The sequence below is a fragment of the Artibeus jamaicensis genome, unplaced genomic scaffold (assembly GCF_021234435.1).
Source record: "Artibeus jamaicensis isolate MK-2021 breed Jamaican fruit bat unplaced genomic scaffold, CSHL_Jam_final contig_233, whole genome shotgun sequence".
Lineage (NCBI taxonomy): Eukaryota > Metazoa > Chordata > Mammalia > Chiroptera > Phyllostomidae > Artibeus > Artibeus jamaicensis.
The window spans coordinates 6,464,810-6,533,376 of NW_026521486.1; the positions used below are offsets into that span (position 1 = coordinate 6,464,810).

A 68,567-nucleotide genomic window follows, 5' to 3' on the forward strand; every position below is an offset into this window, starting at 1 on the left:
CATCTCTCCCGGCCCAGTCCCTCACTGCCTCCTCCCTGTCTGCCCACCCCGCGGAGACGGGCTGTGGTCTTAGTGACTGTGCTCAGTGACCAGTTGCTGAACAAAGGCCTTTTGCTCTCTTTCAGATTGCTTTCTGCCGGCTGCCCTCGGCGCCCTCGCTGCCCTTCTCGTCCTGCCCCGTCGGCTGCTTTTGCCGGTGGGTTCTGGGGGCGCTGGGCTCTCCCCAGCAGCTTCCAGTGGGGCTCAGCCCATGGAGGCCCTGGCAGATGGGAGGGTGGGGGGAGACCGCCGGGGGCATCCCTTTCTTTCTTTCTCTTTTTTCAGGCAAACCAGAAGGGTACCTAAAAATGAAAAACATTATAACACAGTCGGCTGGCAATATGCTGCTTTAGAAGGTCCGAGATGCCAGTGGGCTGGACGTGCTGACGCCGTGTGGGCTCCAGGGGCCACGGCGTGGGTCCCTCAGCTTGTCCCCAGGGGGAGGCCTCCGTCCTCCTGGTGTCATTTGTGACCAGGCCGGTTCTGAACTCCCTTGTCCTGGGAGGAAGACTGCCCGAGTCTGACCTTCACCCCTGATGACGACATTCGTTTACATTGTCTCCTTAAGTCCCACCTGCACCCCAGTTTCCCAGGCTGGCTGACAGGCGAGAGCCTGGTTTATGGAGAACCAGAGCTTTGGGACCAGGAGGGAGTATTTCTCCCCCGCTCCCTCCTCGGTCCCAGCGGATGCCAAGCTTCCGTGGCTGTAGCCCCTCTGCGTGCTGCCTTCCTGCCCAGCTCCTCTGTCCAGGGTTTTCAGGACCCTCGGTCCCTCCACGCCCCCAGCTCTGGGATCCTCATAGGCATTTCTCCCTGAAGCTTCCCATTCCATCTGCCCGCCACACGGAGTGGTCCCTCCCCCAGGATTTCCTCCCCTGAAGCCCCTGATGTCTGTCTCTTGCCAGGATGTGGACTGTGCTTCTGGGCAGGGAGCGTTCCTGATCCCCCCATTCACAGATAAGAACCCCGAGGCCCGGAGCAGCACTGAATGGCTTTAAGCCTTGCTGCCAGGCACGCCAAGGTTTGAACCCACGCTTCCTTACTCCCGTGTCTGGGGCCTGTGGTGCTGGGCAGCACTTGATTTTAGCTTTTCTGATGACCACAGTGCTAAAAGCTTAGTGTGCTCCGGCGGAATGCCCAGCAAGTAATAAAAACGACCAGGGTCATGGTCCGGGGCCCACTCGGGCACAGCTCTGGGCCCTGGGCCAAGGGCGTGTGTGAGGTGTCTGAGCTCCTCTCTTCGGCAGGGGCTGTGGGGAAGGAGTCCAGGCGGGCGAGGGGGCTGTGGCCTGGGCAGGAGTGGAGGGCTGGCGGCCTTTGAGGCTGGTCCCCATGGGTCGGCCGTCTGTCACCATCCTGCAGCCAGGGCAGCAGACGGCCTGGTTCTGGGGGAAATCCCCAGCTGGGGAGTGCAGGGGCCAGACAGGCTCCCGAACTCCAGAGGTAGCCCGGGCTGCTGGGTGACTTCACGGGCCTTTCCCACTCGTGAGTCACTGGTGCCTCACTCCCTGACCCCTGGGGCACCTTTGAAGGGAGGGCAGGCCACAGAAGTGCTGGTGGGCAGGGCTGGGCTCTGTCACCTAACGGTGCCGGAGGAGGGAGGGAGGGAGAGGATGGCCGAGGTATTGCCCCAGCGTGCTGTGCGGAGGGGCACACTAGCCCCTCTCTGAGCCTCAGGGACCACATCGCCCTCTCTGGGGGCTTCATCTAGAGCCCCCCCCCCCACTTTGTTCTAGTGTGGATCTGCTGGAATGGGCCAGCGGGGGACTTTGGACGCGGCTGCACCACGGTGAAGGAATATGTCCCTGTCTGGCTCCTCCCGGCCCCACCCCAGCACAGGTGTGAATCAGCCCAGGTGAGGAAGCTGACTCACTTATCCCACTTTCTCTTTTCTTCGGGTTGGACTAGAACTTGAACTTGACTGTTATCCTCAGAAGAGAGTTATTCTGCCACGGGGGTGAGGAGGGACACAGTGCCAGGACTTACGGAGTTAGGTCTCTAAAAGACAGGCATTGAACGCCTAAGAAGCTCCAGGCTGATGGCCTCATTATCTTGGAGAATTGCAGGCCAACCCGCTCTCTGTGCCATTTGCAGATGAGGAAACTGAGGTTCAGAGCGGGGAGTGACCGACCCAAGGTCACGCTGCCCAGATACATGCCTGTGGATGGAGGTCTGACCAAGCCCGGGATTCTGGGTTTTGGAAAAGCTTTCTTGCTCCATCGCATCCGTAGCTCCCCAGTCCCCCTGGAGCCCGAGGGGGGAGATGGGGAGGGGCCGGGCAGGGAGGGAACGGGGAGCAGAGCCAGGGGCTTCTTTATACTCCCACCCACGTCACACGGTTCAGAAGCCACCAGGGAAAGCGTCAGCTCCTTCCCTGTGCCCCCATGATGGGTTATTCTATCCCTCACTGTCCAGCCGGCTGTTGTCAATCTTTAAACAGCCTGATAGTTAATCAATTACAAGACCCGGGGGCTCAGTTGAGTGCACCTCAAGTCAGTGACCAGGGAGCTGTCTTCCCAGCCTCAGTCACGTGGGGTCTGCTGGAACCCGCAGGGCACTCTGGGAGTTCTGTGTCTTTGAGCCCAGCACCACACACTGGACAGGATGGGCCCAGTCTGAGTCTCAGTTTGCTTCACTGTCCTGCCCGCCTCCCCAGGTGAACCAGGAAAAATGACTCCCACGTGGAAACACTGGGGCTGTAGCTGCTGGGTGCGGGGAGATCTGGGGACTGGATTCTTGCTGAGAAGCAGCAAGGCAGGGCGAATGTTCCTAACACCAGAGGTGACTTTGGCCACGACCTTTCTCCACTTTCTGCCTTGGTTTCCCCACCTGTGAAAGGAAGGGTGGGGATCAGCGGATGCCCAAGCCCCTGGGGGGCCCCTCATGGGTGAGCAGGTTCTTGGTGCCAGGCAGAGCCCCCGTTCCCCCCCCCCCGCATCTCCTCCACACCCCAGGTGCTCGGCTCACCCCCAGGGAGGTGCCGGGCTGTGAATGTCAGTCGGTCATCTCCAGGGACAGGAAAGGCCCATTATCTGGAGGTGGAGGACCCAGTCCACCGGGGCAGGGGTGGGAGAAATGCTGGCTCCGCCCACCTGGCCTGTTTTCACGTCGTCCCTGAGAAAACAGCCTGGAAAACCCGAGACACTGACCCTGGAGGTGAGGGGCCTTTGGGAGCATCAGGTTTTCTGGGATTTTAGAATTTTTAAAGCTGGCAGTGAAATAACACAGGTAACGCCTACATTCCTAAGCAGACTTTCATAGTTAGAGGGCAGGTGCGTTTGCCTGCCCAACATGTAGGGTCGAATAGTGGCCCCCGAAAGGGTTCTGGTCTTCCCAGAAGCCAGAATAAGAAAGCAAGGATCTCCAAGTAAGATCATACTGGGGTTGGAGCCCTAAATCCAATGATAGCATCCTTGTAAGAGAAAGAAGGGGGCGATGTGGAAGCAAAGATACAGGAAAAGCCACGTGGGACAGAGGGGGTGAGCGGAGCAAAGCAGCCACAGCCAAGGGTGGTGGGGACTTGCCAGAAGCTGGAAAAGCGGGAAGGGTTCCCCCAGAACCTCGGACTCCAGCCTCCAGAGCCGTGAGAATAGGCGTCTGTTGTTGAGGCCCCTGGTCTGTGGGACGCTGTCACCAGCCACCTCAGGATACCAGCACACGCCCCAATCCCCCAGGGACCTCACAATCTGTTGCCTGTCCCTCCCCTCTGCTCCTCACATGCAAATAACTGTGTTATATGCACAGAACTGGTGTGCTTTTATAGCTTAACAGGCTCGCAGCTCACAGAATGAATGCTCCATAGATGGCTCCGCCCCGCCCTCTGCATCCAGGAGAAGCCTCCTGGTCTTACCCCAATAGCCGATCTTGTCCTCTCGGGTGGCCACAGAGAATCCGTTGTGTCCTTCCACCCTCCCTTATTTAAGGAGCCCTGGTTGACGGACCTGAGGTCGTTCCCAGCTTCTCTCGATGACACCCGGTGCCAGAGTGAACAGCTTTGCTCTCTCTTCTGCACCCTCCTGGTGATTTCTGGAGCATAGAAGCTTCCTTAGGAGGATCGCTGGGTCCAAGGGTAAGCTCCTTCACAATTTAATTATTTTTGTCGAATTGAGTCTAAAGGAATTGGGATAGGTGAAGAGAAAGCAGAGGAGATAGGGGACCCTGGGACCTGGGGCAGGGGTCTGAGGGAGCTCCGGCAGGGGGTGAGGCACCTCCCCAGTCTGGGCACCCAGTCCCCCTGTCCCACAAGGCTGCCCCTTTCCAGCCGAGGTGCCAGGCCAGTTGTGCCTCTGTAGCCACCCTCAGTGGCCCCTCTGTGTGTGGCACGGAAGAAGATGGGAACAGGAAGAGCCGGGGAGGGGCAGAGGAAATGGGCCACTTCTCCAGGGTTCATCTGCTAGCCCGGGCTGGGGGGTCTGGAGTCTAGGGTTGGGGGGCTCTGGGCTAGACAGCGGTTGACTACCCTGGGGCCGTGCTGCACCCCCTGATTATCTGATGCTCCTCTTACCAAAGGTGGGGCTCCACATCCCCTTCCCTTGAATCGGGGCTCTGTGGGCGTTTGAGCAGCACAGTGGTAGTGATGGCGGGTCTGAGCCCAGGCCGGGGCATGAGAAACTGCACCTGCCGTGTCTCCCTCGTAGGACCCTCGCGCTGGGAACCCAGTTACCACGCTGTGAGGGAGCCCAGCAGCTCCTCGGGAAGGCTGTGTGGGGAGCAACAGGGGCCCCCCGCTCTCATAGCCACAGAGCTAACAGGCCATCCAGCCCCCCAGGGGTTGCCCCCCATGGATGCCACCGAGAACAGGGACCCACCTTTCCTCCTTGGCCCTGCCAAATGTGGGGACCAGCGAGCCGTGCAAATGCTCACTTTGGTTATAAGCTGCTGCACTTTGTCGTCACATGTCACAGCTCGATGGGAGCATCGGGACACTCCATGGCCAGGAAAGTCACCACCAGGGCCCGAACACCGGCTTCGGGGTCAGTCGGACCAGCTCCGTGCCAGGACCTCTCTGGGTTTCGGTTTCTTCCTCTGCACACAGTGATGGCACCTGGGTGGGGAAGGTGAACCAAGGTGATGCGTGGAGGGGGCGGGGCCTCGTGCGAGCACACAGTAAACGGCAGCTGTTAGGACTGTAGACTGCTGCTGTTGTTATTTTTAAAAAGATTTTATTTACTTATTTTTAGACAGAGGGGAAGGGTGAGAGAAAGAGAGGGAGAGAAACGTCAGTGTGTGGTTGCCTCTTGCCTGCCCCCTATTGAGGACCTGGCCTACAACCCAGGCATATGCCCTGATTGGGAATCGAACCCCAATCCTTTGGTTCACAGGCTGGTGCTCAATCCACTGAGCCACACCAGCCAGGGCTGTTGTTATTTTCATAGGCGTCAGAAAATTGCTCACTCTGGGCTTTAGTAAAACAGGCAGATCTTCTATGGTTCGTGCCTTCAGGGGCCTCCTCTTTCAGGCAGCCTTCCTAGGCTGCACTGCCTTCTCCTTGGTGCACCTACCACCCCCGTCCCACCCCCTGGCACAACGTGGGTTGCGCTGTGCGGTCAGGGCCTGTTTACAGCCCCACGAGGGGAGCTCCGTGAAGGCATCGTCAGAAGGGCCGGCAAGTGCTTGGGATGTCCAGACAAGGTACGTGTGCATGCAGGTGCCCCAGGGTGCTTGCATAGCTGAGTGACTCCCACCCAGCCTGTGGGCCCTGAGTGAACACTAGGGTAGGCCTGGGCCTCTGTGTGTTTTGGTGGGCCTGTCTGTGAACACATGAATAACTGCACACATGCCTGCAGGTCCGTGTGGCGTGTCTCTGTGCACGTGTGGGGCACACACACATGCACACGCCTGTGTGTGAATGCATTCATATGCATGTGCTCACGTATTTGCACGAGTGCTGTATGTGGGGGTGTGTTCATGCGTGTGCGTGCTCATGTCCAGGGGCAGGCCGCTGTACTGAAAAGACTCCTTGTAGCAGCTGCTGCATCTGGGTCCCACCATTCCTCATTTGAGAACTAAAAATAGCTGTGCCCAGCCCTGCCCCAGCAGGCAGGGGGCCGATAGGCAGCCCCACAGGGCGCCCGAGCCAAGCTGCTGACCTCCTCCCTTCTCAGGCCACTGCCCTGTTGGCCCCTCCCTGCTGTGGACTCCCATGAGCTCATGCAGGCCCTGCTCAGCCAGGACAGGGTGGGGGTGGGGACCTGCTGAGGCCCTGCCCACGACCAGGCTACTGGACACAAGCAGGGCCTGATAAGGTCAAGCATGAAGTGGGGTCCGCCCCCTCCCTCCAGGGCCAGCAGGGCGGACGTGAGTCAGCATGGGGGGCACTGAGCAGCCAAGCCTGACCCCTGGCTGGCGGCAGACAAGGCTGGTCATGGACAGGGGCGCCCTTCTGGGCAGGGCAGGAACTGGCCTGGAGGAATCTCGTCTGAGTGATGCACACACCTTGACCTCCTGGTACTTGACCCTGAGGAACCCATCTCAACTTCCACCTAGAAAGCCCCTCTCGGAGTCCCCTGAGGACATCCTGCCCTGGACCGGCCACAGCCTTGGCCTCTGGAGGGTTGATGCCCACCCCAAAGAAGGCACTTCCCGGTCTAGCTGGGCGTCCCCGGAACTCCCCCCTGCCTGTGTGGCAGCTGCTCGCTCAGTCCAGCTGGTTTCTTGTCTGGAGAGTCAGAACTTCCGAGGGTGGGGAAGTTTGTCTTTGCCTCCTCATGTTTGCACTGTGGTCCTTCACTCTGCCTTCCCCACAGTCACAGTCCAGGAGGTGTCACTGCGTCCTCCTCTACAGGGGAGGATGCCAAGGCCCTGCTGAGAGGGGGCTGGCCCAAAGTCCCCATTCACTGTGTGACTTTCGGCTAATGGCTTAACCTCTCTGGTCTCCTTATCAGAGGAATCAGTGGGACACTAGTCTCCTCCTGGTGATGCTGTGTGTTGTCTATGGGCCTGTCTCTATGGAGACACAGTGAATTCTTGAGGTGCACATCCCACCTTGGGCAGGATGCACTGTGGGGCTCCCCAGTCACAGGCTCTGCTGGGGACTGTGCAGTCCCCACCTGGACCGGAGGTTCAGGGGTGGAAAAGCTTCTGGCTGGAATGCAGATGGTCTCTAAACCTGGGGCTGAGCCATTCCCGGAAGGAATCCAGCTGCGCTGAGCCCAGCTGGACAGGCAGGGGTGCGAGGGTCTGGCTGGGGGAGCCAGGAACTGCCACGCCAGCTCTCAGGAAGGGACCTGGAGAAGGAGCCTGTGGCCTCGGGTTGGCCAGGGACAGACCTCAGGCTGAGAATCCTTGGCAGAGAAAGGGGAGAACCTAGGCGAGGAGCAGGGACACCCTGGGAACCTGGCTCCTGAGCTCTGAGCCAGCTCCCGTAACTCTGGTTGTATGACTGTTTCCTCATCTGTAAAATGGGGTTATAACCGCCTCACCTCACAGACTTGTTGTGAGAACTGAGAGGCTGATGTGCAGGGGCTTGGTCCACAGCGGGCCTCGTTCGGGATGGCTCCCCTCCCCCATCAACTCCGGCTCCCAAGGAGTTGTTGGTCCCAGCCCCTTGGACACCTGCAAATTCCCCTTCATGTCCCAGGCTCAGAGAATGAATTACAAGGGGGGAGGTGCGGAGAAGAGGGGACAATTAAAACAAGCAAAAAACTATTTGCTTATTGAAGAGCTAACGCACTCACATGTCCAACCATCAAAATACATAAAAGTATTTTAAAAACTGAAAGCTTCCCTCCCACCCAGTTCTCTGGTCCAGTTCCAGAGTCTTCCAGAGACGCAGCTGCATATGGGCCTGTGCAGATACATGCAAAGATATATTCTTTTCTCCTCCTTAAACACGCACCCCGTAAGGGGCGAACCCCCTCTTGCCCCTCAGGGGCGCCTGACTCAGTGCACGCAGCACCTCCTTGTTCTGTTTGGTGCCTGTGGCCTGTGGGTGTTCCAGCGCTTTTTTGACTGGGCTGCGTACGGGGGTGACTTGTGGGAGACCTGGGGTTGGGCCCAGGCTGTGACGCACCCCACGGGGCGGCTTGCACGTCTTGCTTCTCTTAACTTAGCCTCGGTTTTCTCAGCTGTGCGACGCTGGTTGTAGCCATCAATGAGGTAATGTTGCTAACCAGTGGCCCCCTGGGGCTGTATTCTGCTCATGGGTGTGTTTTACTCCCCCAGGTTTCCCAATATCTGGAGATTTCGCATTAAAATTCATATTTCTGCTTTCTCTGGCAACAGCTGGTGAGAGCCCTTTGCATTGGGGCAAGGGTGTGGGCTGGGCCCTGGGCCCCAGCCCTCCCCACTGTGCACTTGCATCCACTCCTGCCTGAACTTGTCCGCCTCCTCCACAGGACGGTGGTCTCTGATGCTGGGGCTCCAGTCACACCGGCCTAATGGGGGCTTTGTGAACTCCCCAAGGACAGAGTCCCCAGTGGCCAGCCTAGGCCCTGCTTCACCGTCTGAAGTGTCTGGGCCTCGGTAGTGGGAGCCACCAGGAATCCAGGCCTGGGGATGCAGACCCAGAGCCAGAGGCTCCGGAGTGTCTCCCGAGCAGTAGGGAAGCGGAAATGCCGGCACTGTTTCCGGGACATGCTCTGGGCTCCGAGCCAGACCTTGCATCTTGGGAAGCGGCGGCTGAGGCTTCTTCTCCAGGCTGGAGCCGGAAGCAGGGCTACAAGCACCTGGAGTTCCCATCTCCTGGTCCCCAGGATGCGGATTCCTGCTCACGACCCCCACGCCTTCCTCTTCCCCACCGACATTTGGCAGCTACATCCTGCCCTTGGGGGTGGGTCTGGCCTGCAGGGAGGCAGGGATGTGGTTGAAGTCAGGAGTGGTTGGAACCCCTTCTTGGCCCTGGGGTGCCTGGGAACACGGTTTGAAAACCACTGCTGGAGCCCTTCAGACAGATGGGAAAACAGAGGCCTGGAGCTGGGAACAGTGGGAGAGTTAGACCCTGGGGGTTCTGACAGCCACTCCCCCCCGCCTCCAGTTACTACTGATCCTGGCACGTGCAAACCCAGCTCAGCTCACGGTGTCCATAGCCCACCTCCCCCGGAAATGCTGCCCTGTTCTTGTTTGTCCAGAAGGCCAGGGCGAGTTGGGGTTCCTTCATTTCCTGTGTCGGACACCCCACTTCTCTCAGCCTTACTTTGCCACACCTGCTAAGTGCCCACCTCACAGAGGCGTTTGGTGTAAAGAACAAAAGAGACGATGGTGCCAATAATGAGCACCCCAGCCCTGGCTGCTGCCACTCCCTGAGCTCTCCCTAGACCCCAGGCTGGGGGCAGCTCATTCATCAGAACAGATTTATCGACATATAATTCACATACCATGGAGCCAACTCATTTAAAGTGTGGGGTTCAACGGTTTGGGCATATTTAAAGTTGTACAGCCATCCTCACAATCTGATTTTAGATTGTCCCCAACAGAAACCCAATGCCCATTGGCAGAGCCTGCCATTCCCCCTTCTCCAGCCTGTGGAACCACCGACCTAATCTCCAGGGACCTGCCTCTCCTGAACATGTGATGCCCGTAGGACGTGTGGTCTGTGACTGTCTTCTTTCCCTCAGCACAGCGCTGTGGCTGTGTTGGTGCTTCGTTCCTTTGCTGGCTGTGTAATGTTCCATCGCGTGGCAACACCGCATTCGGTTTGTCCCTTCGTGCGGGGACAGGCATGTGGGCTGTTTCCATTTTTTGTCTGTGACGAAGAATACCGTCCTGAGCACTCCTGTTCAAGTCTCTGTGTGGACAAAAGTTTTCATTTTTCTTGGGTCTATATTTAGGTGGGGAATTACTGGGTCATCTGGTAACTAGTTCACAGTCTGAGGAACTGTTTAATTGTTTCCAACATGGTTGAATCACTTTCCATGCCCACCAGCCACGTGCCAGGGTTGCGATGCCTCCACACCCCTGCCGACACTTGTTACTGTGTGTCTTTTCAATTACAGCGATCCTGGTGGGTGTGGACTGCTATTTCATCATGGGGTTGATTTTGATTTCCCCACCCACTAATCACGTCGATCTTTTTTTCATGTGCTTATTACCCATTTCTATATATGGGGGAACTGCCTATTCAAAAACAGCAGCATCTCATTCAATTCTCAAAACATCGCGAGATTTGTGCGTCATCGGCTCCACCAATGACGATGAGAAAACTGAGCCCTGGCTGGTGTAGCTCAGCGGATTGAGCACGGGCCTGTGAACCAGACAATCGCGGTTCGATTCCCAGTCAGGGCACATTCCTGGGTTGCAGACCGGTTCCCTGCAGGCCAGTTCCCAGCAGGGGATGCACGAAAGGCAACCATACATTGATGTTTCTCTCCCTCGCTCCTTCCCTTTCCCTCTAAAGATAAATAAATAAAATATTAAAAAAAAAAAGAAAACTGAGGTTCAAAGATGCTAACGAGAGGTGGCAGGGCTGGCGAGATCCAGGCCTCTGTGCTGGGGCGCTGAATCTGGGGGGGCGGTGGAGAGGGCCCCGAGCATCACAAAGTTGTGGGAGTGGAGCGTGTGGGTGACTGGGTGAGGCGGGGTGGGCAGGAGGTACGAGGAGCCCCTGTGGAGCTGTAGCCTGAAGAACTGAGCTCTGAGTCTTATTCCTGTCTGCCTGTTTCATCCGATGACCTTGCACAAGACGCCTCCCGCTCCAGCCCTCAGTTTGCCCTTCTACCTAAGCCTCTATTCTGCTGTGAGAATCAGATTTGGTGCTACAGGTGAACTCACTGAAGGCAAGATGAGGGCATGTTGCAGACTCTTGGCGCCCTGCAGTCACTGGCCTGCCAGGGCGGGCTGCGAGCAGGGGCCTTGGTCTGGGGCACCAAACACGGGGAGGTGCTGAGCCTGCAGGGAGATATCACTCAGGCTGCTGGAGAGCAGGTGGGTCGGGCTGGGCTGCTTGTCTGTGGGAAGCAGCACATTTGTTCCTGTGAGTATGTCCTTCCCACTGTCCACCTGCTGCCTCCACCTGGGGCCGGGGGTGAGGCAGGAAGCCGAAAAGGGGGGCTGGGGTTGGGTCAGGCTGCGGGGGAAGCTAGGCTGAGAGGCCCTCCTCTGGTATAGAAACTGAGCAGATTTACTCATTGATTCAGTGATTGATTGATTGATTGATTGATTCGTTCATTCATTCACTTAGTCACTTGACGAATGACCTCACATTTGCTGGTCATCCACCCAGCTCTTCCCCAGACTGGTGCCTTCCTGCTACCAGCACTGACCTGCACCAAGAACCGAATACACTCAGCCCTGCCCTCCTAAAGCCCCAAGTAGAGCAGGAGAGACAGAAAGAGGGCCGGTCGTTATGATCTCCATTACGGATGGGGACGCCAGGGACTGGGTCGAGCTGCCCCAGTGAGTTGGTTGCAGAGCAAGGGCCAGAAACCTGGCGTCTTGCTCCCGGCCTTGGGTTCCTTCCCACACCATGTGCCCCTTCCTCTCAGCTCCGTGCCCCACCCTCTAGAATCCAGACCTGGTGCTCCGCACTGCCCTCCCCTCTTCTCCCAGTAGGTGGCTGGTATGTGAGGACAAATGTCTGGTGTGCTGAAGAGGAACTAGCAGCAGCTGGGAGGATCTGGGTTCAAGCGCTCACTCCACTATCAAGATGCTGTGTGACATGGACAAGAACCCCCAGCCTCTCTGGTTCTAGCTTCTTCACTGGTCACCCAGAGGGCTGGACTGGGTGCTTCTGAAGGGTTCTTGGTAGGGGCTGTGTCTTACGCTGGGTCAGGGTGACTTTTCTGGGGGAGGGATGGGTGCAACCAGGCTTAGGGAAGGGTGGCTACACCCTACGGGTCATTTTCCAGGGACACTGGAGACTGGCTCCCCTCCCCACCAGCTCTGGCCCCACTTATCATCTGCCTGTCTCAGGTGGCCCTTCCGAGCGGCTCCTCGGGTTTCGGCCTGGAGTCTGTGGTAGGGGGATCGTGGGAGACCCGAGGGGCAGGTGGGTGGCCCCACTGCTAGGAGGGCTCCGGGCACCCTGTCTCCCCCGGGTTATCTCTGGTCTGGGACAAGCTGGGAACGTGAGAAGCAGAGTTATCTCCTCCACTTCCCTCCGGAGATAGAGCTGCTTCAAAGCTCTCTTGTTCTGCCCCCCTCGTGCCCGCTGCCCCCACCCCAGGAAATGGGGGGTGGGCACTGCTACAGCGCCAAGGCCACAGAGGGAGACAGAAGTGAGTCTGAGTGGACCCGACATGGGGCAGGGAGCAAGGGGCCCTCACTCAGCACATCTCATTGAGCACCTACTATGGACAGAGTGAGGAGCACCACTGCGGCAATGGCAACCGGACGCCACGTGGGATCCTGGAGGGGGTCTGGAACAGGGAGAGGGCTGCTGGCACAGCCGGTGACGTCTGAGTGGAGTCTAGTTACAGGGTGTCTGTGTCTGCGTTAATGTGCTCATTTGGGTCGACGTAGCACAGTTACGTCACGCCGACATGAGGGGGTCTGGGCGGCCAGCTCACATGAACTCTGGTTCACCTTTACAACTCTGGAAAGCTAGAGTGAGTTCTAAATAAAAAGAAAAAAATGAGGGAGGGGAGAGGGTCGAAGTCAGAGCGGACACGTGTGACAGAAACGGATCGGCTGAGCCGCTGGCTTTGATGATGGGATGCAGGGGCCTCTAGGAGCCGGAAAAGGCCAGGAAGCCGACTGTCCCCTGGAGCCTCCGGGAGGGGCGCCGCCCTGCTGACATCTGGATCTCCACAACTGTAAGATAAGGAAATGTGTTCTTGAGTCACCTGTGTGTGCTCCCTAGTTACAGCAGCTCAGACGGAAGGTAAGGGGGTGCTACTGATGGCGGGTGCTCAGGCCCGGGGGTCCTGGAAGCACTTTCTGTAGGTTAACTCGGTTAACCTTCAACCCCCTCTTTGCAGAGGTGCTGTGCTTGTTCCCATTTCACAGATGAGAAAACTAAGGCACAGGGAGGGGAAGGGACCCGCCCAGGGCCCTATCGCGGGAAGCAGCAGAGCGGGATTCTGACTCAGGTTGGCCGTGTGTGGCCACTGCCCTCATTGCCCTGCCCACAATGTGCGGGATTCCGCTCCCACCTGGGTGGGTTAGGCCCTTTACAGGAAGGTCAGGGTGAGTTGCACCACTACCCTGGGGTGGGGGGAGACGTTCTGTCATTGTCTGTTTTGCAGGAACTAGGCTGGGGACTGCTCCCCAGCGGCGCCACTGCCTGCAACCTGGGCCTGCTGCCCCCGCCTCCGCATTCCCTGTGCTCCCTGAGTGGTAATGGCATCCTCATCAGATGTCCCACACCCCTGCATGCCAGAGGCAGAGGGACATCCCGGCCCCATTGTTCGGGCCAGGAAGCCACCCCCTCCCTCCGGGGCCAGGGGAGGTGGGCGGGCGGTCTCTGGGGGGAAGTGCCTTCCAGAGGCGAAGGCTCAGGGACCAGGCCGGGGCTGGGGCTGGGACAGAAGACACACTCGCCCTTTAAAGGCGGGGCCCGGGTGGGGGCTGCGCACCCCTGGGTCACTAAGTCTCTTCTCAGAAACTCCTTCTGGGGGATGGACCAGGACCCAGGACCCAGGACCCAGGGCAGAGGGTGAGAGTGAGAGGGGTGGGGGCCAGGGGCTTGTACAGGCCTGGCCACCTCCCACTCTGGGCTCAGTTCCTCAGCTGTACAGTGGGCGATGGGGCTGCAGCTCTTAAGCCCCTGGAGTTCTGGGAGCCTATGAACCCCAGGGCGCAAGCTCCCTGTCCAGTCACTGTAACAGAGTGAACACTCCCTGGGCCGTCCACGCCAGGCCTGTGCCAGCTACATCTCACCATGACGGGAACAAAACATGCCGCTGCAGTCTGGTTTGGCGGGGAGGACACTGAGGCACAGGGAGGCTAAGGAGTGCAGCGGACGGACCCCCAAGCTGGGATGAGCACCCGGGATTCAAGGCCACCAGCCCCGCCCACTTGTCCTGGGGCCGCTGTTCACTCTCCCTTTCTCTCCTAACCCACAGAGTGGAATCAGGGGTTGGGGGCTGGGGACCGAGGGTCTCCCATGGGGGTGGGTTGTGGGAACTCGAGAATGCGGGTGTTGCTGGTGCTCCCCTCTCTCTCACCCGGCCAGGCCCTGTGTCCTCTCTGGATTTGGAGCTAGTTATAAACCTCCCCGGGGAGGGAGGGCTTCTTGGAGGAGGAGGAGGCATATCAGTTGAGCAAGAGGAAGCATTAAGCAGGTCGAGGAAGAGGGAGAGGGCATTCTGAGCACAGGGTGCCCCGGGTCCAAAAAACAGGAAATCTCTGATCTGACTCGTCACTTCCAGCTGCCAGACTCATTTTCCCAGTGCTGCTTCTTGGACCTGCGCTGTCCTTGGGACCCCTCTGACCTTCCTCTGGCCAGGGCCGGGCTGTCTGCACCCTGTGGGGCTCCCGGTACCTGACAGCTTCCGTGCCGCACTACCAGCCAGGTGCATTCAAAAGCCCAGACTCAGGAGCCGCATGGACCACGTCAAATCCTGCCTGTCACAGCCCATCACCTGGCCCGAGGGACCCACCTTCTAGTTACTTATCATAGTTACTGTTGTTATTGTCCTTATCACTGAGACCCTCCAGCCCAGCTCACCTTAAGAAAGGCCGGTGGACTGAAGGTGGGTGGGAAGGACAGCCACAGGGTCGGGGTGGCCCATCAGGGTCTGGGCAGCGGGGATGCCTCAGCTGGGCCTTGGTCCCCAGGGACCAGACGAGATCAGGCCCAGCAAGGCCAGGTGTGTGGTGTTCGGGAGATGCCACAAACCCAGGCTCCTGTGAAGTCTCCCAATTTTTAAGGAGAGGCCAAATTTTAGAAGATAATTTTGGGTCAAGGAAAACTGGGCTGGACTCTGAAGTGGGGCTGTCAGATGTCACCCTCTGCCTTTTCACCTCTGATATCCAATAGGACCAGGATGTGGCTTTATAAGGCCCAGGACTCTGGTATGCAGACAAACACCTTGATTTGCATATGACCAAATGCAAAGAGGTGTGAGAGTGCACCTGCCCTTCTCCCTGTTTGCTCCTTCTCTCCCAGCCTTTGGGACTGGAACATCCGGAGGGCAAGGGGTTTGTCCGTTTTGTGCAGTACCTCCAGGGCCTAGACCTGCACCTGGCACCAGGTCCTCTGAATGAATGAATGAATGAATGAATGAAGGTCAGAGGGACACGTGATCCTGGAGATAGGCGAGCGACACAGGAAGGATCGCAGGTGCTGCTGCCTGGCTGAGTGGCAGTTCATGGCTCCTGGGGGGCCTCTCTCTGCTCCCCGGTGGCACGGTGCAGGCCCTTCAGAAAGCGCCTGAGTCTGCCCACCCTGCACATGACTCACTGACCCAGTCATTCCATCGCAACCCTGGAGCTGCCCCTGAATGTGGAAAAAGGAAAGCTCCCCAGGCAGAGATCTGCCAAAACACATTATTTATAACATCGAAAAACTGGAACCAGTGAAGGTGTCCGACACCGAGGAGGCTGCTAAATAAACCATGGAACTTCCACTTTGGCAAATCACTAGGCAGCCAATAAAAACGAGGCTCCGGAAAGAGGAAAGGAATGGGCTTACGGAGAGCGAGTATCTCGAATGTGCCCGGGATAGAACGGCAAGTCAGAAAGGCAGGATGCCACCGGTTTGTTTTTTGCTTTTAATATACAGTATGATCTCAGCCATGTTTTTGAAAAAAGTCCCCAAACAAAAAACTATGGGAGGAAATACATCAAACCTTAACAATGATTGTCTCTGCGTGGTGGGGCTGCAGGGCGATTTTTCTTCCTTATTTTGACTTTTTTGCATTTTTCACATTTTTACAAGTGAACGTGTATTGTTGCTTTGATGGTAAAGCCATGAAATAAAAAAAGAATTAGAATGTGGGGGTGGGAGTGGTTGCTTTTCTAAGACTTGACTAGGTCTCTGAGAAGGAAGGTCAGACTCACCTCCAGGGTGCCAGAGGGTCCCAGGCTCGGGGTCTGGCCACCCAAGTGTCAGAATCAGGGCCGCCTGTGTGACCCTGGGCAGCTCGCCCCACCCCTTTGGGTGTCTGTGGCATCACCTGTCAAACAGGGCCTGGTTCTCTATTTCACAGGGTGTAGCAAGATCAGGACCAGAATGTGGCTTTGTAAGGCCTTCGGGAACTCTGATGGAATGAAGTGGATGGTATGGTTATTATCAGCTCCCGGGAAAGCCAGTTCTGATAGCAGACACCTCAGGAAGGTGTCAGCATCCTCGTCAGGGCAGCCTGGGGGTATTTTTGGCCCCATGGAGGTACAGATGTGACTGACTCATTTTGGAAAGTAGAACTGGGGTGATTTCCAGAAGCACATCACCCTGTGGGGGAGGAGCATAGCAGGGGGTTAGAATCCTGAGTCCCGGCTCTTCCCTCACTACTGTGTGACCTTGGGTGAGTTACTCAGCCTTCCTGGCATCAGCTTTCCCTGTGCCACAGGCTCTGGACACAGAGATCACTGAGATTCCTGCACTGCCTCAGTTTGAGTGAGGCCATCTCCTCCAGGCTCTTCCAGGCAGGGACTCGGGAGTCAGAGAGGCAGTACCGCAGGCTGGGGTGTCCAGAACCTCTCCCCTTGGCCTGTGGCCTCATTTCTAGTCCCTCGTTCCCTGAGAGAGGGAGAGGGTTGGGGGGGTGCGTTTCCCAGCAGCTCTCTGGAAGCCCAGCCTGCCGTGGTAGGACTGCCCTCAGCTCCTCTCTGCACTGTCTGTCCCTTTTGGCCCCTCCGAGGGTCCAGCAGTGGGGAGAAGGGTGGAAGCTGCTTCAGGGCAGGCAGTGTGTACAAGCAGCCTGCATGCTTAAGCAGCCTGCATGCTTAAGCAGCCTGCATGCTTGAGCAGCCTGGGGGTGACAATCGCCCCTGTCCTTGGTGCCACCAGGAACCCTAGACTCAGTCTGGGACACTCCCGGCCTCCTGCTCTGGCATGTGGTAGATGTGCGTGCACAAACCTGTCTCAGCCCTGCAGGTGCCGATCAAGGGCCCCAGACCTCATCATGGTCTAATTCGCCACAGGGTGGGTGCACACCCAGCACTTCCCCGAGGCTGGGCTTTCTGTGGGGGCCATGGCAGTGATTCTTCTCAACCATCTGTGGGACAAGCTCTGATGCCCTGCAGCGCTCAGAGAGGGTGAAATGGAGGCTCAGAGGGGTCAAGAAATCTGCCCAAGGTCACATAGCTCCAGCAAGGGAGTGGGCCAGGGTTTGAAGCCAGGCTGTCCGGCTGGAGTCTACACTAGTGACTGTGATACTCTCAGGCCATTTAGCCTTTTCCAGCTGCTGCTCTGGCCACTGAGAAGCTCAGCACAGGACAGTGGCTTCCTAAGGTCACCTAGCGAAGTAGTGCAGAGCCCAGACCTGCTCCCCGCCCCTGGGTTAGGGGAATGGGCTCTTTGACCATAAATGCCAGTGCCTTTGTCAAAGTCATCCTGGCTTCCGTGCCCAGCACAGTGCCTGGGACACAGGCCAGTGGATGATGGGCTGATTGGACTGGAATAACTTCCCTGTGCAATCATTTGTTCATTCATTTACTAAGATTCTTCTTGATGCCAAGCCCTATGCCTGGCCTTGTGGGTGCAGAGATGAGCAAGACACATCTTTTGCTCATAACCCAGGGACTTCCAGGAAGAGGTGACAGCTGAGATTTGCTTGGAGAGAGGAGGGGAAGAAAGGGCGTTGTGGGCCTAGGGAATGGCGGATGCGTTTGGGGAAGCCCCCATTGGTGGAAGAAGAGAGGGGCTGCCTGGATCTGACTCTGCCAGGGCCAGCGGGTGGGTGAGGGGTGGGAACGCAGACGGTAGGGAGTTAACCACAGGCTGGGGGGTCAGCTGCTTCATCCCCTGCCTGAGGCCCACCCCTGGGGAGGAGTGGAGAGAGGGGAGTGCCTTTGAGAAAAGGACAGGGTTGTTGCCTTTCTGGGTCACAACTGGAAGGGGAAGTGGGGGCTGGGTGGGGCTGAGGTCACAAGGCAGGAGCCATGGCAGGCAGATCCGTTCAAGCCGGGGTGGGGAAGGGACAGTTCTTCATGCGCTAGTCCCTCAGAGGCTGGGGGAGCAGAGGGAAGTGGACCCAGCGACTGGCTGCTCTGACCTCATCTCCCGCTGCTCGCTTCCGCCCAGCTTCCCACTGCCCTGGTCAGTGGTTCTCTGCACGGGTGCAGCTCACTCCCGCCTCGAGGCCTTTGCACCTGGTGTCCCCACTGCCGGGGATGGCTTCCTCCTTTTAGTCATTCACCTTTTCAAACGTCACTCCTCGGAGAAGTCTCCCGCCCCCTCTAGACTGTACTGCCCCATCCCTGTCCATCTTCCCCGAACCCAGCATTCACTATTGCCCTCGTCACTGCCTGCTGTTGAAGGTCCCTTTGCTCACTCCTCCGTTGTCTGCCCCCTCTCAGGACACAAGCCCCACGGGGACAGCAGCTTGGCCCATCTGCTCACCACTGATCCCCAGCTCCGTGCACAGCGTCTGGTACACGTGGGGCCCCTCGGCACAGCACTGAGCACTCGCCGCGTAGCAGGCGCTGTCCTCCGGGCGGTAACTCATTTAATTCTGAAAATGCGGCAGGCAGGGGCCAGTCCTGGAACAGTGGGCCCCGCAGGTGAACCAGTCTCTGGATCTTTAAGGAGAACACACAGAGATTTATTAACTAGGAACGGTGCCTTGAGTGGGGGCCTACCCCCTGTTAGGTGTGAGGAAACGGAGGCACAGAGAGGTTAAGCAACTTCTTGGCTTGCAAGTGGCAGCCTTGGTATCTGAGGTCAGGAAATCTGAATTCAAAGACGCAGGAAGGTTTGGATGCTCTACAGCCTTCCCCTCTGTATCTGTCGATGGCCGGTGCCTCTGCCAATGACTTAACCTTCTTCGGGCCTCGGTCTCCTCATTTGGAGCCTGAGGATGCTCCCTCGGGGCGTCTCAATGCCCTCTCTCTCACCCTGTTGCCCGTCAGGGGTTTCGTTTGACTGGAAGGGCTCTGAAGTCATCCTCCACCCACCCATCCGATGGCCGTCTGCAGCTCTGCCATGGGCCAGGCCCTGCGCTAGGCCCAGAGGGTGAGGCCGTAAAGACAAAGTCACTGCTGGCAGGGAGCTCATTTGATGAGGGAAGAAGGCAACAACAAAAGACCGAGATATGGCGGCTTGTCCTCATCACTGGGAGGGGAATTCAATAGAGAAAAACCAAGCAGGTGAGAAGGGGGGCCTGGCAGGGGCAGGGCGGTCAGGGAGGCCTCACTGAACAGGTGACTTCTGACCTGAGAGCTGATGGGGAGAGCTGCGAGCCAGGCAGGCATCTGTGGGGGAAGACAGCTGAGGCGGAAGGAATAGCAAGGTTTGGGGAAACAGTTGCAGTGCAGTGAAGGGGGCCGAGGTCAAAGGATCTGTGGGTGCAGACCGTGTGGGGCCTGCGGGTTGCTGTCAGGATCCGAGGAAGGTGGGAACCCCTGGAGCGCTTTGAGCAGGGCTGTCTCCGCTCCGCAGGCTCACTCTGGCTGCCGGCGGAGGGCAGAAGAAAGGAGGCCAGTCGGGCGCCCACTGCATTTGTCTAGGCGAGGGGTGCTGGTGGTCCAGACTGGGGAGGCGGGGGGAGACGTGAGAAGCAGCTGGACTCTGGATTAGTTTGAACATTGGCCACACAGGGTTTGTAATGGGTTCCAGTGAACTACTGCTGTGTAACAAACCAACCCAAAACTTAGTAGCTTTAAACTACAAGAATGTTTTTATTATTTCTTGTAGTTTCAGTGGTCTGGGGTGGGCTTGGCTGGGGGGTCTGGCTCAGGGCCTCTCACACAGTTGCAGTCAGTGGCTGTAGCTGGAACAGCAGGGTGGGAGCAGTGGTGCTGGAGGGGCTTCTCTCTCCACTTCTGTCCTCTCCACCGCTCTCTCCGGTGGGGCTTCCTCACGGCACGGAGGCCCACAGCTGCCCAGGCTGGCTCCCCAGGGGAACCACGCAGAAGCTGCATTGCATTTTGTGACGAGACTCAAAAGCCAGGGCGTTGCTTTTGCAAGTTCAAGCCTATGCAGATTCGAGGAGAGGAAACTGCTGAAACGTGTCTCCATGGGGGGAGCAACAGCGTCCCACTGTGAGAAGGCCTGGGGCAGAAAACATGGCTGTGGTCCTCTCTGGGCAATGCCACCTGCCACAGGCTGGGGACGCCAGTTCGAGGGCTGTCACTGTGTGACAGGACCACAGTGCGGCACCTCCTCGAGCCTCCATTTCCTCCGTTGTAGGAGGGAGCGGGTACTAGCTACACCCTAAGGTGGGGATTTCACACGAGCCTGCTGCTGACCAGGATGGGCTCGGTGAACCGGAGTGTCCCTTCGCCGCTTCCCGCCAGCCCTGTGTCCCCTCCCCCACATGCAGCTGGAGAGGCCGCCTCCACAGAGAAAGTGGCGACAGGTGCTGGGCGGCTGTGCCTCGAGGAGTCTGCCCCCCTTTGTGTGTGTGTGTGTGTGTGTGTGTGTGCACGAGTGCAACAGGGGTGCTTGTGTGTGCACACCCATGAACTCGTGTGCTCTCTCCCAGCCAAGCCACTAGCCAGCTGCTCGTTCAGGACACCTGGCCACATCCTCCAGAACTGGAAGCTTACCTGGCCCTTGAGAGGGTTCCTCTCAAGCCTAGTCCTCAGGCAGCCCTCCTTCCCTGGGCCAGGCCTGTCACTGTCACCTCCAGGCTGCAGGGGCCTCCATCCTCCTGGTCCTCCTCCCCAGGGCCCACACGGTGGCCCCCTCCCTGTGGACATAGGCATGCAGTCTTTGAAAGGGCAACACTACCCGTCAGAAGGCAGGCCAGTGGCTGTCAGCAGCTGGGCCAGAGGGGCGTGAAGGCACTTTTAGAGACAAAATGTTCTACATCCTAATTGAGGAGGAGGTTACATGACTGCGCACTGAGGTTTGACAACTGGCAACTTCCGCAGTGTGTACATCGCACCTTGATAAAGGCAACAGCAACACCACCTCTCCAGGCTCCTCAGCCGTCCTGCACCTGGCGCAGCAGTAGGTAGAACGGACAGAGTTCCGGTCCTCACGGGAGCGAGCGGCGGGAGGCAGCAGACACAGTCACTCCAGGGGATGTAGTGGGGGGGGGGGGGTGCTACGCAGAACATCAAAGCAGCCGGGGAGACAGCAGAGGCCAAGCTCATTTCAAGGTCTCGGGTGACTGGCTTTTTCCCAGACATGTCCCCTCGAAGCGGTTCCCCCACAGCCTGTGCCAGCAGGAGGAGACACCAGAGGGAGGGGACACACAGATGCTCCTGTGCTCCCACCTCAAGGTCAGGGTGAGGGGACTCCAGCGGGTTCAGGTCCTTGTGAACGTGCCCTGGGCGCACAGGTTCTCCTAGGCCACCAGGGCAGACACACCAACACTGGACTCTGGCCCGAGTACACGTCCACACCCCAGTTTTGGTGCCCGTCCTCTTTCACACACACCCTATGGCTTCCACACTCTCTGCAGGCACAAGCACGTACAGGCTGGTGCACACGCACGCTCACAGGCTCACCTCAGCTCTGCTGCACACGCGGGAGGAGCTAAGGCTATTGAGCACTTACTGTTTACACATTCTATGGCATCTGCCCAACAGCCCTGCGAGGCGGGCGCTCTCACGATCCCACGGTACAGATGGGGAAACTGAGGCACTGGGGAGGGGGGTTCCCAAAGTCTGAGCCTGACAGTGGGGAGTCAGGGTCTGAAGCCAGGCTGCCTGGCCCTGGGGTCTGGTGTCTGTGGCTCCCCATAAACACCACCTTGTGTTGGGGACGCCCATCTCCAGTGTCTCTGGCCACCCAGAGGCCCCACGCCCCGTGTGCGCCCAGCACCCCAGAGCTCACAGAGTCCTCTGCTGCCCTGAGATGGGAGCAGGGCAGGTCGTTACCTCCACTTCGCAGAAGAGGAACTTGAGGGAGAAAGGATGGTAAGGGTCTTGCTCAAGGTCAAGCTGGGGCTGACAGCCAAACGAGGACTAGACGGATGTCCCTGCCGCCTGCTCCATCCACCTTGCCCGCCCCTTGGAAGTGCTGAGCTGCTGGTCTCGGCCAGGTGCACCGTCCTCTGCGGCATACTCAGGACTCTTCTGGAGAGCTGTGAGCAAAGAGAGGTGTGAGTGGGCAATAGCGCATCACGGGCGCTGGGTGGGGCGGGGAGCTTTCCCAAGCAGGCACGATGTTCCGCCTGGTCTTAAGAGGTTGTGAGGGTGAAGGAAGAGTCTGAGGGGCAGGTGTCCTGGGTCCTGAAGCTGCTCCTGGGCCTGGCCGCTGCGGGGGCCTGAGCGCAGCAGGCGTGCCTCATCCACGCCTGTGGTGGGGGCGGTGTGTCCCAGCCAGGGGGACAGGGACCAGGGAGGACCCTAGAATGCAGACTCCCGGAGGGAGAGCTGGCTCTGTGTCCCCTCGGCCCGTCTGAAGGTGAGGTGTGCTGGCCCAGGAAGCGTAGCTCCCAGCCTGTCCTCCATCCTTCTGTCCTCTGCGGGAGGCTGTGCTGGCCAGGATTGTTCTCAGGTTTAAAAATAAAGGCATCTTGGCCCGCACCCTGCCGGCAGAGCGGAGGATGGGGCGGCCAGGCCCCAGGCTGAAGGGCAACTGGCTGCAAGAGGAGGCCTCAGCCAGCACCGCCGCTGGCATAGCTGGGAGTGGGGGTGGTCCCCAGAGGGTCCCCAGCACCTCAGCTTCTCCTGCCACAAGGGGCACAGGCTGAGACCGTTTGGGTGCCCGCTGCCTTTGGCTGCCTTCTCCTCTGGCCACCAGCGTTGCCCCTCACCCTCAAAAGAAGCTTCCAACAACCTGGGGCCACTGCAGGGACAGGAGCTTCCTGATACCCTCTTTTTCTCCGCCAGCTGGAGACTAATGATAATAGCAGTGCCCCAACCACCCCCTTGGGGAAGGTGCTGTTGTTAGCACCATTAGACAAATGAGGGAATCAAAGCTCAGAGTGGTTTAGTAACTTGCCTAAGGCCACGCAGCTGGTCAGTGGAGAAGCCCGAGCTCACGTCCAGGTCTGTCTGACCCTTGAGTGAGGACCTAACCAGGTGCCCCTCGGTCCCTTCACTCCAGTGCTCTGCCTTCCCCTGCTCCTGCCCCAGGCCCTTTGAAGGCCAGCAGAGGGAAGAAGCTTTCTACTTCCCCAACATGGCCAGGGGTGGGAAAACCAGGTGGGAGTGGGAGAAGGAGGGAGGGAAACAGCCAGGGCCTGTGTGGGGGTTGGGGGGGTGGGGATGTTACCTTATTAAAATCTCACACCAAGCCCTTGCACAGTGGGCTGTCCCCATTTCGTAGATGAGGAAACTGAGGCCCAGAGAGGCAGTCACTGATAAGATGCCATTGGAACCCAGACCAGCCCAAAGCTCTTCCCTTACACCTAGGGACCGAAGGGTTAACAAGAATCTCCAACACAGAGCGTTACCTCCCCTCCCCCAGCAGGGTTCAAGTGTAAACCTAGAGGCACTGTGGGTGTGAGCAGCTGGAGGGAAGAGTGTGATGGGGGGCAGTGTTGCTAGGAGACCCGCTCCCCCACTCCGGGAGGGATGGTAAGTGGAGAGCCAGTAAGTAGTTCAGGGCAGTGGGAGTACAGGATGTCCCCCACCTGAGATGAGGCAGGCAGGCCGGCCCTCCCCTCCGTGGCTCATGGCCGCCAGCCTCCCGGTTCCAGATGAGATCCGGTGATCCCCCATCCGCCCCCGAGGGCTCTGCCAAGGTTGGCACACTGGTGCTGGCACCGGAAAGCGACATTCCAGAGGCCCCCTGCAACTCCCTGCCAACCCCAGATTCTTGGCAGAGCAGGAGAGCGGAGGCTTCTGGGAGATGCACGGGGCAGGGGCTTGGGAGTGAGGGTTAAGGTGGGGAGAGTTGTGGGAGGGGCCAGAGTCAGAACACCTGTCCACAGGAAGTGGGAGGAGCCAGGAACTGGGAGGAGCCAGGCCAGAGACCGGCCTTGCAGGGACTGTGCTTCTGCAGCCTGCTCACCCCCACCCCAGCTGCAGCCTGGGCTGGGGCCACCATGCAGCCAGCCCACAGAATAGGGCCCTGAGCCAGGGGTAGTGTCTCAGACACGGGGTTCCTGAAAAGAGACATCCTTTTCAGGTGCGAAGTTCCTCTTAGTGTCTACTGTAAAAGGTTTTCCAGGCAGAGCTCCGACTCCCTGTGTGACCTCGGGCAAGCCACATGCCCTCTCTGGGCCTCAGAGAGTCAGGAGAGGAGGGAAGCAGGTCCATCCTGAAGGTGTCCTCTAGCCAGCAGTCATTCTTATCCCAAGATTTGGTGATGTTGGTCTCCTCTCTGGTCTCCCTGGGGTCCCATCACTACACAGCAGCCAACAGGTCCTTTTATTCATTTACTTTTATTTTTAGAGAGAAGGAAAGGGAGGGAGAAAGAGGGGGAGAAACATCAATGTGCGGGAGAAACATCGATCGGTTGCCTTTCTCACGTCCCCAACCTGGAACCTGGCCTACAACCCAGCCACGTGCCCTGACCAGGAATTGAACCAGTGACCTTTCAGTTTGCAGGCCAGCACCCAACCCACTGAACCACACCAGTCTGGGCCAATAGATTCGGACACTGGCTCCCCTGCTCATCACCCTGGGGGGGGGGCCCGTCACACAGGGAACTCTGGCCCCTCTGGGAGTGAGGTCCAGCCTCCCGGCTACCCCAAGCCGGATGAGTTTCTCCTCTCCTGGCTGGTGCCCTGGAGCCTCCTCTGACCTAGATGGTCTGACCCCACCCAGGCCTCCGAATAGTTCTTTCTGCTCATCCAAGACTCAGCTCGAATGTTGCCCCTTTTGAGGCCTTCGCCAACCCTGTCTCCACACCAGGGTCCCCCGCCCCAGCCGGCTTTTCAGATCTCTGATCTATTTCCTTGGTCATTTGTCATGACCAAGATGATCTTGGTCACTTATTGTTTACTTGCTGATTGTCCTTCTTCCTCTGGACTGTCCACTCGGGGAAAATGTGGTCGGGCTCATCGCTCTGCGCAGGGCCCAGCACGCAGCAGGTCCCCCGTGGGTCATTTTTAAATGGATGCCTACGAGACTTGGAGGTTTTGCCCAACTTGCCCAGGCCCCTGGATCTTCAACGTGTGCTTTTCGCCTGGGGGGGCTGATGCTCCATCCCTCCCTCTGTGGCTTCCCTGCCCAGACTAGTGGTGAAGTTCTTGGGGACTCAGCTCTGAGCCCGCAGCCAAAGGGCTGGCAGGGCTGGGAGGGAAGATCCGTGACCCCTGGTCCCCTGTAGTCAGTTCCCCAAGAGCTGGAGCACAGCCCTGGACCTGGAAACCCCCTGGGTCTGGCTGTTGGGGTGGTGATTCTGGGGTGACCTCATTGCCTTGAAAGGAGGGCAGCAGGGGCAGGAAGTGGAGGACGAATCAGAGGAGCTAAATTTAGAGCATTTGATTCAGCTTGGGCCAGACAATATTCCTGGAGTCCCCATTGTTGTGAGGGGCCAGAGGGCAGAATGTCCATTGAATGGCTGGGTCTGAGCCATGCCAAGCTGTCTGGATGTGCAGTGGTTGGGGGCAGTGGGACGGGTGGCCCCCTTCCTGCCAGGGGAGAACCCAGGCCCAGGGTCATTGGGGCAGAGCCAGGGGGCGCAGGGCTCGGGGGTGCCACTCTTGGGATTAAGGCCAAGGTGAGGAGGAGGAGCTCCGCAGGTGAGGAGGGGGCTCAGGTGGATGACAACCTCTCAGCTGTGTAGCTCTCCTGGACCACCGGACCAGGACCACCGTCAGCCCTCTTCTCTACTCCGCCATCCACAGGCCAGAGAGGCCTGAGGCTCAGACCCGGTGTGGCTAGTTGCTTACACCGGGAGCTAGCTGCCGGAGGCCACAGTGTCCTGACTCTCGGCCTGTGCCCACAGCAGTCAGCTGGGCCTCTGGCCCGCTGCCCTCCCACCCGGCCATGCCCATGCATGCAGCCCCAGGGCGACAGAAGAGGGTGGCTCTGCCTGCTCAGGCTCTAGGACCCGTTGCCATGGCAACCTGGGGTCCAGCCTGCCCCACTCTGGAGATGAGCCTTAATCCAGCTGGGGATTTCCTCGGGTGAGCCGGCAGGGGCTGGGGGGCCTTCTGACCTTGGCCTGCCAGAGCCTGGGACTGGGCCAGCAGCCCAGCCTAGCTGCCTGGGCTGATCACAAGGGCTAGGCCACTGATCCTTGAGGGTGTCCTGTTTCTGCACCCACGCCTCATGCCCACACTGTGACCAGGCAGCTAAAGAAGGGTGGGGACTGTGCCCAGTTCAAGGCCACCTGCAGCCTTGGTGGGAGAAAGCTCAGCAGGCCAAGCATCCGAGAATCTCAGGCCCCTGTTGAGGCTTCCCACCTTCCCTCTTGCAAGTCCCATTGATGCCCAGGGAGCCTTTTGGGCCACCTGCCTTGAAAATGGGGGAGGGGACCAGAAGGCCCAACAGACCTGCTGTTCCACTGACAAGCACAGGGAGAGGACCTACGATGCCCGGAGTGAGGCCCTTGCCTTCCTTCCTCTGTCCAGCTCAGGGACAGTTTTGAGAGTGAGGCCAGCCCCTCCTCCACCCCCAGTCCTTTATGGGTGAGAAACCCGAGGGCCTGGGCCAGGAAGAGCCTGGACTGAGACCATTCACGGGCCAGTAGATTCACCTGTCCTCCGGGGCCCTGCCCACCGCACGACGGGACACCAGACCTTCTTTTCCTTTAGCCCCGCTGCCCCGCTGCCCTGCCCCGGGCGGCTGCCCGAGGCTGTGCACTGCTGCTCTTGATTTCACAGCATGACTCATGTTATCGTGTTCTCAGGAGCTGAGTAACCACCTGAGTTATTTATACTCTGGCTTCCTTCCCTCCTCCCAGAACTCGGGCAGGGAGGATGAGGTGGGGGTGGGGAGGAACCTGGGAGGGGGGATGTGGACTGGGAGAAGGCAGCTGAGCACCCCCCATATGCCCTCCCCTGGGGTACCACCCCCGTAAAGCACCCAAAAATAACCACGGCTCTCAGCACAACAGGATGGGCCTGGACCCACAGCATCGATATATAGGTGCTATGATGGTTTGGGGAGGGGGGAATTCCTTTTCCGAACGAGTCACCCGTCTGGAAAAATAAAGAAGGAAAAAGCTGAAATTTTTTCCTTCCATCAAAACAGGAAGGAGCTGGGGGAGGTGGGAGGGTGGGTAGGGAGATGACGGGTGGCGGCCGAGAAGCATCCTCCGCCCCGTGGTGGTCTTCGTGGAAGGGAAGCCCCACGTGCCTGCCCTCTGCGGCCCACTGGCCCAGGCCTGGCCCCAGGTGTCCCCCGTGCAGGCCAGAACCAGATGATGGGGCGGTTTTGTGGTCCCTTCCTCCCCATCCTGGGTGCGTTCAGGGGCACACACAGGTGCCCGCGGACCCACCAACCTGTGTTTCCCCTGGTCCCCAGGCCACACAGACATGCGTGCCCAACCCCCACATGCCCCCATCAGAAGCCACAAGAGGAAAAGTCTCAGGCTGGGTGGGTGGGACTTGAGGGGGGTCAGCCTCCCTGACCTACTTGTTTTCTTCCTACTTCCCCTGCGAGTCCTGCGACTTTAAGCTCAAACTTGACTTTGCTCCCGCTCTAACCAGCAGGTGATCTCGGGGAAGTCACTTTCCTTCTCTGAGCCTCAGTCTTCTCATCTGGAGTAAGGTAGCGGTCACTCCCTCCGGGGTAGGTCCTGGAGACTTCCTGGTCAGTGGGGTGGGGGGCGGCGCTGGGACCACAGCTCCTATTTCCTGAGCGCTCTCTATGTGCCAAGCATCTGCATTCAGTCGCTAGATCACCAAAATGTGGAAGGCTCTAGAATCGTCTTCATCTATGGCCCAGAGGGCAGGGACTCGCCAGGGTCGAACAGCCAGGATGTGGTCAAGGCTGGTGGATGGGGAACTCCGGGCTTCTTAGCCCTGTTCGCATCCAAGGAAGAATGAAGGAGATCTGATCAGAGCCCAGAGAAGAAGGAAGGGGAGGGAGGAAGAAGTGGGAAGAGGGCGGCCCAGTTTTCCTGGGCTGTGTGCTCCCGCCTGGGACCCTGGATGGCAAGGCCCTGGCTTCAGCAGGGATGTGCCCCCCTGGCCAGGGGGGCGCATCTTCCCCCAAGGAGCGTTCTGCCCGCCGCCGCCACCGCTGCCGCCGCCGCCGCGGTGGTTACTGTTAAGAGGGTTAGTCACCCTGCTGGGCTGCCCTCTGTTTGCTTACTGCCTTACATAAGCGCCACCCGAGGGTGTTTGTACAGTCGTCCCAGTCTTTCTGTCTTCCACCTGCATGCCTCAGCCCGTAAGCGCGGCAAGGGCAGGGGGCTCTGGAGAGGTGAGCTGGCAAAGTAACTCAGACCCAGTACCGTGTGAGGATGACCCTGGGCTGGCGGGCAGGGCCTGTCTGCACACGCTCCCCACAATGTCGGGACCCCTCTGCAGACAAGGGCACTGTGGTCTTGGACTTTGCTCCTCCAAGCCCAGCCCCGGGGCAGGCCTGGGGTGGCCAGTCCAAGAGGTGCAGCCCTGATGTTCACGGCACCAGTTCCAATCTGCCTCAGCCACCTCCAGGACTCGGTTTTCTTGTCTGTAAAATGGGGGCAGTGTCCTTTGCTCTGCCTGGGCTGTGGGGGGATCAGGGGCTGCGGTGGTAGCTAGAGTCACACGAAGCCCTGACTGCTTGTTTTCTGCCCTCTAGGTCAGGGCTTCTCTCCCGTGCACACGCAGCCTGAGGAACATATATAATTGATACAACGCAAGTTATATCATAAGTATACTATGGTTTTAGCAGGACCTTAGGAACACACAGCAGGTCCCTGGTAGGCCTGACACTGTGTGCTGCTGACGGCCCCCAGGTGCAGGGCTGCTGGTCAGCGGGCCACACTCTCGGGGGCGGCAGGGTAGGTCCTGACTGTGCCCTGGGCTGTGCCAGGCACTGGGCTGTGCCGTCTTGCCCATTCTCACGTCCGATCCACACAGCATCCCTGCAAGGCAGATGTGGTCGCCCCGGCTTTCTGACGTGGAAGCTGAGGCCCAGAGAGGTCAATGCCCTGCCCAAGGACTCCCAGCCAGAAACTGGAGCAGCTGGGTCTCAAAGCCAGGCCTGTAGGGCTTACAGGGTCCTTGTCCCTTAATCCAAACCTTAGCACAAGCTCCTGGCCCTTCCCTTGAGGAGCTTACAGTCCTGACGAGGAGCTAAGATATACCCAGGACACAGAAACATCCTCGAGTGGCCTCCAGGCAGTGGTGGGAAGGGACAATTTGCTACTTTCGGGAAGCTGCCCCAGGGAAAGCTCCCCTGTGGGCCGGCAGGAGTGGTAAGGAGAGGGTGAGAGCAGTGGGCGAGAAGGGCATGCTGGGAACAGAGAAAGTGCAGGTGCGATTTGGGGCCAAGATAAGCCACCACCCATTCCTCGGGAAGCCCAGCCTCACCCAGATCCCTTCTCTCCCAACCACTGCCTCCCCGCCCTCCTTCCTCAAAATGCCTCCTGCAGAGGAGGGCCAGGGTCCCTGCGTTTGGCAGAACTGAATGTCACCCCATTCCCATCCCCAACTTGCTGTGTGACCTTGGGCAAGTCCCCCGACACCTCTGAACCTCAGATGTCCCCTCTGAACACCCCTGGCTTGTACCGTGGGGCAGAGGTTTGGACACTGATGCTGTGTCAGATCTTCTCCCAAAGGGGAGTTCCCTCACGGCAGTGGGAGCTGAGGACTTGGGGTGTAGGGTGAGCTGGGGGGGGAGGACAAGGACAGGATTATCTGCAGGTGCTGCAGGTCACTGCACCTGCCACCTGCAGCCTCTAGGGTCCCCTGTCCAGGGTCAGCCCAGCAGGGTGGGTCACTGTTCACTACAGCGAGAGGGGGTTCCTTCACCCCAAGGCCCTTCCCAGACAGGGTGAGTGAGGCTCAGCTAGAATATTTGGGTGAGTGGGGCTGGGGCCCAGGTGGGCCCGTGTGTTTCCACTGCTGCCTGGCCTGGCAGGTGAGCATAGATGTCGAGTGACGCCAGCACCAAGCTGCCCAGGCTCAAATCCCAGCTCTGCCCTTACTCATCCTTGACCTTGCAAAACTGCTCCAGACCTTGGTTCCCCATTGGTTAAAGGAGGGTGATCACAGCTCCTCTTTTGCAGGCACTTTGTGAAGCTGAACTGAGTTAATACTCCTGAAGGGCTTGGAGCAAGCTGCAGACACCGAGCGCCGTGTACATATTTGCTGTTAGGGATGTGGATGAAAACTTGGTTGCGTTCACACTGTGGCTGGCTTCCCATGCCTTTGACGGCCTGTCACATTCCCCGCAAACACTTCCTCTGGGAAGCTGCTGTGGTCCTAGCCATACCCTCCCCCGCAGAGGGGCTGCTGCCGCCTGTCTGCCCCTCTCTCCCTCGGGCCCCACCCCCTCCAGAGTCCCCAGCCGAATCCTCAGAACAGGGCAGCAAGGACCCCTTGGGTTGGGGCTCAGGTCCCTGACCCAGTTTCCCACCTGGGGGGTTGCGCGTGGCTCCTCGCCCTGGGGTGGTGGGCAGGTGGTGGGGCCCACTGGCTCCAGCCCCGAGCCGCCTCCTCCAACGAGCTCACTTGTTTGATTTTCTGTGTGTAAAGCAGCGAGAAAAGCTGGGCAGCTCGGACCCAGGCCACGTGGGAAGGAGTCCCATACCAGGGAGATGGCCAAGGTGTGGGCTTCGACACCATAGCCCAGGATTCAAGTCCTGGCACTGCCACTTCCTTGCTGGGTGCTGCTGGACACACTCGTGTCCCTCTCTGAGCCACGGAGCCCCGTCCTCAGGTCTGAACACCAGGAGAGCGGCAGCCCTCCAGGAAGGGGGCAAGGACTCAGCTTCCTTTGGTCTGTTGCTGATAAAACGGGAAAACCTCCCTCATGGTGGTCAGTTCAGGCAAGGCACTCAGCGCCAGGTGAATGCTGTGTCAGAGGGTGTCACCTTATCGCAGTGCCCGAGGCCCAGCAGGTGAGCAGCAGAGGGTGCCGAGAAAATTAGCTTGGACTCGCCTATCACAAGATCTTGGCTGGGTTATCACTGAGCCTGGAGCGGCCCAGCTCCCCTCACCCTGGGGGGGGCTTCGCTCCACGTCCAGCCGGCTTCCAGGACAGGTAGATCTGAGCTGCCCCGTCCAAACATCCTCTTCCTCGTCTGGAGACTGAGGAGCTAAAAATGTGCCGCTTGGCCCAGGAAAACAAACACTGAGCTTCCCTTGCCTTTGTATACAGGACACAAGGCCAAGGCTGCAGAGGCAGTGAGGTGGCTCCCCTAGGCTGGATCAGTCTGTCTGTCTGCCTGCCTCCCTGCCACCCATAGCCGCCATGGCCAGAGCCTCGCCTGGGTTGGGGCTCTGTGCGAGGACACACGGTGCCCCAGGCGATGTGCCCTGGCCTTCCCAGCCTTGGTCTCCTCTCCGAGAGCCGTCTCTGGAGCTCACGGTGTGTGTGTGTGTGTGTGTGTGTGTGCACACACAGTATGTGTGTAGTTTGGAGTTAGGCGCACGATAACCCGGACACCCAGCACATGTGGGCTGCTCACCCCTGCTCTCAGCACCCAGGACGCAGTCACGCATTTGACTCCCTGGATCACCACTGAGGCCCGCACCACACAGTGAGCACACAGAGGCCAGGAAGCTGGAGGAACTGGCTCGAGGCCACGAGTGTGCAAACAGTGGAGCGGGGCCTTAATGCAGGCAGTCTTTGATGGGGAACCTGGCCCCTCACCTGCTCTGAGCCTCGGTTTCCCCATCTGTAAAATAAGCACATATAACATAATGCCTCCCTCGCTGGTGACTGTGAGGGTGAGACAGGGCAAAGCTGTGCAGATGGGGGGCTGGGACGGGGCAGCCAGGGGCTGGGGGGCACACTGCCGCTCCACGGCGCGGCGCAGAGCACAGGCACTTTGCTGTCGCAGACGCTGGGTCTCAGGCCCTTCTGGGCATGACCTTGGACTGCCCCCAGTTTGGGTCCCCATGTCCTTCTCCACCAAGCCAGGAAAGACACACTCTCCCAGCACAGGTGCTGCCAGGGGCCCCTAGCGGAATGGGGCGCCTGGTACACAGCATCCCCACCCTCTACCCTTGAGTCTGCCCCTGGGTTTGGAACCAGATCCTTCTGCAGCTTAGTCCCCACTACTGGTGGGAGGGTGGGGTAACTTCAATGGACGAGGGTGTGCACAGTTTGCTCTGAAGACCCCATCTGCAATGCCCCAGCACTTGGCTGAGGGCTATGGCTGCTTGGCTCCGACCTGTCAGGGGGTTGGTGGGTGACAGTTGTGGGGTTGGGGCCCCCACCCCACATAAACCCAGTCCCAGACCTACTGGAAAGCCTGATTCCTTGGTGGCCCCAATGCCAGAGATCAGCTGGGGCTCCCCCAGGCCTGTGAGGGCTGTGCCCTTTGCCTCTGAATTTAGAGGCTCAAGCCCCTCCTCACCTCTGTCCACCCCAAAGGCAGGGTCTGCCACCTCTGCACCAACAGGCCAAGACTCAGAAAGAGAAATGGGTAAGATTTTACTCATGTATTCATTCCTTCAGCAGACATTTGTAGGATACCAGCTCCTGTATGGTGGGAACTTGAACCAGGCCCTTGCTCACCTGGAGCTCAGTCTAGTGCTAAACCTGTTGATGGGCAATGACAATACCATGAGGCACATGCCACAGGAACCCAGAGCAAGCAATAAGCCAGGCTTGGGGGGGCTTCCTGGAGGAGGCGCAGGCTGAGCTGAGCATGACAGGAGGGCGAGAGGAGCTGTTCAGTAGAGATGTGCTGCTGGAAAGGCCCACGTTGACATGGTGCCTGCAAGGAGAGGGCACAGGAAAGGGCCATCTGGGCATGACATTCAGGCCACCTCTGTGGTCCCTGTCCTGCCACTTCTAACCAGGGCACAAAGACATCTGGGCTGTAGTGACCGATGTCTATCTCAGGAGCTGGGGAGGTCCCAGGTGCCAGGACTGGGTCTCCTTCCTCATTCCATATTCCCTGGTGTGTCACGCTGGGCCCGCACACAGTAGGTGCTCACTGATGCTCAGCCCAGCCAGTAGCCTTCCCCTCTTTGCATCCTTCCCGAGGCTGAGCTGTGTGCTCCCTCCTTCGTGCTCTTACAGCACTTTGTACACATGTGAGGGCTCACACTGGTACAGCCCTTTTCGGTCGGCAACACACTTTTAGTTATATTATTGTGTGTAGTGTTTATGCAAGCCCTGTGTAAAAAGTGTCATCACTGTCACCATCGTCACCTGCCAAGAGAAAGCACATCATGGTGGTTTTAGGCGTGTGGGCCCTGCAGCTGGACTGCTTGGGTTCAAGTCCCGGCTCTACTACTTACTGGCTGTGTGACCCTGAACAGGTTGCTTAACCTCTCTGTGCTTCGATTGCTCCATTTGCATGAGTAACATATCTCATAGGAGCACCAAGAGGCTGCACACAGAGTAAGAACATTACCTATCGCATGATCACCTCAATAATAATGGTAGCTATTATCATCCCATTTACAGATGAGAATATAGAAGGTCAAGGTCAAGATCACCTAGCTGCCCAGTGGGACAGTTTTAATCTCTAAGGCTTTAAACATCAAATCTCATGTTTTGGAGTTATCTTCCCACCTAGTCTCCCACCCCATCTCCCTTCACTCTGTCACTCTGCCTTCTAGTTTACCTCTTCATGCACCTGTCTGTCCTCTTAGCTGGGGGCTCCCCCCAGGCTGGTGCCTGCATTAGCATTCTGCCACCTCCCCAGTGCCCCTCGCTGTCCCTGGCCACTGGGAAGCGGGCGGCAGCCGTACTGAAGGAAGGACGCGCTCCTTTCGCCAGGCATTCTGCTCTGTGCTCCCACTTGGCTCATCCTGTCCGAGCCTCTAGATCACTCTTTGCCGGCCATCTGTAAACAGGCCCTCCCGAGAAGCCCTCCTCTGAGCAGCTGACCCTGCGCAGGTGCCGGAAGACGACTGACGAGGGTGTCGGTGTGCTCGTTTCAGGGACGGTGGGTGTACACGGGTGTGAGGAGCAGGCCGCCCCCTCCCCTCAGGGATGTTTGGGCACAAAGGGCAGATGAGAGGCACCGCAAGGGAACCAGATAAAGTGTCCTAAAGCCAGGAGCAGAGTGATGCAGTGAGCTGGGTGCTGGGCGCAGTGGGTGTGCGTGTGACTCTGTGACTGTGACCGTGTGACTGCTGAAGGCAGGGACATAGCAGCTCCCAGAGCTGGGGGCGGAAGGTGTTAACTGTGTGAGCGCTGGTGTGGGTGGGGGGCCCTGGGCCTCCAAACTGGGGGCTGAGGGAGGTAGTAAACATCAGGGTGACTAGGATGCTGCAGGATTGGGGGGGCTGTGTGACTTTGCAGTTCAACAAATTCAGATCCAGCTAACGCTGGCAGAGCCTGTGATGTGCCAGGCAGCCAGCTAGGAGAAGGAGACATGAACCCAGCATTCAGCTGAACGGTCCTGGCTATGGGGTTTGTGTGATCCCCTTGCGGCTGGCGTGGAACTGGGTGCTTTCTGCCCTTTCTGGCATTAAGTCCTCACAGTAACTCTATCTTACTTTGAGGCTAGATGGAGGAGCACAGAAAGGAAATGACTTGCCCAAGGTGACCCAGCTACTCAGTGCCAGAACAGGATCTGAACCGAGCTGCAGAGCCGGAGTCCTTCTCCATCACGCCTGTGCCAGGGTGCAAACGCCAGGTCCTGCGGGAGCCGGCTCGGACTCCTGGCCGTGGTCCTGGACACTCTCCCCAGCCATGTGAAACCAGGCTATGGTCACTGCGCTGAGAGACGCAGGGGTTTGTCGCCCCTAACTCTCTCTTTCCAGGGACCAAATTCCTGGGCAGAGGGGCTGCTGGGCTCTTGGAGACCACCGAGCTCCTCATCCTTGCCTCAGGCCCTCCTGAGCTCCCGCCCCCCTCCCTCCCGTGCTGACTCTCAGCCAGAAGAGGGAAGCTGTCTCCACCCACCTCTCGCACTCTCCCTTCTTTATAAAGGCCAGAACAGCTGAAAGGGTGGCAACTTCTCCTCCTGCCACGGGGAGCAGCCCGCCTGCCTCCCCTGGAGCCTGCAGCCAACCCCCTCGGCCTCCCTGAGGGCTGCCCGCGCCCACCTTTCATTCCCCATAGAGATATCTTGCACACACGCACACAGACACACAAGCGCAAAACGGGGGGGAAAGCCCACCCTCCAGCCTCGCTGCAAAGAGAAAGCCAGAACAGCCGCAGCTCGCAGCCGGTAGAAGACTCCCAGAGTGGGAAGCAGGAGGGCAGACTGACCGACGGACTTGCGCCACGTCCACCTGTCTGCTGCGTCCGGTCCGGAGAGCAGCGGGCACACAGCACGCGGAGCAGCCGTGCCCGCCGCCCGGGCCCGCACACCGCACGCAGAGCAGCGGTGCCCGCCACCGGGGCTCCGCGCCAGGGCGCACACGCTCCGGGCCCCCCATCCGGCCCGGGCGGGAGTTTGCACCTCTCGCTGCTTGGGTATTCGGGCCGCCTCTGCAAAGCCAACTTTGGAAAAAGTTTTTGGGGGGTGACTTTGGTTTTGAGGTGCCCAGCTCTGCACTTTCCGACTTCAAGGGCCTTCCCAGAAAATGTTGCAAAAAAACTAAGCCGGCGGGCAGAGGAGAACGCCTTTAGCCGGCGAGAGAAGACGAACCATCGACTGCCGCGTTCTTTTTCCTCTTGGAGGTTGGAGTCCCCTGGGCGCCCCCACACGGCTAGACACCTCGGCTGGTTCGCGACGCAGCCCCCCGGCCGTGGATGCTCGCTCGGGCTCGGGATCCGCCCAGGTAGCGGCCTCGGACTCTCGCCCGGCGCCCAGGCTCTTCCCAGTCCCCCAACGACGACGGAGTCGGGGCTGAGGGCGGGGGCGCCCGGGGGCCATGCGGGTGAGCCGCTACAGCGGCTGCAGCGGCCAGAGCGCCTGATCGCCGCAGACCCCAGCCGAGCCCACCTTCCTCCCCAGCCCCCGCCCTCCACCCTGGCCGAGGGGGCGGCGCGCTCGGTCCACGCGTCTGGGGCCCCGTGGGGCCGGGCCCGGAGTCGGCATGAATCGCTGCTGGGCGCTTTTCCTGTCTCTCTGCTGCTACCTGCGTCTGGTCAGCGCTGAGGTGAGTTGCGAAGGCGGTGGGGCTGGTTCGCTTCATTCATTACCCCCACTCCTACCCCTTGGTCGCCCCTCTCCTCCCCACAGTGAACTTTGGACCCTTGCAGCCCGTGGGACTGGTGCTGGGCGCTAGGTGACCTCCGAGGGCTGACACGAGAGGTGCGGGAGGTGCCAGGCTCTAAGGGGAGGGCGCAGTGGTGGCTTTCCTTCCCAGGAGCTATCCCAGATTTCTCCGCCTTTAAGCGTCCGGGCAGAAAGATGTGTGTGGTCCTGTCCCCCACCCCTCAGGAACCGAAGGAGCCCTTTCCCCGGCGAGTGGAGAGGGGGTGGGGTGGTGCCGAGGGTACGGAAGGCAGCGCGTTCTCCCGAGCCCACTTCGGCTCCAGCTTAGGTTCTGTCTGGGACCTGGCTTGCACGGGAGGAGAGAGCTTGCGCACTGGTAGCAGCCACGCCAACCTTCGGCAAGGTTTTGGTCCCACCCTGGCTCCCACTCCTGGTCACAGTGGGCAACCTCGGGCCCGTGCAGGGCAAGCCCAGCCCCAGAGCGCAGCGCAAGGGAGGTGGGGGTTTCGGACGGATTTCGAGCACTGGGGTTAAGGAGGAGTAGGGGCTCCTAGGAAATCCAGCCCCAGGACGGCGTGTGCCTGAACCCCGCCATGCCTACGCCCTCGCCCTGCAAGAGGAAGCACCTCTCTCCCCCGCTTGCAGGGTGCCTGGAAAAAGCCTGGCTGCAAGGGAGGTGGGGCATAAAAACGTCTGCCAGCGCTATCGCGTCTGACTAGTCCCCCACCCCCCCAGCCTCAAGTAGCAGTGAGTTGGCAAGTGTACCCGGAATCCAGGTGGGAAAGGGGGCGGGGCAGGGAGGAGGCGCGAGGTGGAGGGGAGAACGCGGCTGCCGGGAGCGCGGCGCGCCCGGTCCGGTCCCGCTTCTGCTCGGCCGCTGCCGGGAGTCCGCACCTCCCCTCTCGACCTCCAACGAGGCAGGAAGGAGGCAGCGGCGGCAGCGAAAGGGTTAAGGCGAAGGGCTCCGAGGCCGCGGCCGGGCCTTGGGCCGCCGCCAGCGCAGGTTGTTTTGACCGCGGAGGAGCTGTCGCCGTCTCCTTTTGTTCTCGGGGATCCTTGAGGGCGGCCGGCCGCCCGCCCTGGGGCCCCGCCCTTCCGCGGCCGTCCCCCGCGGCCCGCACCCGGGAGGGAGGACGCGGGGCTCGGCCAGGCCGCCTGCAGGCCCCTCCCAAAGCCCCTTCCTCTCCTCCCGCAGCCCTCAGGGCAACGGCCAGCTGTTGAGGAGGGGGCACCGGCTGGCCCCAGCTGCCGCCTCGCCTCGGGGCCTGGGGGTTGGGCCCGGTGCCCGGACGTCCTGGGAACCGCGGCGTCCCCGCCGCTGCTCTCCGCAGCCCACCCCGTCCGGCCCCGGACTCGCTCACTCACCCCCGCATGCACACTCTTGGCCGGAGGCGATGCTGCGCTCCGGCTGGCGGGCGCGCAGGGCGGCGGGCACGCACTACTGCGGCCGAGTCGCGCGCCCGCCGCTGCCACGCCCGTGCACATGCGGGGCACACGCACGCGCACCGCACACACGCACGCCAGGCCCCCGCACACGCGGCCTCAGCACACGTACGCGCCCACCTACGCACGCACGCCCAGTGCCAGTTACCCACCCCCGCGCCACAGGTGGGCCCATGGTGGGCCCTGGAACCTCTTCCCCTCTATAGCGACTCCATTGCTTTCCTGGGTGCGACGAGGGAGGAGAAACAGGGGCCCTCCCATCAGTCCTGGCTCCACAGCACCCACGTTTGGGTTTTGGGGTTTGTTTTTTTTTGCCTGGTAAGGTCAGCCCCATGCCCTTCAAGCATTACTCTTCTGTGATTGCTCTTTTTCAGTTAATCCCGTGTGGCTGCAGATAATATTGATGTGCTTGGGGGCCACTGTCAGGTCCAGAGCATTTCTCCCGTCAAGTGAGGCTTGGAGACTGGAGGACCCTGAGCCGCTGAGGGAGTTCCTCTGCCCTCCCTCTCCCCCTGCCGGCACTGTTCTGTCCCCTTTGCTAACCCAGCTGGGTGACAGCTGGCTAAGGCTTTCCCAGGCCTGCCCTTACCATTCCCAGCCTCATCCAGCACCTCCTCCTCCTTTCCCACAACTCCACCACGAGTACGTGTGTAGGGGGCGGGGCGGGGGGGCGCTATGGCACAGAAGCCAGTGCATCTCTCCTCTCTTCAATCACAACACCCCAGAACACATGGCTCTTAGGAACCCAGTTGGGTGGTGCTTTGCTTTACAGTTTACAAAGCACTTTCCTGCGGAGCCTGAGCAAGCTTCAAGGCGGCTCTGGGAGAAGAGCCTTGAAGGGCAAACCTATGGCCCCGGGGCCCAGTCTAGGAAGGGGGACTCCAGGAGAGCTTGCTGGTAAAGGTGGCCTTGAATCTGGCCATGTCCCAAGCAAGCATGGACTGTGCCTCAGGTGGAAGCCTCGGTGGCTGGGAAGAAGGCTCGGGAAGCCTGAGGCAGGTCCTGGCAGGGGGTCGGCTGAGGCCGAGGAGCTCCTCATCCATCAGCTGAGCTGGCTGCTGGGGAGGGTCGCTCGCACTGTCAGGTGACGCCTCTGGCCTCTGCACCCTTCTTCTGGGAAAGAGCGAAGGGGCCCCACTGTCCTTCACGTCCCAGCTTCCACCGGGTTTGCTCATGCCTTAGGTGGTGGTGGACGAGCTTGCTGGAATCTTCCAGTCCTAGAAGTGTTTACAAGTTTAGAATCACACAAAATTTGGAGGCTCTGGTGCAAGACCTACAAAGATTGTGCTTGAGTGTGTGTGTGGTGAGAGAGAGAGATTCAGCAGGAGTGGGGAAGAGGTGTTTGCCATGCACCTCAGAAGCCCCTTTCCAAAGTCTTCCTTCACCTGCAGTGAAATGGACAGCTCTTTGCCTTTCCGGTTTATTCAGTCGTTTATTACTTGCTCTTCCCTCACTGGAGTGTGAGCCCCACTGGAGAGCCTCTGTCTCAGTAACACCGCCTCCTGTGCTGAGAGCGGTGCCTGGCCCATATTCACAGGGTGCCTGACCTGTGAATATGTGTGGAAAGGACTGAATCCTACAAGGGGCGGGGGGGACCAGCTATGTGTCCAGTGCTTGCTGAGCTCTTCACAAACACTGCCTCATTCAGCCCAGCAAGGCCACTGCCCAGCACTGGGCACCCTCATTCGAGCTCCCCCTGCCCCATCTTGAGAGACAAGCTCGTCTTTCTTTTCCACGGCTTGGGACTTGGACTGGCAGCACGGAGGGGAAGAGACAGAAGGAAAATCAGACTGCAAGGGTTCTGTGTCTCTTGAACTGGGCCTCAGTTTCTGCCACCTAAAAATAGAAGAACATTGGATTAGCTCGGAGCTCCCCTAGAGCAGCAGTTACCAGGCCTCTTGAAAATGCAGAGTCCAGGGCCCTGCCCTGTGCTGACATCTGGGACAGAGGTGGGGCGGGGGGCAGTGATTGCCCTGGCTGCCAGGAGTAGATTGCTGCGCTGGTCCCTCTCTTCCTGCTCCAGCAGTTCTTCTGCTCCAGGGAGAGGTGGGGAGCCCGGTGGGAGGCTGGACTCACATGAGGAGGGGTGGGGTCATGGGGGGGTGGTCCCAGGAGCAATAGGGAAGAGAAATGGTAGGTGGGAAGGCTGGTTCTAAATGGCTTCTGTGGTCTGCCCAGAGGAGGCTTCTTCAAAGCGCTTGGCTTTGGCATTGAATCTAAATTAGGCCTGAGATTCGCAGGCAGGCAGGCAGGCGCTCAGAGGAGGCCTGGTAGGCTTCTCCCCCTGCCAGCCTTAGCCAACGCCCCTGACTGCTCGGGCTGAGCCCTGAGCTCCCTCAGCTGAAGCGCAGGAGGGCTGAGGAGAGTGTATCTGTGTGTGTGCTGGGGCCCAGGTGGAGGGTGGGTCCAGGCCCCTTTGATCTGCCACCCCAGTGGGGAGCAGGTAATTCATCCAGCCTTGCTCTAGCTGGTGCCCTTCCTACCTTCTGCAGCTGGCGCTGGGGGTGGGGTGGGGAGGAGGCTGTTTGCCTTGGCTCCCGTGGCTGGCTGTGCCCCAGCTGCCTTCTTGCCACGCCCTCACCCTGCCAGAACCCCAGGCCTGAGATCTGGGGCAGCTTCCCTGGGGTGCCCAGCCTCCTTTCCTAGCTCTGAGAGAAAGCTGCCCACCTAAGGAGGCTTCTAGAACCTGTGTTCAGGAAAACCCTCACCCTGCCCTCACCCTTCCATATCAAGAAGAGCCTCTGACCCAAAGCCTCGGACCCCAAGCAGGTGCCCCCTCAGGGCATTGCACCCTGGAGCTGACCACAGACTGCATTTCCTCAGTCTTCACCTACTCCCCAGCCCTGGAAGGGGCCCAGCAGCCCACACGGCCCAGGCACTGCCACTGTGGGGCTAGGTGCCATTTCCCGTGGCGCAGCACAGAGGACATGGCAAAGCCACACGGTTCCCCATGGGAAGGCAGCTCTCCGCCCACCCACGGTCCTTCTCAGAAATGTCCGGGGCTGCTGCCCTCGGAGGAGCCACACTGAGGGAGTGACTACAGGACAGCTCATTACACACCCATTATTTGCTGGCTGCTCTGCTAGGTGCAATTAGGCCTCCCAATAGCCCTGGTGAGGTGTTATTAGCCCCACTTAAAAGATAAAGAAGCTGAGATTTGAGGTCATTAAGACGAATTCCAACAATCAAGCTTTCCTTGGCAGCTGAAGCCTACGCTCTTTCATCTGCTACTACAGCCTCAGCCTTGGCGCTATTGACGTTCCGGTGAGACAGCTCCCTGCTCTGGAAGGCTGTCCTGGGCACAGTTAGCAGTATCCCTGGCCTCTACCCACCAGGTGCCAGTAGCACCCCTGTTGTTGTGACAACCCAAGATGCCTCCAGACACAGCCAACGTCCCCTGGGGGCCACTTGCCCCTGGTGGGGAATCTCTGCTCTGTGACCCCTACAGGAAGAAGAGGGGTCTGAACTGGAAACAGTGCCGAGAAGCTCCGTGGTGGCCGAGAGAGGAGGGGCCCGGCTCGGCTGCTTACTACAAGTCTTGTTGACCTGTAGCCATTCACTTCATTTTTCTAAGCCTCAGCTTCCTCATCTGGAAGGCGGGGATAAAAATAGCGCCAGCCTCTCAGGGTGGGTTGTTAGTAGTGACTTTAGCTCAGTGCCTGGCTTAGCATCAGTACTTAGTAAAATGTTAGCTGTGGAGTTTATCAAATCCAGGTGCTCTTATTGAGTTCTGGGCACCCAGTGGCCAAATTAATAGAAGTGTGTGAAGGAGTGATTTCTGCGTAGGCTAAAGTGGACTTCATAGGAGGCAGTCTGCGTGAGGGGTCGGGGAGACGCTCCCAGGTGGAGAATCCCAGGGCCAAGGGGAGAATCCGTCATGCGTTTGCCTGGCGTTTACTGAGCACCTCCTGTGTGCCTTGCCGCAGTCTCTGTCCTGGGCTCTTCCCCATGCAGCCTGGGAGGGGTTCCAGGTTTGTTTCCATGAGACGTCACCTCCTTCGCATCGTAGGCCAGGCCCGGGGCATCCGCTGAGCCTGACTGGGGGTCTGCCTTCTCTGCCACAACTGGCAGCTGCAGCCAACTCTCCAGTGGGCAAGGAGGCCTTGGCACAAGTGCTACGTGCCATTTGGTACTGGGCCTTCAGGCCCCTCTCCTGGGCAGTTAATTGAATCATTCCTCTACACACGGCCCGGGCGATCTGGCTGGGTACCTCCCCCTTGGCTTTCTGCTGTTGCCTCTCCTGTCATCCCTGGGCAGAAATAGAATCAAATCAAATGTCTTCAACTCCCTCCATTCACAGGTGAGAGCCAGATACAGAAAGGTGCAGTGGCCAGCCTGAGGTCACTGGTGGTTAGTAGCAGGAGAGAGTGGGATCAGCTCTCTAGACCACCAACTCCGGGGCTGAGAGGACCCTCCAGGTAGTGGCCTACCTCGGTCTTCACTGGGGACTGGACACCTGCCTCCCATTTTGGGCTTGGGTCTTGTGTGCACAGTGGTCACCCAAGGTGTGGCCCCTCTCCTGGGGCCGGAGGAGGTCCCGTGTGGTGGAGATGAGGGGGGAAAGGAAGCGGCAGCTAAGCCAACGCGTCACCTCGTCTTGCACACGCAGCCCCTGGCTACCTGGCTGCACGGTCATGGACCCTGAAGGAAAGACCCAGATTTCCAGCCAGACTTATTGCTGCACCTGACCTTCCCTCCCTGGAGCTTCCCGCAGCCTTGGACACCAGCCAGAATGATAAGCTCCTTGTTCAAACGAAGACACTGAGCTCGGGGGTTTTAAGGAATTTGTTTTAAAAGTGGTTGTTGTGTCCACGAGGTGGACTCGGGTGGCCACAGCTGGACGTGCTGGAACCCCTGGAGGAAGACACTGTGATAAGTGTCCAGGAAATGAACTTTGGGGGGGTGCTAAAAACTGATCAGTCACCAGGCATCTACCAGAGCTTTGGGGGAGAACCTCCTGGCCAGCCACAAGGTGCAGTGACCCGCCCTTTCCTGCTGGGGGGTGAGGGGAGGTGACTGTGCTAAGGCCTGCGTCCTTGGAGTGAACCAACTAGAACAGGAGCCTTCCCCTCCCCCCCCCAGGGAGACCGAGGCACAGAGCTGCTAGACCAAGGCTAAGCAGCAGTGGTCAATCAGGACAGCGGACGCCCTCCCTAGGGCCCCTCCACGAGCTGTGCCGTCCTGTGTGTGTGCGTGCACACACGTGTGTGTGTTTGCAGGGGTGTGAGCTCGGACGTGCAGCAGCACCTCACACGTTCCTTTGGCCCGAGGAGCTGGGTGTCCGGATCTCTTGGCCTCTTGTCTCCCTCACCTCTCTGTCCAGACCTCTGGCACCAGCCCCTGGGGTCTCCCTGGACCAGGGGGGACGTGTCCGCGTCCTTCCTACTGCGTTGCTCTCGTGTCATTGTGGGACCTGCGGTTTCCCTGGAGGAAGCCCGGCTCCGAATGGGGCCTGTTAAAGTGCTTATTAAGTTTCAAGTGTTTCTGGTAACAGGCCAGGGGGGCTCTAAAAATAGTGTTTGGCTGGGCATGGGGCTCGGGTGAGCTTTCAGGTTCCCGGCCGCATCTGAGGATTCCCTTCTCTGCTCTCTGAGTGAGAGATTAAATAAACACTGTTAGTACTTGTGGCTTCCAGAGACCATCCACCTCTGCGAGCATTCATTCAACCCCCTGTGCACCCAGGAGGCAGGGAGTGCACACAGACTCGGCCACTGGGGAACCTGGGGTTAGGGTGCCGGTCCTGTAGCTCATCGGCTGCAGGACTCGGGCAAAGGGTGTCGCCTGCCTGAACCTCTCTTTTCCCACTTGTGAACCGGGTATCATCAGCTGCCAGGTGTGGAGGAGAAGGAGAAAGATGGGGGACCCTCCCAGAACCTGCAGTGTGGTGGGGGAGAAGGACATACACACCCAAACTCAGAGCAAGCTGGGGGTCCTGTGCGGGGTGGGGATGAGTGGTCTGCGCCAGGTCTCAGAGGCTGTGGCAGGTTCTGGCCCCAGGACCTCGTGCTCCTGGTGGTCAGGCCTGGACTCTGCCACCTGCCCACCCCCAGCCTGGGAAGCCCTGAGTCCCAGCTCACTTGATCCCATGCTGTCTGCCTGGCAGGGGGACCCTATTCCCGAGGAGCTCTACGAGATGCTGAGTGACCACTCCATCCGCTCCTTCGATGACCTCCAGCGCCTGCTGCACGGAGACTCCGTAGGTAAATTGAATCCTCATCCACTGTGCTGGCCCTCCGCTGAGTGTCTGGGAGCCGGGAGGGCCAGGGCGAGGCCGTCGGCTCTCTCTTGACGTCCGAAGAACCAAGGCCTGTGGCAGCCCAGGGAGGGCTCGGCCACACCTGTCTGGGGCAGAGCTGAGTAGGCAGACGGGTTGGTACCTGGGATGTGGGGCGTGGCAGGAGAAGCACTCACATGTGTCTCTGGCTTGGTGCAGAGGGTGGGGCGCCCGGAGGTGCCCAGGGCATCTGCCCAATGAGTATCCAGGTGTGGACTCAGTGTGGGGGGGGGTGCTGGAAGAGCCACATGCCTTCCCCCTCTGGCCCAGGGCCCACTCCACAAGGTCTCCTGGGGACACCTGGCCCAGGCCAGAAGGCTGCCCTGCCCGAGCCCAAGAACGCACTCAGCGAATGGGCACGTGCTCGGTGGCACACGCGTGCGGGGCTGGCGGTCTGGGTGGGGAATGTATTTATAAACGCTGTCTTCAGAGCAAATTCCATTCTATTCTAACCTCTGGCCTGATCCCTGGAGCCCTGGTCAGCACCCCCCCTGCACCCCCAGCTCCCCTTCCCTCTGGGGTTTTGTCTCTTTGTCACTTTGTAATCCTTGCCCAGACTGCTATCTACGGGGGACAGCATTTCCTGCCTTTGTTTCCTCTCCCCGTTGGGCCCCTGGCTCCCTCTCAAAAGCATTCCCGGGCCCTTTCAAACCCGCCTGTGCTGGAGGCTGGTGAGGTAGGCGGGAGGGGGCCCCAGCTGGGCCCACCTATTGTTCACCAGGCCCCCCACCCGACGTCTCCCACACCCCCACCCCATGCCCGACTGGCCAGCCCTGGCCAACACAATGGGGCAACTTCCAAATTTAGCCTTTCTGCTGTTTCTTTCCAAGGGCCTTCGCCCCCTCCCTTGGACAGCCCCTCCACGCCCTGGTGGGGGTCGGGATCAGGGAGACGAGGTTTTCAATAGCGGCCTGTTCCGAGGCAACGATGTGGCTATTTTTTCCTAATTAACTTAACCTTTCCACAAAGCACATCTTTCCCCATCTCCTCCCCAGTAGGGACGTTCCAGGAATGGTAGAAAGAAAGGAAGGGACCGGGAGGCACGGACAGACGCACTGAGGTGGGACAGTAGGCTAGATGGGAACGCACCAGTTACAGGACAGTGCCCTCTGGACAGGATCCGTTGGCAGCCTGCAGAGGCGAGCAGGGCCAGCGGGATGGGGAGACGCTGGGAGCCCAAGGCTCTGCGTGGGGCTGAGGGGGTGCTGGAGCTGGTCCCCGACACCCCTCAGTTTGTTTGCTGGCTCTCAGCCGGCAGAGCCAGAGGAATCTGCCCACCAGTCAACATCGAGCTGAAAGCCCTCCTGGGCAGCCGGCACCTCCTGCAGCCAGCTCCGGTCTCTGTAATGAGTGCTGATGGCGCTGGGATGACAGAGGGGAGCTGGAGTTGTGGCCTTAGGAATGAATGGACGGCTGAGGGCAAACGTGGGGCCAAAGGTCAGAGGGGAGAAGACAGAAACACAATGAGAGGCTGGGAGGTGGAGAAAGACCGTGATTTAGAAGGGCCCTGGGTGAGGCTTGCCATCCAGCAGCCCTGGCTCCCCACCCCTCTCTGCTCTCGGCCCCCACCCACATCCCTCTCCCTCCCTCCTTCTCTCCGCCCAGCTAGGCCATTGTCAGGGGCTCCAGAGGGGCTGTGTCCAGGGCATGGCGGTCCCCCCGGGGATTCTGGGAATTTCTCCATTCAGCACTTCCTGTGGGAACGCTGGGCGGAGGGCTCTGGAAAGCAGCCTTCGGAGCTCTGGGTCCTGGCCCTGCCCTGGAGGCCAAGGAGGGTTCGAGTACAGTAGCAAAGGGGAAGGGTTATTTTTAACTTCATTGACATGGGTTCTGTCCAAAAATGTGCCTAGAGAGCCCAGAGTGGGGCTGAAGCCCCCTCAGAGGATCTAGTCAGGGCTGCGCCCGCCCTGAGCCCCCTGGCTACTTCGGGTTTGCCCAGGGGGCCTCTCCTCAGAGCTGGGACCTGAGTTTACTGGGAGCCAGAAGGGGAGCATATTCTCTGGGGTGGGTTCCCGGTGAGGGGTGACAGGCAACCTCCCACCTGCCCCAGAGCCCCCTCGGAGCCCCTGCCCCCGCCCCGGGGTCGGGCCAGCCAGCAGTCATCAAAGCGCATCTGTCTGTCCCGACTCTTACAGATGAAGATGGAGCCGAGTTGGACCTGAATTTGACCCGGTCTCATTCTGGAGGCGAGACGGAGAGTTTACCCCGAGGGAGAAGGAGCCTAGGTAAGACTGAGGACGAGAACGAGGCCCCCCCCAAAGGTGGGGGCCAGAGAAGGAGGACTGGGGCCTGCGGCCCACCCAAGGCTCTGAGGGCCGATTCCGTGTGTCCCCCGGTCCCCCTACTTAGGACTGGGATGAACTAAGAGAGCACAGCATCCTTAATACCTTACACTGAGTTACGGCATCATGCCCCACCCCAAACACACTCCCTTTTCTAAATATAGTGCTTTCAACCTTACTTTTTGTTACCTCAACCCTAGAAATAGGTATTATGGACCCATTTTCAGAGTGGGAGACTGAGCCCAGGAGAGGGCGAGGAAGCAGGTGTGCTCACGCAGTTAACGAGTGGCAGGGCTGGGATCCCAGGAGTGCCTTCCAGTTGAGCCCAGTGCCCTCCTGGCTGCCTGTCTCTGCTGTGACTAAGAGCTGTGGCTGGGGACAGCAGGCGCGGAGCAGAGCCCAGGACCTGCTTCATGCTCTACTGCAGAAACTGAAGGGCAGTGGGTCCAGGTCTCAGGGAAGCCTTCCCAGGGGAGGCCAGGGCTCTCCCCAAGCCCCTCCTCCTCTCTTCGAACCTGCAGTACCCGAAATACTGTAGATGGTGCCGTGGGGGTGGGGGCTCCCCATGGGAGTCGGGACCTGAGTTCCACTCCTTCGTCTGTGAACGTGGGCAGCTAGTTTGGCTCCTGGAACCTCAGTTCCTCATGGGTGGACGATGACGAGCCCCAGCATTGGCTGTGCCTAGGCCAGGTGCCCCTCAGAGGACCCCTTAGGTCTGCAAGTGCCATGCGGGCGCTGTTATTGTCCTATTGTACAGATGAGCACGCTGTGACTCCCAAAGAAGCCATGATACCGGAACAGACCACAGTGTAAAGTGGCCGAGTACATGGTTACAAGGCCGTGCCTGATGAGTGAGGGCCACTAGTTGGGCAAACCCATACAGCTGTGAAGTCACAGAGTGATGTGAGTGAGGGCTGGTGGGCGGACTCTGACATTTGCAACATTCCAGCACTTTCTGAATGACCTCTCTTTGGTCCTGGCAATGGTTCTTGAGTGGAGATCATCCCCGTGTGCACACAGGGAAACCGAGGCTTACAGTGCACCAGCGACCTGCCCAGGTCCCACGGCCGATGGGCTGATAACAGCCCAGACTGGAAACCTCCCTTGCCAGGGAAGGGAGAGAGAACCGGCTGGTCATTCAGGAGGAGGGCACGGCCGGAGGTGCCCCGCCCTGCTTTGCTGCCAGCTGGTGGCTCCAGGCAGGCCCGCCCCCCTGACAGAAGCCCCATCTCCCTTCAGATTCCCTGACGGCGGCCGAGCCAGCCAGGATCGCGGAGTGCAAGACTCGCACGGAGGTGTTCAAGATCTCCCGGAACCTCATCGACCGCAGCAACGCCAACTACCTGGTGTGGCCGCCCTGCGTCGAGGTGCAGCGCTGCTCCGGCTGCTGCAACAGCAACCGGGTGCAGTGTCGCCCCACCCAGGTGCAGCTTCGGCCCGTCCAGGTGAGCGAGCCGCCCTGCCCGCCCCCGCCCCTCGGCCCAGGGCTGCTGGCAGGGCTGCTGGGCTCCGTCCAGAGAGGACGCCCTCAGGGAGCCATCTGGACATTTGTGCCGAGGCCGCCCAGGGTGCTGTGACCAAAGCCACGGGCGGACCCCAAGCCAGGCTGGGTGTAGGATGTTAGGCAAAGGGTGCGGCCTCGTGTGTTACAGGGATAAAATCCCCCAATGTCCCTTGAAAAGACATGTCAGCAAACATACCGAACACTCAGAATGTTCTGGGCAGGTGCTCAGAGGCCCCCAAAGCTCCCCCCGTCCCGGCTGGTCAGTTTCCTTTATTTCGCAGAGAGAAGGGCTCCCCTGTGTCTGTGGCACCGGCTCCCCTCCCCCTGACAAGCTGGGTGTTTAATAAGGAGGGTGCAGAGGCACCGCTGGAGGTGCGGCAGCCCGGGCACAGCGTCGGAGCGCGAGCCCTGCCTCTCTTCTGCAGACATCGGGTGTACCCCTGACTCGGGGAAGTTGAGAGTCGAGTCCGTGCTGGGGGAGCTGCTGGCCCCACGCCAGGCAGCGCAGGGCCAGAGAAGCCTGAGCTGCCTCCCGAGTCACATGGCAAGGTCTCTGTGCCCCTCAGGCCAGCCTTGCCCACACACCGATGCAGGCTGGTCTGAGCTTCTGGGTAGCAGACACCCCGTGGCCCCTCTTGCCTAGTACTGTGTGGGCTTCACCATGCCCCCCTTCCTTGTGCCCACTTGCGTCCCAGACCTGAGCCCTGTGCCTGATATTACGAGTGTCACTCTCTGCCACACCGCCCACTGTCCTGCTATCTCCTGTCCCCAACACGTCCACCTCTGTAGATGGACACCTGACAGCTGACCTCCCCTTTCCCGCCTCCCTTCTGGATAAAGCCGCCCCCCACTTCCTTCCAGACAACCACCCCCCGCCCCTGCCACAGCCCCTGACCTTGGCTGGCGCTCCAGGAATGAGGACACTGCAGGCCCCACACTCCACCCGGAAATGCCTTTCTCCCTCCCTGGGAGTGCTGAGGGGGCCCTGGCCAAGCTGGAGGCCAGGTCGGGAGGGCTTGTTTTGATGGAAAAGCTACAAGAAGGGCTTCGGAGAAGGGCAGAGGGCAGGGTCCTGCTATTGTTTGGGCCACAGTGTCTGCCCTGCAGCTCAAGGCTCTCCCGGCTTTTGGCTTTCGAGGAAAGATTCCTACAGTGGACGACGGGGCGGGAAGGGCAGGCAGGTGACTCCCTCAGCCCCTTCCCGCACAGTCCTACACAGGCACTTGGGTGGTTCTGCCCTCCAGGTGAAAAAGATCGAGATCGTGAGGAAAACCCCGATCAACAAGCTGGTCACAGTGACCCTGGAGGACCATCTGGCGTGCAGGTGTGAGACAGTGGTCGCGGCACAACCTGTGACCCGAAAGCCAGGTGGGTCCCAGGAGCAGCGAGGTAACCATTGGTCCAGGGTCTGCCTCTGATGTCTCAGCCCAGCAGCGCCCTCTCCCAGGGCAGCTGCTGTGGGGAGGATTGGACCAGGCATGCCCCACCCTGGTTAACTTCATCTGAAGCTTTGTATCCAGCTGGGAACAACCTGGTTCCTCCCCTGCCTGCGGGGCCCTACGTGAGGACAGAGCACCCAGTTGGCCTTCTGGCCTTGCTGAGAGCCAGTCCCCTTCATGTTTGCCACCCTGGCCAGCCTGGCCTCTTCGAGTGGCTAGATACGTTTCTGCCCCAGGGCCTTTGCTCCTACCAATCTCACTTCTCTCGGCTCTTCATAAGCCTACTTATTCTCTTTATTTGGGTCTCAGCTCAGAAGTCACCTCCTCCTGGAGGTCTGCCCTGACCACCCCGTGCAGCGTAGCCCATCCCAGGCTTAACGGCCCTACTTTGTTGAATGAGTGCATGAAAGAGGGCGAGACAACAGCCTGGGCGAGAGAAGACCCAATGCACGGCGTCTTCAGATATGTGACACCTTGTCCTGAGGGTGAAAAAACAGACTAATTCCTGTGGCCTTGAGGGGGCCATTAGGACCAGCGGGCGAAGCCACCAGACAGAGATTTTTTATTCCATGTACTAGTCAGACATCCAGGATGGAATTGTTTTCCTTGTGATGGAGTGAGTTCCCTGTCTTCGGAGGTGTGTCAGTAAAGGCTGGACAACCATGCAGAGGGATATAAGAGATATGTCTGAAGCAAGCATCAGATGGCTAAGTGGAACCAGAGTTTCCTTCCCATCTTTAGATTTTACAAATCTGGGGCACAGTTCAGCTTAGAGAGTTGAAAGGAACAAAACACAAAACAAAACAAAAAGATCTGGTTTAATTTTGCAGAGGGTGTGCCTGAGGCCACAGAAGCTGAGGTCTTGCCCAAGGTCACAGAGCTCGTCCCAGGTCTGATAATGGCCTGCCCTGTTTTCTTTGGACTAAATCTGGCTGCCTTTCTTCCCTCAAAATTTTGCAGTAAGGATCAAATGAGAATCACTAAGTTAATGTGATTAAACGTTTTAAAAAGTCCCCCGAGTCACTGTTTTGATTTTCAGTGACTTGATCCTGTTTGGGGGCAGAACAGGCCCCCTTGTTATGTCCCACTTACGAGCCTTCTGAAGGCAGGGCCGCCTCTTGGCCTCTGCGTCCGGTTCTCGGGACCGAGGTGAGAGGCCTGGGTGCTCCGCAAAGGCCGCTAATTTGACAGCTTCGAGCTGATGGGTTATGAACTGTGTGTAGCACTAGCACGGAGCACGCCTTTGCTATCCAGGAAAAATGTTCTGCTTTATGTTTAGAGTGGGTTTGTTTTTCACCCATATTTGTGTCACATGATTTTTTGACCCAGTTTCTCGGGGTGGGCATGTTGAACTGGTGACCGTGTGGATGAAGTCTTGCCATTTCAGCGTTAGTGCTTTGGCCCCGTGGGACAGCGCTTCTGGCAGCTGTCCACAGGCTGGGTTGAGGCTCGGTGGCGTGGCCCGGGAGATGTGGCGGTCGGTGTCAGTCTCTGGGCTCCAGGGTCTGTTCTAGCCTGTCCCTCATGAGCTGTGTGACAACCTTGAGCTGGCTCGGTTGTTGCCGGCCCAGTGTCCTGCTGGTGGCCTGGTCTCTAGATCGGAAACTCCAGGCCCTTCAGTGTCTTCCTTGGTGCAAAGGCCCTGAGTCCCAGAGTCCCCAAGTCACAGAGATGGGGTGACTGCCTCACGAGAGCTTGTATTTGAGGCAGGAGGTCAGGCCTTGGCCCCAAAGGGCCGATGGGCTGGGAGAAGTCGAAAGGCTTCAGGAAGGGGGGTCCTTGAGCTCGGCAGACAAAGCTGTCACTGCCAGGGCATCCGCCTGGGTGCCCTGGAGGGAGGGAGGTATGAATGCTGACCTTGACCGAGGCTCGTGGGCACCGTGATTTACAACAGAGGGCTTGACAGTGTGGACTCTGGAGGCAGATCCCCAATTTGAATCCTGATCCCTCTGCCTCAGTTTCCTCATTTGTGAAACGTAGATCCTCGTACCCTCTGTGAGGACAAAGGGCTTTAGCGGATTGCCAGGTGCCCAGTGAGAGCGAGCCGAGCGTGTCTGGCGATTTCCATGTTACCTCCCGACCGCAGGAGGCCAGGGCCACTGGTTAAAATGTGGAAATCCAGGCACAGGGAGTTTGCTGACTCGCCCCAAAGCACACGAGAGACTTGAACCAGGTGGTCTGGCCCAGCGGCCGAGCTCTGGCCTGCCCCATGGTGCCACTTCTCTGAGCGGTGAGGGCCAGGCAGACGGCAGGGGAAGGGCCAGCTCCGTGGTGGGAGTCTGGTCCAGGGGCAGCCCGGGGGCTCCCTGCCACACGACTGCAGGGGCTGAAAGGTCGGTGGGAGGAAACCTCAACAGGGGTCAGGCAGAGGAAACAAGAGGCAAGTGAGTGAGAGCAGCGGCCATTCGCCCGGCACGGCTTACTCTGTACTTTGTGGCAGGACAGCCGCAGTTCCTGCCCCTCTGGTCTGTGGGCTGACGGGGCTCAGCTTCGCGGTTCTGCTGGCGTCTCTTGTAGCTGCAGTCAGCCATCTGGAGGCCGCAGTGGGACAGCTGGCCCCTTCCTGTCATCCAGGGCCTCTCTGCCCCATGCGGCCTCCACAGCAGGGCTACCAGCCTTCTCATGTGGCAGCACAGGGCTCCTCAAAGTGCAAAGGCGGGAGCTGCCAGGCCTTTTTAAGGCTTATGTCTGGGGCGGGCACAGCACCATTGTACCCCCTGTATTGGCTGACGGACCCAAGTTCAGGCCAAGTTTGAGGGGCTTGGAAATAAAGGGCATGCCAGTGGGGTAATGATGTGTTTGCCGACATTCTGTCATTTATTCCTCCCACCAGTTCTATGCAGGGGGCAGTCTTATCACTTTATTTCACAGATTGGGAAACTGAGGCATGGAGAGGTTCAGTAATTATTTCCAAGGCACATGTAGCTGGCGAGCAGTGGAGTTGGGATTTGAACCCAGGAGGTCTGGCCCCTTCCCTCAGCCCCGAGGCTCTGGGAAGGTCTGTGGCAGGTCTCAGTGGAGAGGGATAGACCCTCACAGTGGTGGCCCAACTGCTGACAAGCCTTTCTTTTTCTCAAGCAGCCAGGACACCCCAGACCCGGGTGGCCATCAGAACGGTGCGTGTCCGTGGGCCCCCCAAGGGGAAGCACAGGAAGTTCAAGCACACGCAAAACAAGAAGGCACTGAAGGAGACCCTTGGAGCCTAGGGGCATCGGCAGGAGAGTGTGGGCAGGTAAGGGCTGGGCGGGGAAACTGAGGCCCAGACCCTGTGTTTCCTTCTCTCTGGCTTGTGGGTGGGACTGTGGAAGATGAGAGAGAGGCATTTTCCCAGATGAAATGCAGGCGCTAAGTTTTGATCCCCTCTGCCCAGTTATCAACTGAGTTTTCCCTTGGGACAGGTGGGGGGTGGGCTTTGGAGACCCCAGCCCAGCTGTGTCCCGGCATGCCCTCAGAGAAGGTGCAATTGAAACCTCAACTGCCCAGCCCCGAGCCCTGGTGGAAATCAGGGACTCCAGGTTGCCCCCGGGCCCCTGCCCCTCGCAAGCAGCGCACGTGAGTGTGGCGGGGAGCTCCTGGGCCGTCTCTGAGCCCCCGTTGTCCCTCTGTTTGGCTTACAGGGTTATTTAATATGGTATTTGCTGTATCGCCCCCATGGGGTCCTTGGAGTGATAATATTGTTCCCCTCGTCCGTCTGTCTCGATGCCTGATTCGGACGGCCAATGGTGCTTCCCCCACCCTTCCACGCGTCCATCACCCTCTGCAAGCGGGTCTCCCCTCAGTGGCCTCCTGCGTCTTACCCGGAAGCTTGAGAAGGAAATGAAGAACCTGGACTCCATCGAAGCCTTCCTCCCCGACCCCGGGAGTCTGGGATAAGAGTGCAAGAGAGACTGATGGGGGAAGGGGCTCCCTTCGCCAGTGCCCGCCCCGGGCACCCCGAGCGCAGTGGACTGGCTCCAGGAACCCTGCCTGTGGCCCTGCGACGTCTCAGCAGGGCCTGCCTGGTCCCTGGCCCCCAGCCGGGTCCTAAGGGAACGCCCGCAGGCAGACCGGCCTGAGGGCCACGTACTTCTGTGGCTGAGACTGGGCTGGGCACAGACTGGATGGAGCAAACCCCGCCCACAGCGCCCAGGCCCAGTCGCTTCTCCCTCCTCACCTCTGCTCACAGTGGCTTTCTTTCATTTTACACACGCGGCATCTTTGAAGATGTGGACTCCTCTGGGCAGGCTTGGCCTGAGCCGGGCAGCCAAGTGCTCTCTCAGATGTGTCAGAGATGAAGTTCGCGCTGCAGGTGGGTGCAGAGGGTGACCTGGGCACCCACTGCCTTCTCCTGCCCACCCCCTGCCCCCTGCTTCCTCCTGTGTTACCTCTCTACCTCCACCCTGCGTGCTTCCCCCAGTCCTGGCCCTTCAGTGTGCTCCACCAAGGGGAGCACCCCTCACTGAAGCTCCTCATGAGCCCAGTTACTGCTCCTAGGGGCAGGAGACCAGCGGCCGGGGCTGCAGGGGACTGCCCAGCGTACCTCGGCCCAGCCCAGACTGCCCACTCAGCTTGTACAGGGCTTGCACTGCTCAGGGGCCCGGCAGGCGGGCTTCACTGTTCACACCATCTACACTGGCAAGTAGAGGTAACACGAGGGATCTTTTTCCTATTGACATAGAGGCTCTGTGTCATAGACGGGCTGTGCCCCTGACCCCAGCCTATGGCTCAGAGGGTGGGGCAAGAGTGAGCCTCGTGGTGGGGAGGAGGAGACGACAAGGTCCCCCTGGGCCCCCCGCAGCCCTCTCCCCCAGCTCCGTCAGTCTCTTTCCAGGCAGACATGAAAAAACCTAGAGAAGGTCTCCAAGGGAGGGGCAGCCCTCATGCCCCACCCACCCTCACTCTCCCCCACCTTAGATCCCTTTGAGTTCCGCCTCTGGTGGCGCCTCCCAGGAAAGTGGCTCTGGCTGGCAGCAGGGGAGAAAGGGCAAAGGTCCCCGGGCTCCCTGGGGTGGGGGGCACTGAGCTCCCACCCCCTTCCTACCTTCCACGGCACTTCCCCCCTCCCCCTCTCCAAAATCTGCTTCCTTCAGTTTGTAAAGTTGGTGATTATATTTTTGGGGGCTTTCCTTTTATTTTTTAAATGTAAAATTTATTTATATTCCATATTTAAAGTTGTAAAAAAATAACCACAAAATCAAACCAAATGAATCCGCCGGAGGTCTGTCTGTTGGCATTGTGCGTGGCGGTTACCCTTTCCGCGTTGGCAGGATTTGTTGACAGCTTGCTGCGTGTTCCTCTCGCTCTGGGAGTCTCGGCGCATATTCATGCACACACACGCTCACGCATGCGTGCACATAAACGTGGACCTGCTGCTCGGAGGGAGGCCCCTGTCTGGGGGTGGGTGAGAGCCATGCAGCCCACTCTGTAGGTCTGGGTCCTGCGGCGGCTCCTGGCATTCAGACCCCAGGCCTCAGCGCTGCGCCTCTCGTTGGCAGTGACCAGAAATGGCTTTCTCCAGGCTGAGGGTCTCCACAAGGCAAGCAGGTGCTCAGCGTTGCAGAGTCACACCGACTGGTGGGAGGGTCTTCTCAGCGTGGGGACAGCTGGAGGAGACCCCAGAGGGGCTCTGGGGTTTCAAAGTTGAGTCTGAAGTCTCATTGTGGTTCGGTCCTTAGCCAGCTCCGTGGTCCTGGGCAAGTCACAGCCCCTCCCTGGCCAAAACCTCATCTGAAACACAATAAGACCAGGAGACCTGTGGCCCCTCAAGTCCAGCTGTGGGGTTCTGTGCACTCCCTTGCCTGTGGAGGCCTGGGCATCATCCAATAACAGAGACATTAAATGCGTTCTGGGTCTCACCTGCAGTCCACTGGGGCTGATGGGGAAACTGGGAGGTGGAGAATCTGACTCATCCTAAAGATGATCTGAAACTGGAAGTAGTGAGCTGCCTGTCCCTGGAAGTGTGTAAGTAGAAGCCTGGTGACCACTTGGCCGAGGTTAGACTGAATAACATTTGGGTTCCCCGTGGCTGAGGGATTGGCTGGCTGATTGATTGGGCCATTCGTTCATTCACTCACCTTCTTGAGCCCCTAGCACAAGAGTGTCTGGCTTCGGGGGGCGTGGGGAGGCGCTGTTACAATGTGGTTTAAATTCCTCCTGGGATTCTGGGCCCTGTGCCTGAGGAAGTGGAGACCACTGGTCAGGTGGTGGGTGGTAAAGGTCAGAGGGGTCTACCTGGAAGCCCCTGGCCCTGCCTGCTCAACCCTGTGTGTAGGACCCTCCCCTCCCCCACACTCCCAGTGTCCTGGGTTCCCCGTTGCTGGGGGGCAGAGGGGACAGCCTCCCCGGTGACAGGAGTTGCAGCTGTCAGGCTCCGTGTACACACTAGAGCATGCTTAGCATTTGCTGCCTCCATAACGCAACAGAACAGTGAATGTTTACTGCTCGTCAAGCAAAATATCTGCGAATTAAAAAGAAAATCCTTACCCAAGGCATGCTTATTGATTTTAGAGAGAAGGGAAGGCAGGGCAAATGTCGACAGGAGAGAGAAACATTGGTCAGTTACCTCTCACACGAGTGTGGAATGGGGACTGAAGCCCCAACCCAGGCCTATGCCCTGACCAGGAATTGAACCAGCAACCTTTCAGTTTACAGGACTACACTCTAACCAACTGAGACCCACGGGCCCGGGCTATCTGTGAATTCTTAATCCTGGCAAGGTGGCTTTAAGGAATGAGGAATTGAGTGGCGAAGCGACACCAACCCGGCTTAGAGAAGTGACTATCACTCAGCTCCTGGCCGGCCAGCCCCCAGCAAGGCCCTCCTCCGCCGGCACGGTATCTGCCGTGCTTCCGCTCCGGGCCAGGCCAGACCAGGAGCCCCAGACCCCCAGTGCCTGTGCATAACCTGGCTTACAGTCCCCACTCAGAGTCCGAGTTACTGTGTGGCCCAGAAATGCCATCGCTCCTTCCAGGTCCCGGCCCAACTGGCCCCTGCCCTTTCTTCAGGCCTCGGAGCAAGCGTCAGCCCAGCCCTGTCGGACCTTCCCAGACGAGCAGACCCTGCTGCAGAGACCCCTCGTCGCCCTGCTTCAGTTACCCCCACCGCACTTATCCTCATCGGCCTTGTCTCCCCAATGCCAGCCCCACTGGGGGTTATTGTGTTCACAGCTCTGCCCCCAGAGCCTGGAATAGGCACATAGTAGGTGCTCAGTAAATGCTTATTGAATGAATGGCCATAAAGGTCTGTTATTGGTGCAACCAGGTGTGTTGGTGCCAAGCTGCAGCTCGCCTGGCTGGTCTTCACCACACACACACACACACACACACACACACACACACACACACACGGTGACCGGGCTGGAGAATCGCAGACTTGGACCTGGAGGGTGTCCCTAGTGACTGCAGATGAGACTGTCCTGCTTCTCAGGGCCCTCCCTGCTTGGCACTGCATCTGCCCGAATTGGAAGATCCTCCGGGGTTGGGGTCATGTCCAGTCCATTTCCCATAGTCCATCCAGCCATTATCTCCCTCCGTGTCTACACCTCTCCATCCATCCATTCGTTAGTTCATCCGTCCATCTGTCCACCCACCCGTCCACCCACTTACCCACCCATCTGTCCCCCTCCGTCCTCTCCTCTCTAGTTATCACTGTCACCACGTCCCAAGCCCTGCACTTGCCCTCCCGCTTGACCGACTTCTGAGGAGCTGGGCGCTGCCGCAGAGAGCGGTAACCCACAGCAGGAGCTCGCCCCAGCATGGCTGCCTCCCGCCGCAGCACCGGGCAGGGCCGCTGCCCCCACAGTCCTCAGTTGGGGCTATTTTTTCACTCTCAGCCCCCAGCAAATGGCTGATCACAGTACGGTGGAGTGAAGATGGAAACAATGGAAAGAATGAACACGAGATCACAGAGGCATTAAAAGTTCAGCCGCAGCCAATGCATGCATTTATATTCCAGGCGCTGTCCCGTTATTCCACCCAATTAACCCGCAATCCTTTCAGGCAGATATTATTGTCCTCGTGTTACAGATGAGGAAACACGGACTCAGCGAGGCCCTCCCGGCTCCTGGGCGCACAGTTCTCCTCTAAGCGGCCACAGTCTCCGTGGGGCTTCACGGCCCGCACTCGGAGTGTAACGGCAGGCCCCTCCCTCAGGTAGGGCTCTCTGCGCCTGTACACTGACTGCGGCCTGGGACTGGGCCACACCAGGGGCTGCATCCGCGGGCTCAAGTCAAAGCTCTGTCCCCAGACCTTTCGGGTTCTTGTGAGTTGCTCATCCATTTTGCCCCAGGACCTTGAGATCCGCTCGCCCCACCAACTCCTGCTTTTCAACCCTGGGCAGTCACTACTGCCAGGGAGACTTTGCCCTCCCAGGGGTCTTGGTTTGTACCCCAGACATCCCCCAGGTTACACCGAGGCTTCTGGAAGGCTGTTGGACTGTCTCAACAAGGTGGTTTGAGCCATCTCGGTGAAGGGATGATGGTGTTCCTGGCTCGCAGGGGCTGTGGTTGGGTGTGGCGGTCCCCTGTAGTTAATCTGCTCTGTCTCTACATTATACTCAGAACTGCTGTAATCTCCCCTTCACTGAGTGTGGGCCACCGCTGAGCCAGGCCCCAGTGCCCTGGGCCAACCGACGGGCCAGCCCCAGGAACAACAAGAGCCAGCCCCAGCCCTGAGGCTGGTGCGCTGCCTAAATGAGTTCCACTCAGTCTGGCCATTCACACACCGTCCCCAGGTTTCTGATGATGTGAAACAGAACAGCCTGCTTTGGGTTGACACTCAGTCCTGCCCCTTTCCTTTAGCTATCTGGGGACCCAGCTGTGATCCGGTGACACTGAGGTATAGTGGAGCCTCGGGGGGCGGGCACATTCTAGGGGCCTATTGAGGGAGGACACCAGCCTCATCGGACAATGAGAAGAAGTTGCTTCAGCCCGCAGTGGGGGGGCTGTGTGGAGGGTGGGGGTCAGGGGTTCAGAAGGTTCAACATCACCCCAAGCCTGTCTCTATGGTTCCTTGCAAATGCTGAGCCTGCTTGTTCCTATTTGACAGTCTCGCCCCCACAGGACAGGGCTGGTGAAGCCGTGGCATCTGCCAGTGAGGTCACTCGCCAGCCTACAGGCTCGGATTCGAGTTTCATTTTTGGCCTTTTCATCCCGGCGGCTTCGAGAATGAAGAGGTGCTTTTAGCAAGCATAGACTGTTTCTGCGCAGGGATCTTGAGCCAAGGATTTGGGACTTAGGAGATGGCCTTGTTTCTCTCAGGAGCTGGCCCCGAGAGAATCGGCCGCGCACACCCACAGTTTAATTCCTCGGTCTTGTCATTCTCTCCGAAGGCTGGCGTCCCAGTCTCCAAGCTGTGCCTTCAGCGGGCTGTCCTTGGTTCCAGGTGGTTCCCGGCGGCGAGTCTCAATTCCTGTTTCCCTCTGCATGCTGGAGGACGCCAGAGCCCTTACCACGTGCTGGGTTTTCACTGTCTCCAGCCCGAGCAGCCAAGATAACCCACCCCAGCTTCTCTGAATTTCCTCCAACATCTATTGCCTGCAACCGCTCCTGGCACCAATTTCTATATAAGGCAACATTCTTAGCTGTGGGCATCAGAAACAAACTCAGGTTAACTTAGGCAGAAGGGGATGTTCAAAGAATAGATATGCAAAATGGTATTCAAAGAATGTTGGGTGACTAATGAACCACGAATGAGCTGGAGACCTGGGCTTGTGGCATGCAAACAAGATCGATATTCTCCAATGGTCCCCGAGGCCAGCGGTGCAAACAGCTGCAGGGCGCAGCGGCCCGGGCACCAGCGGGTCCGTCATCCACCCAGCACCGGCACCGATGCCCTGGGGGCTCAGCAGGGAGGCGCTCTGCTTCTCTGCAGCACGAGTCCTGGTTTTTAAATCGTGAGTCGGTGCGTCTGGTTGGAGAGCCTGGACGGCCCAGGGTGCAAGGGAATGAGAGACCACAGGTGGCTGGTAGTTTCAGTTTCTGTAGAGAGTGGTTCAAGACCCGTGATGTAGGGTTCAGAGAGCGGGGGTGCAAAACAGCGAAACAAAACAGCAGCCACATGTCTGTCCCCTTCTGTGCCCCGCTTCTTTCAATTCCTCCAGGCTAGCAGAGAGGGACAGCACCTGCCCCAGTCTCTGTACCTTCCGACTTATAATCTCTACTTGGCCTTAAACTTGAGGACAGAGAACTACAGGTCCCACTGGACCCCAGGTCCTAGCACAGTGCAGGCACGTCACCAGCACCCAGTGCGTGTCCGTGGATGACTTTAGGGGTCTGTCTCTCAGCCCAGGATGAGGGTGGGGTGAGTGAGGTGCTGACCTCAGCAGAAGATTCCAGGGGGCACCAAAGCCTCAGTGACCAAGATAAGTAATATTTTAATGCAATATGCACACACACATATATATATATAGAGAGAGATTTCCCCTCTTGTCTTCCTTTCGCCAATGGCTGGAGCTGGGAGATGGTAAGCCACTGGGGGTAGAAATGGGAGAACAATAAAAGCAACCCACTGGACTCCCTGAGTGAACAGGGAAAGCATGAGAAAAGGTGTGGGTTGAAGGAAAAGTGGAGGTACCGGGGTTCGAACCGGGGACCTCGTACATGGGAAGCACATGCTCTACCACTGAGCTACAACCCCCACCCCAACCTTCCCTGAAATAAAAATGGACACCAGGATTCCGCATGAACCAAGTATCAAATTTCAGTGAAAGCCAGGCTCCAACCCCTTTCTTGCGTGATGCCTCACTTGCCTCTCCCTAATCCTGACCCTGTCCGTTCCTGTATTTAAACAAAATATAAATATCTGTATTTAACGTTTTGTGACTGAGCCGAGAGCTTCACTGGCCTCACCCCAGTCAGTCCCTGCCCTGCTGTCCTGGCTCCACCGTCACTGTTCTTTCTTCTCCATGTTGTGCCCTGGGTTTCTCGTCTTCACTCTTTCTTGCTCCAACCATCAAGACCCCCCTCCTGGGTTCCCCCACCCCCAAAATCTTCCGCCACTGTCTGCTTTGCTCTCAGCTGCCCCGATAGCTTCCTGGGGGCAGAGTGGTCAAGTCATTCCTTTGCTGAAAACCTTCGGTGAAAACCCCAGGTGAGGGCCACACTCACCTTTAAGACATGCAAAGCCCTCTCTCCTGAGCCCGCAAAACCGGCCCCGCAGGCGTGTAAAACAAATGGCGTGACCTCTGTGGTCGCACACCCATCTATGTCCACAGCAGCATCACTCACAGCCTCCAGAGCTGGCCGTGGAAGGATGAATGGATCCGCAGCTGCGGTCTGTGTCCGCAGTGGAGAGCTGCTCAGCCTGGAAAAGGAAGGGAATTCCGACAGAGGCTGCAGCCCCGGTGAGCCTTGCCGGTATTATGCTCAGCGACACAAGCCAGTCAGAAGACCTGTGTGATTCCACTTCTCTGAGGTGCCTAGTGGAGTCGGAGTCACAGAGACAGAGGGGACGGTGACAGAGGGGACAGAGACAGAGGTGGCTCCGGGGGCTGCGGGAGAGGGCGGTGGGGCCGAATGGGGACGGAGCTTCAGTTTTGCACGAGGAACAGGGTTCTGGAGACGGACGTGGTGATGGTCGCCCAGCAATGTGAATGTGCTTAAAACCACTGGATTACACATTAAACATGGTTAAGATGGTAATACTTTACCACGATAAAACTCCTGAAAAATACTTTATCACTCCTGTGGCCAGAAGTGAGCTTTTTCTCCCTTGAATCCCTCCACGCATCTCCCCAAGGTTTCCTTGAGTGGGAGAGACAGGGCGGCAAGGTCCCTTGGGGAGGGTGGGATCTGCGCCCCAGCCTCCAGTCTGCTCTGGAAAGGCCTGGCACCGGAGGGTGCTGGGTGGGTGAGAGAACAAGCCACAGGGCTCAGCCTCGGGCCGAAGCTCCCGAGAGCCCAGCAGCTCCCGTGAGCCCCGTGGGTGCGCACGCCTGCCCTCCACAGCCAGCAGGTTCCCAACTCTGCCAGGAAGCGCTGAGCACACACTTCTCTCCCCTCACGCGTCTGAGGATCAACGGGACTTGGTTCCAAGACATGGCTGGGCCCAGGTTCACTCCGCCTGCCTCTCACCCTCGAGGGACCAGTGGCTCTCTGGTCTGCTCTTGGCGAAAGGCAGGAGCCTAAGAGGACAGTTGTCTAGCACGTTTCTGACTTTTGCTCCTGTCCTGTCCCAAGCCTGCAGCCCAGGGGTGGGGGAGGCACGCACAAGGCGGACATGCGGCCCTGCGCCGGGGCAGTGAGAACAGAGGCCAGCGCTCCAGTCCTGCATGTCCGCAGTGTCCCACAGAGCATGGCCTGCTGTGGGCACCGGAAGAGCAGGAAGCTTCTGGTTACCATGTCAGGCACTGCAGCGGGTGAAGGCCTTGCCATGGTGCCTGCCCCTCAGGGCCTGCCATCCAACATCAATTGAACCCCACTGTGTGCCAGGCCCTGGCTAAGGCCTCATGGGTACCAGGGGCATGGAAACCAGCAAGACAGGGTCATGCCCTCAAGAAGCTCACGGGCCACTGGGTAGACAGGCAGGTCAACGCCCTGAAGATGGAGTGACAGGGCTGTGAGGCTGTGAGGCAGGGAGGCTGTGGGAGCCTCAAGGAGCTGGGTCTCTAACTTTGCCAAAAGATGGAGGGGCTGGGGGGGGGACTGGCAGAGACTCCTGGCCCCAGGCTATGGAGGTGGGGTGGACATTCAGCATGTGGGTAAGGGAGGAGGGGATGACCAGCATGAGCAAAGGCACCCGAGAATGAGAGAAGGAGAAGGGGTGTTTAGGGGCACGGGTGCATGGCCGGAGGGCAGGATGTGGGCAAAGGCGGGAACAGGTGGGCGGTGCGGTGGTGCCCGCTGACGTGCGCACCAGCCACGGAAAGAGCCAGGGTAGCCCGAGGGCGCCGTCTCTGCTGGGCCTCACCTCCTGGGCCTCCACCACTGCCTGCATTCTCACACCCCGCCTTCTGCACCCTGTGTTGTCATCGCCTGTTTGCCTTGGCCCTGAGGCAGAGACGGAGGGCGTCCTGCTCCCCACGCGGGTCCAGGGGAGTTTGGAGCTGGAGGGAGAGACTGGTATGGCCTGGGGTGACAGAGGAGGATGCCTTGAAGGATGGGGTGGGAGCGAACCTGAACTTGAGGCAGGCTATCCTGCAATAGGCAGGTGAGGCTCCAGAGGAAGCGAGTTCAGCCAGGGCCAGGAGGTGGGGTGGGCAGGGCCATGTCCTAGGAGACAGCTGGGGGTTGAGGATGGAGGGTTGTGTGGGCCAGACGGTGGCAACTCCCAGCCAGAGGTGACAGAGGAGGGGCTGGTGCAGCCTGGGTCCTGAAAGGGTTATGTAGTCACATCTGTTTTCTTGCAAAACCAGGCAGCTCCTTGGGGGGTGCGCTTGGGGGGTGAGGGTGGGGACTGCAGGACTGTGCGTGGGGTGGGGTCTGAGGTGGGGTGGCCCAAACATTCACTCAACAAACGAATGTTTGCCGAGGACATACTAAGGGCCAAGCCCTGTCCTAGGTGCTGGGATACAGCTGTGGATGGGAGAAAGTCCCTGTCCACACAGAACTGACACCCTAGTGTGGAGAGAGGGCAGCAGAAGTGGATGAAAGAAACAGGTACCACACCTGAGACTTGCGTTGAAGGGCTGCTCTCTGCCCACCTACTATGTGCCAGATACAGAAAGCTGAGATCCCCGCATGCCAGGAGCTCAGCCTAGCGGGGCTGTGCATTCGCCCCCTGCTCCGTGGGTCTGTGGCCAGTGGTCTGTGTGCCTGGGCGTCTGTGCACAGCTGTCCGTGGGCGAGGCTCTGCGTGCAGCGGTGTTTTGCTGGCAGCTCCGTGTCAGCCTGAGTGTGTGAGTGTGTGAGGGGAGGGAAGGGAGAGCTGTGACTCAGACCTTCCCCAGCTGTGGCAGAAGCTCGGTCTGGGGGGGCTTCTCCCACACACCTGTCCCCTTGGCTCTGGGGTGGGGTTGGGGCGCCCTGCGGGTGCCTGTGACTTTATGGAAAGAAAGGCAGGGTGCAGCCAGAATGTGTTTGCGTTTCCTGGGTGATTGACAGTGGGGAGCAGGCTGTCTTGCCGTGACGGATGTAGGAATGTTTCTGCTAATCAAGGCGGAAAGCAGGGGCGTGGGGGCTGCCGCCGGAGGCCGCCTGGCCCTGGATTGTGACCACCTGTTGGGGCCTGGGAAGCCATCAGGCAAGGCCAGGGGGAGGCTCCCAGACCCAGGGGACGCCACTGCTGGCTCCCACGTCCCAGCGAGCCTCCGGTCAGGCACTGCTCACCAGCCCCCAGCTCCCCTCCGGGGTGGGTGGGAGAACAGGGCCTGGGTTCAGCCGGGAGGATGACCCAGCTTGTGGATGGGTTCTGAGTGGGGGAGCGGGGTGCTGGGTGTCTACAGGGAAGCAGGGAGGGGAAGTGCCCATCTTTCCAAGGCTCCTCCTTGCGAGCCCCCTGTCCCCGGCCAGCCCTGCCCGGGGCAGCCCCAGGGCACCCTCCCCCGTTTCGAGGTCATGGTATAAATAGATGCCCAGGACAGTCAGCAATGGTGAGAAGTTACCCAGACAGAGAAACCGAGGTGGGCCCGAGATCTCAAGGGGTAGTGTGGTCATCCCAACCTCAGGGGTCCTACCCGAAGGCCATATGTTGTCCCCGCCCACCACTCTCCTGCTTGTCACTCATGAAGTTTTTGTCCCAGGTGCCATGGGCTGAGGAGGGGCGGCAGATCACATGATCACTCAAACCAGTGTGGTCCGGGCTCTGCCCGGGACTCCGTTCGGGCCACTCATCAGTGAAAGCGGGCGACTCCCTCCCTGCTCTGCACCCGTGCCCTCAGGGGGTGTGGTCCCCAGGCGAGGTCAGGTGGGGCGGGACCCAGGGTTGGCTGCCAGTCTGAATGGCTCCCACCCCCAAGAACTCCCTGTGAAGCTGTGGTTGGCGCTGGTCCCGCTGTCGCCCTTCTCCCTCTGTGTCCCAGGGACTTGGGAGAAGAACCTGACAATGGGGACTCGCCCTGTTTTCCAAGCGAGCACAGGCAGGCCACCCAGAGCTCCCAGCCCTGACTCCAGGCCTGACCCTGGCAGTCCCTCAGCCCAGCTGTGTCCACAGGTGCTCTCTCAGGTTTTGAGCTGAGACACTGCTCCCCTTTCCAGTCTCCTCGGAGGAGGAGAGGACCGGGAGGAGGGAGTGCCTGTGAGTCACCTTCTGACTCATGGCGACACGGTCTGTGTGCATCTGTTAGCAGGAGGGGCCTGAGCTGGGGTCCGGGGCGTGCCTTGGCTTTCTCACAGTTAAACCCTTCAGCTCGCTGCAGCCAGACCCCCACAGAGGGACCACCTGGCCACAGCCAGGACAGGCTGGCCACCTTGAGAGATGGATACCAGGTCTGTCTTGACCAGGGGAGTGCTGACCCTCCAGAATGGAGCCCGGTGGCTGCGTGGACGGTTCTCCGGGGACCACTGGACTCGCCCCCAGTGGCAGGCTCTCGCAATGAAAGGTGCTAGAACTGGAATTCACTTACCAAACTTTTTCTTAACTGATGAGTTGATTGAACCAGTGTGTCTGGGCTCGGTAGGGGGTTTGGGATTCTACGCTAAAAGACAGAGCTTCTCACACGTTAATGTCCAAAAAACAAACAAAAAAAATCCCTGAGGATCTTTTTAGATTCTGGTTCAGCAGGTCCAGGGCAGGACCTGAGCCTCTGCATTCTAACAAGCTTCCAGGCGCAGCCAACATGGCTGGTGCAGGAGCCACCCTTGGAGAGGCTGGGGCCAGACTGGGAGGGGGCTGTACTTCACCCCAGGCAGGTTCAGAGGGGCCTGGGAACATCTATCTGGTCAAGGCTTTTGGTCATATCAAAAGCATGAAGAAACATCCAAGCAGGATTAGGGAAGTCCTGCTGCACTTTAGGTATCTGATGTTAACCAAATCCACGTTCCTGACACAACACATCATGCGGTGACTGCGTGTGGTCCATGCGGATCCTTTTTGGACATAACCAGAAACGTCAAAGTAGGCCCTTCCTCCAACACGAGGCCCGAGCCCTCAGGCCTCCTGACCCCCACCAGGGACAGGACCCTCTGCGTGGGGCCAGGAGCTCGGCTGTAGGGTGGAGGGGGAGGGCAGGGGGAAGGCGAGGCCCCGGCAGAAAAGCCTGCGGGATCGGAAGGCTTCATTCACTGTGCTTCCGCAGAGCCTAGAACGGCGCCTGGCTCACAGAAGGTCCTCAGCTTGTAAGGCTGGGTGGGTGATGACCGAGCAGGAGTGTGGCTTCGGGGTCAAAGGGAGGACCCTGGGACAGGGGACTCTTGTCATTGCCCCTCTGCAGAGGGGTCTCTCCTTTCCTCAGATTCTGGCCAAGTGAAGCCAGGTAGACAGCCGGAGCCTGGGTTCTGATCCTGGCCTGCTTGTGAGGGGGCAGGGCAGTCCCCTCTGAGCATAGCACCCTAGTCTGTACAACAAGGGTGTGTCGTCCTGCACCCTCAGCGGTTTCACGGCTGCGTCGGAAAATTCTCTGAGGTCCTTTCTAACTCTAGGATGCAGAGGAAAGGTTAGGAAAAGGGGATTCTGTGGAGAAAACAGGGACAAAGGAAGACAGAGGACAGTTTGTGGCCTCAGACGGAAGTGTCTTGCAGATGCAGGAGTTTCCTAGGGATGACCTGTGCGGGGCGTGCGTGGTCCCCCCCCCCCTCCGCAACGGCACAGCCGCGTGCGGCTGCAGCTCTCAAACCGTCCCCAGGATTTGGTCGCACTCATTCCCTCGCTCAGCCAGAAGTCGGGCTGTTGGTGGGCCCCGCTTCTCTGTCTTAACACAGGGATACCTGAGAGCCACGCTACAGCAACATATCCGCACACAGGCTCCCGCGCTTGTCCCCGGATTCCTGGGCCGTGAGAACCCGAAGGTTTGGCCCGCCCCCTTGACTGCCCCTCAGAGCCCCGCCCCCTCCCGGGCCCTGTGTTTGCACGTGGCCCCTAGTCCTCTCCTGCCCTCTGGGTCCTGGTGCACTCGGGGAATCTGTCAGGGCTTATGCCCAACGCTCCAGTGTATACTTTCTAGTGTCAACATTTCCCCTCTTTCTGACATTTGAAACTTTTGCCTGCCTTTAGCACCTGGCTCCTGTCCCATTCTCTGATGAAGAGAAAGACGAAGACAGCGGTTCTGGAGCTCCCCAGCCCCATCCGGACCACTGGGGACAGCCCTGTCCCCAGAAGCTGGGCATCGGCCCTGTCGCCCTCACCAAGGGGGTGCTGAGGGGAAAGGGAGAGGGAGGCCCTTGTGGTGAAACGTCTTTTTTTAATCAAAATGTGTTTTTAGTTTGAGATAATTGCTGGTTCACATGCAGTTTTAAGAAATAATACAAAGCGATCCTGTACATTTTAACCTGGTTTCTTCCCAGTTGGAACATCTTGCAAAACAATAGCACAGTGTCACCCCCAGGATATTAACATGGGTACAGTGAAGACACACCATGGCCACCACTACCAGCAAGACTCACCCTTCGAGAGCCCCACCCACTTCCCCCCAACCCCTACCTCTCCCTAACCCCTGGCCAGCACTAATCTGTTTTCCACGTCTGCGATTTTGTCATTTCAAGAATGTTGCATATGGAATCATAAAGCGTGCAACCTTGTGGCACTGAGCTTTCTTACCCAGCGTCATTCCCTGGAGAGTCGTCCAGGTGGTTCCGTACATCAACAGTTCACTCCTTTTTACCCCTGAATACTTTTCCACAGTATAAACGTCCCTGGTTCGTTTCGCCGTTCACGTGTTGAAGGGCATTTGGACTGTTTCCAGCACGGGGCTGTTCTGAGGAAGGTTACCGTACACATTACTGCACAGGTTGGTGTTCGAACAGAAGCCTTCGTTTCTCTGGGACACATGCCCAGGGGTGCAGTTGCCGGGTTTCATGGTGGCTGCAGGTTTAATTTTTAAAGAAATTGCCAAGCTCTTTTCGGGAATGGCCGCGCCACTCAACGTCCCACCGGCGGTGTGTGAGTGACCCAGTGTCTCTGCGTCCCTGCCAGGATTCCGTGCAGTCTCTGGTTTTTATTTTAGCCCTTTCGAAAGGTGCAGAATGATATCTTGTTGCGATTTAATTTGCATTTCACTAATGGCTAAGGACGCGGAACGTATTTTCCAGGGCGTATCTGCCATCTGCGTGCCGTCTTTGGTGATCTGTCTCTTCACGCGTTTTGGTCGTTTTCTATTCTTTCCCACCCAGCCTGACGGTGCCGTTACCCTGGACGGGGTCTTCTCGTAGACCACGGAGCTGGGTCGTGGTCTTCAGTCTGCTCCGACAATCTTTGTCTTCAGTCTGTGTGTTAACGTTGTCAACGTGACAGAGGTCGCTACTGGGATGTGAAGGTTTAATTCTGTCGTTTTGCTGCTGCCGTGTTCCGTTTGTTCTGTAGGTAGACATGGTGGGTGTTACATTGTGAAATTGTATCTTATTAAACCTTCTTTAGCTGGTTTCCTCTGATGCCACTCCAGCGGGGCAGTGGGGATGCCACCTCATGGCCACCAAATGAGGTCAGAAGGCCAAGTCCCTCACTGGTGTCTGTGCATATGTGAGGGGGGGGGGCTCCTAGTTGCTGCCGAGGTGGGGAGAAAGGTGCCAGCCCCCTCCCGGGCCCTGTCGGGCAGCCCCCTGGCCGGGAGATTGGAGCACCTCGTTATTACCAGCTGCGGGTGGAAATCCAGGTTTCCCACTCAGTCTTGCTGGTGTGGATGGGGCCACAGATTTTTCTGAGGTGCATGGCTAGACGAATTATGACCTTAAATGCTTCTCCGTTGCTAGGCGCCTGCTTTCAGGTTCTTTGTGTAGAGACAGAAGGCTGCTGATGTCAGGCCCCTTGGCATCTCCGGGTTGCTGGCTTCTTCAGCTCCCGGTGTGGGTTGTATAAGCAAATAAAACAAAAACAAGTAGCCCATCCCCATGTTGTCCTTGGGTCCTGCAACCCCCAGCTGGTCTGCCCCCCATCCAACCCCCTTGTGCTCATTTTATCTGCTAGGTTAATGGGTTTTAGTTGTGCTTCGAGGGAGGAATCAGAAAAAGAATATGTATGTCTATTACATCTTCCCAGAAACAGTAAATTTCTAAAATGTAAATTTTACTCTGTACCTCCAGTGAACATTGTTGAGTTATTGAAATCCTTGGTTTTTCGTACTCTTTCATTGTCCACGCAAGGCCCTCTCTTATTTTCTATCGAGTATGTAAGGGTGTGTGTGAAAGAAGTTCCCCTGATCCCTGAACCCGCTCGTTCCGCTCCCTCCACGGTTCCTCCTCTGATGCTCGCAGTACGCTCCCTTAAATACACGTGTGTCCTCAGCAAGCACGCAGCACCTTGGGGGACGCATGTATGTGCTCTAAGTTCACACAGACGGCATCGGGTCGGGCATCGCATCTGACATGTTTCCCTTTTTACTTAAAACTAGGTCTTCTTGTTGGACCCCCTTGCCCCGCTGGTGGGCTGCCTTCCGACCGCCACACGCATCCACCGCCTTTCACTTGTCCGTTAGGGACGCCCGAGTCTTCCCTCGGGAAGTTCACTGCTCCAGCCCACGCTGCCGCCGGGAGCCCCGGGCGCGCCCAGGCCCACACCGTGAAGTGGGGTTGCTG

The 68,567-nt window shown here is 58.9% G+C and overlaps 1 protein-coding gene, 2 long non-coding RNA genes and 1 other non-coding gene across 4 annotated transcripts; 2 read left to right on the forward strand and 2 right to left on the reverse strand.

The window, feature by feature from the left end:
* The first annotated feature begins 3,004 nt into the window (after positions 1 to 3,004).
* On the forward strand, positions 3,005 to 10,078 carry LOC119060385 (uncharacterized). Its single transcript, XR_008390975.1, has 3 exons — positions 3,005 to 3,195; positions 3,963 to 4,108; positions 9,453 to 10,078. It is a non-coding gene; the product is annotated as an uncharacterized LOC119060385 (long non-coding RNA).
* Positions 10,079 to 19,728: 9,650 nt separating this feature from the next.
* On the reverse strand, positions 19,729 to 22,429 carry LOC119060596 (uncharacterized). The gene is made up of 3 exons (XR_008390994.1): positions 21,850 to 22,429; positions 20,569 to 20,711; positions 19,729 to 19,994 (listed from the first exon to the last, which is right to left on the reverse strand). It is a non-coding gene; the product is annotated as an uncharacterized LOC119060596 (long non-coding RNA).
* A 13,478-nt stretch (positions 22,430 to 35,907) lies between these two features.
* PDGFB (platelet derived growth factor subunit B) lies at positions 35,908 to 54,177 on the forward strand. The gene is made up of 7 exons (XM_037160567.2): positions 35,908 to 35,990; positions 43,596 to 43,692; positions 45,902 to 45,991; positions 47,288 to 47,493; positions 48,797 to 48,920; positions 52,073 to 52,223; positions 52,609 to 54,177. The coding sequence occupies exons 1-6, from the start codon at positions 35,928 to 35,930 to the stop codon at positions 52,195 to 52,197; spliced, it is 705 nt and encodes a 234-aa protein (XP_037016462.2). The 5' UTR covers positions 35,908 to 35,927; the 3' UTR covers positions 52,198 to 52,223; positions 52,609 to 54,177.
* A 5,355-nt stretch (positions 54,178 to 59,532) lies between these two features.
* TRNAG-CCC (transfer RNA glycine (anticodon CCC)) lies at positions 59,533 to 59,605 on the reverse strand. Its single transcript has one exon. It is a non-coding gene; the product is annotated as a tRNA-Gly (tRNA).
* Between the last annotated feature and the right edge of the window lie 8,962 nt (positions 59,606 to 68,567).

Bases quoted from the DNA above. Each gene is read 5' to 3' on its own strand.
- PDGFB (XM_037160567.2), top strand. From the start codon at position 35,928: ATGAATCGCTGCTGGGCGCTTTTCCTGTCTCTCTGCTGCTACCTGCGT. The intron at 45,992-47,287 runs GTAAGACTGAGG...ATCTCCCTTCAG, and splicing joins CCGAGGGAGAAGGAGCCTAG to ATTCCCTGACGGCGGCCGAG. The intron at 47,494-48,796 runs GTGAGCGAGCCG...TCTGCCCTCCAG, and splicing joins TGCAGCTTCGGCCCGTCCAG to GTGAAAAAGATCGAGATCGT.